Here is a 72089-nt window from a genome sequence, read left to right as displayed (position 1 = left end):
TGCCTTGCTGCTCTCTGGCTGTGCTGAGAAGTGCTCTACAAGGGATTGGATAGAGCTTGCCTCCTATTGCCTGAAGTCTCAGGACCAAAAAGACTTCATCGCTGCAAGAAGAACTCCCTGTGTGGGGAAATCGACACACAGCCGGCAGAAAACAATGCACAGCCTGCATTGCGGTGAAAAATTAATCACACGCCAAACCGGAACGACGCAGCCCGACTTCGCAAGGAGAAGATCAACGCAGCGCCAGTGTAGCGATTGGAAATTCACCCACGGCCCACTGGATCGACGCACAGCAGAGCCGGAAAGGTGCAGCCCATCTTCCTGAGAGGAATCAACGCAGCGCCTGCCGTGCAGTAGAATTTTCCACAGAACGCCCACCGGATTGACGCAGCCCCTGTGACTTTGTCCTGTCAGCGCCAGATTTCAACGCGTCTGAAAACCCCGCAACCCGAAGAGGATCCAAGACCGAGAGCTGGAAATCAACGCAAAGCCTTCCCTGGGTGAAAAATAAATGACGCAGCGCTGTGTGCGAGATTTTGAATGCAAACCAGATACTTTGTGCTTGCAAGAGACATTTTTTGCTTTTAAGAGACTAAAGACACTTTATATCATTTTTACAGTGATATCTCAACATTTACTTATTGCATCTTAATCATTTTGACCTGCATTTGTCCAGATAAATATTATATATTTTTCTAAACACTGTGTGGTGTATTTTTGTGGTGTTCTACTGTGTTATTGCATGATTTATTGCACAAATACTTTACACTTTGCCTTCTAAATTAATCCTGACTGCTAAGTGCCAAGCTACCTGAGGGTGGGCACAGGATAATTTGGATTGTGTGTGACTTACCCTGACTAGAGTGAGGGTCTTTGCTTGGACAGAGGGTACCCTGACTGTCAACCAATGACCCCTATCGGTCTGGAGTTATCATTGAGTGTGTGTTATCACTTATTGCTTGTGTGTGTACAGCAAATGCTTAACACTACCCTCTGATAAGCCTAATTGGTCGACCACACTACCACAATTAGAGCATTAGTATTATCTATTATTGCCTTTGTCAAGCCTCTTGGGGAACCCCTGGACTCTGTGCACACTATGGGGGTCATTACGACCCCGGCGGTTGGCAATAATGTGGCAGTAAGTACCGCCAACAGGCTGGCAGTACTTACCGCCACATTATGACATTGGCGGGTTGGCTGAAGCCAACCCGCCAATGTATCACTCCGACCGCCATGGCGGTAACACCCACCGGGCTGGAGATATCCCTCTACAGCCTGGCAGCCGCCGTTGTGCTGCCTGCAAGATTATGACCCCGCCTACCGCCATGGTTTTCGTGCCATTCGTAATGCCACGAACACCATGGCAGTAGGCCATATTAGTGACAGGGAATTCATTCCCTGTCACCTATAGGGGTCTCCCTCCTACCTCTCCAGATATCCCCCACACCTCCCTACCTCTCCAAACCCCCTTAAATCCACGCTCCCTCACACACATGCATACACACACTCATTCACACATACATACACACATGCATACATCCAATCACACACACATCCGCACACACTTCCAAACATACACGCAGACACGCATTCGCATTTCACAACATACACGCACTCACACATCTGTACATGCACATGCATTCAACACTCAAAACACACATGCATTCTTGCACACACATACATTCACATACCCCCCCAAACACACAACACACCCCCATCCCCCTCCCCTGTCGGAAACCCGACTTACCTGGATCCAGGGGGTCCTCCAGCAGTGACGGGGCACTGCTACCGCCAGCAGCGCCTGCCAGCAAAACACTGCCAGGCTGTATCATGTGTCATGATACGGCTGGCGGCGGTCTACTGGCGTGGAGCTGCTGGTGGTAGCAGCGCCACCTTACCGCTATCCACCAGCATGGCCACAGCCGGATTTCCGCCGTTCTTGTGGCGGAAATCCGTCTGTGGTCATAATATGGCAAGCGGCTGGTAGCCGCGGCAACAGTCTTTTGGTGGCCTTCACCGTGGCAGTGGGTGGTTTTTACTGGCCTATATCTCATTTTGATATAGTATATACAGTCAGCTTCCTACACATGCCAAAAGGGGCTCTTTCCTACACAAAACTCCATCCCAACCGAAAGAGGATGAGACTAACCTTTCCCAAGAGAGACTTCATTGTCTAAGTGGAAGAACCTAGAAAGTCCATCAGCATTGGCATGGACAGTCCCAGGCCTATGTTCCACTGCAAAGTCCATTCCCTGTAGGGAGATGGGCCACCTCAAAAGTTTAGGGTTCTCGCCTTCATTTTGCAATAGTCATCTGAGTGGTTTGTGGTCAGTTTGAATAATGAAGTGAGTACCAAACAAGTATGGTCTCAACTTCTTCAGGGGCCAAACCACAGCAAAGGCCTCGTTCTCAATGGCACTCCAACACTGTTCCCTGGAGAGTAACCTCCTGCTAATAAAAGCAACAGGTTGATCATGGCTATCATCATTAGTCTGAGAAAGGACTGCTCCTATCCCATGTTCAGAGGCATCTGTCTGCGCAAAGGACTGCTTAGAGTTGTCTGGAGCTTTGATAACTGGTGCTGAGCACATTGTCTCCTTCAGGGTCCAGTTCACTTTGTTGGGCATCCTCTTAGAGGTCAGTTCTGTGAGGGGGGGGGGTCACAATGGATCCGTACCCTTCACAAACCTCGTGAAATAATTAGTCAAGCCAAGGAATGCCCTGACTTGAGTCTGGGTTTTTGGAGCATCCCGGTCCAGAATTGTCTGGATCTTGGGCTGTCAGGGTTGCACTTGGCCTCCACCTACAAGGTGGCACAAGTATACAACAGTGCCCTGCTCTGTCTGGCATTTAGATGCCTTCATGGTGAGGCCTGCGGATTGCAAAGCCTGCAAAACCTTCCCCAGGTGGACCTGGTGATCCTGCCAGGAAGAGCTAAACACAGCAATATCATCTAGATATGCTGCACTGAAGGACTCCAAGCCAGCAAGGACTTGATACGCCAACCTTTGGAAGGTGGGAGGGCCATTCTTTAAACCAAAGGGCATAAGAATGAACTCGTAATGCCCATCAGGTGTAGGGAATGTAGTCTTTTCTTTTGCTCCTGGTGCCATTTGCAATACCCTGCAGTCAAGTCAAAGGTACTGAGACACTTTGCTGCACTTAATTTGTCTGTCAGCTCATCAGCCTTTAGAACAGGGTGAGCATCTGTCTTGGTGACAGAATTGAGTCCTCTGTAGTCCACACAGAACCTCATTTCTTTCTTTCTACCCTGTGGATGAGGCTTGGGGACTAAGACCACTGGGCTAGCCCATGGATTGTCAGAAGGTTCAATAACCCCTAAATCCAGCATCTTGTTGACTTCAACTTTGATACTCTCCTTAACTTGATCAGACTGCTGATAGATCTTGGATTTGACCGGCAAGCTGTCTCCAGTGTTTACATCATGAGTACACCAGTGTGTCTGTACAGGGGTTAAGGAGAAGAGTTCTGTACACTGCTGCAGGATTTGCCTGTAGTCAGCCTGCTGTTGGGCAGTAAGGGTGTCTGAGGAGACAACGCCATCAACCACACCGCAGAGCTAATACTCCTCAACCTCTCAGCAGCATTCTGCACGGTCTCCCACAGCACTCTGCACACCAGACTCCACGATCTAGGAATCCACGGAAGAGCCCTGGAATGGATTCACTCCTTCCTCTCCGGGAGGACGCAGAAGGTCAGACTTCCTCCCTACACTTCAAGACCCACAGGAGTCAACTGCGGAGTCCCCAAGGATCCTCACTGAGTCCCACACTGTTCAACGTATAAATGGCCCCTCTCGCTGCCATCATCAGAAGCCACGGTATGAACATCGTGCATTATGCCGATGAAACACAACTCATCTTTTCCCTCACCGAAGACCTGGACAGGGACAAAAGAAACTTCCATTCAGGAATGGAAGCCGTCGCCTCCTGGATGAGAGAAAGCTGCCTCAAGCTCAACTCCGACAAGACTGAGGTCATCATCTTTGGAAATGCCACCTCAGCTTGGAACAACTCCTGGTGACCAACAACCCTCAGCGCCCCCCCTGCACCAACTGAGCACGGCCACAACCTAGGAATTATCCTCAACTCCTCCCTATCCATGACCCACCAGGGAAACTAAGATTTTCAGATGGATCCCTGCAGACTGTCTCAGGACAGTCACCCACGCCTTAGTCACTAGCAAGCTCGACTAGGGCAATGACCCCTACGCCGGCACCTCAAATAGAAACATAAAAAAACTACAACTTATCCAGAACACCGCCGTCAGACTCATTCTAGACCTCCCTAACCGAGAAAACATCTCCCAACACCTGAGGACCCTCCACTGGCTACCAGTCGAGAAGCGAATCACCTTCAAGCTACTTATCCACACACACAAGGCCATACACAACAAAGGACCAGCCTACCTGGACCACCACATCTCCTTCCACACCCCCACCGGATCCCTCCGCTCCGCCCAGATGGCCCTGGCCACCATCCCTTGCATCCGCAAAACCACCACCGGACAATCCTTCACCTACATTGCAACAAAGAGCTGAACAACCTCACCCTGCACCTCAAACAAAGTCCAACGCTCACCATCTTCAGGAAGAACCTCAAGACGTAACTCTTTAGATGAGGCCCTTCCCCCCCAGCACCTTGAGGCCCTCACGGGTGAGTAGCCGCGCTTTACAAAAACTGATTGATTGAGTGATTGAACCGACCCATCTTTAGGTTCATGAGTGAGGAGGTCAGGGAGCAGTTCACTCTCTGCTTCCTGTTCCTCATCAGCGACCATCAACATGGTTACATCAGCCCTATCACAGAAAAACTTGAGGCGGTTCCACTTGTCCTGAAGTGCCCTGGGAGCCCCAGGCTCCAGAACCCACACCTTCTTCCCTGGTGTGAACTCCACCAGTGCAGTCTTTTGGTCATACCACTGCTTCCTAGAGCTGTGGGCTGGCCTCAAGGTTTTTTTATGCTTTTTCCATGTACTCTGCCATCCTAGAGCAGAGGCCAAGCACATAGTCTATCATATCTTGCCTAGGCTCATGGAGAGGTCTCTCCCAACCCTCTTTCACAAGTGCAAGTGGTCCCCTATCAGGGTGGCCAAATAGAAGTTCAAATGGGGAAAACCATACTCCCTTCTGAGCCACCTCTCTGTAGATGAAAAGCAAGCATGGCAGGACAGCATCCCATCTCCTTTTGAGTTATTCAGAGAGCCCCATGATCATGCCCTTCAATGTCTTGTTGAACCTTTTAACAAGCCCATTGGTTTGTGGATGGTATGGTGTAGTGCATTTGTAAGTCACTCCACACTCATTCCACATGTGTTTTAGGTAAGCTGAAATAAAGTTGGCACCTCCTTCAGAAAGCACCTCCTTAGGAAACCCTACCCTGGTAAAGATACCAATGAGGGTGTTGGCTACTGCAGGAGCTGTAGTTGACCTAAGGGGAATTGCTTCAGGATACCTGGTAGCATGATCCACTACTACCAGTATATATTGGTTTCCTGAGGCTGTTGGGGGTTCAAGTGGACCCACTATGTCCACACCAACCCTTTCAAAGGGAATCCCAACACTGGCAGTGGAATTATGGGGGCCTTTGGTTGGCCACCCGCCTTTCCACTTGCTGGGTAGGTGACGCAGGAGCTGAAAACTCCTTCACCTTTTGAGACATATTGGGCCAGAAAAAATGGTTGATAAGCCTATTCAAAGTTTTAGTTTGGCCCAGATGCCCAGCTAGGAGATGTCATGTGCTAAAGTGAGAATGAATTCCCCAAACTGCTGAGGCACTACCACTCTCCTGGTTGCACCAGGTTTGGGGTCTCTGGCCTCAGTGTAAAGAAGTCCCTCCTCCCAGTATACCCTGTGGGAGTCACTGATATCTCCCTTCTCCTGTGCAGTTGCTTGCTGCCTCAGGCCTTCAATAGTGGAACATGTTCTCTGTCTCTGGCACACTTGGTCCCTAAAAGGTCCCCCTGGGCCCAAGAGCTCTACCTGGTAAGGATCAAGTTCCATGGGCTCAGTTCCCCCAGAGGATGGTAAGACGTCTTCCTGAGAAGAGGAGTCCTGTGCTTTTTGCTGTACAGAAGCTGGTCTCCCAGTCTTCCTGCATTTTCTCTTGGAAGGTTGGGCCAGTATTCCAGGCTCCAACACTTCTTTTTCACCCCGTACTTGGCTTTGTGCTCTAGTTTTCACATACACTATCTCAGGGATTCCTAGCATGGCTATATGGGTTTTCAGTTCTACCTCAGCCCAAGCTGATGACTCCTGGTCATTCCCTAGCAGACATTCTACTGGGATTGCAGAAGAGACCACTACCTGTTTCGGGCCAGTAACCACTCCTCATTCTAAGGTCACCATAGCCATGGGATGGACCTTAGACACATTTTCAGCATTGGTGACTGAATAAGTTTGTTCAGCTAAATACTGTATTGGGGAAACCAGTTTTTCTGTCACCATGGTGCAACTGGCACCTGTATCCCTCAGGGCTTCTACCTCAGTCCCATTAATCAAGGGATGCTGTCTGTATTTGTTCATATTAGGGGGCCAGACAACAACAGTGGCAACATCTACCCCACCCTCAGAAACTAAAGTAGCTTCAGCGTGCACCCTGATTTGTTCTGGGCACACTGTTGATCCCAGCTGGAGATTGGCTATACCAGTGCTGGCTGGTGCAGTACTAGGGGGGTTCTTTTTGGGACAGGCCAAGTCTCCAGTTGGGTGTCCATGCTGTTTACAGTTAAAACACCAGGCCTTCTTGGGATCAAAGTTTTTACCCTTGTACCCGTGTGAAGATTGTGAAGAGGCTTGGGCCCACCCTCCTGCTCAGGTTTTTGTGGACTTTTAGAAGACTCTTTCTTTTTATTCTTAGGTGTCTCAGCACCCTTCCCCTGGGGAGGCTTTGTAACCCCTTTCTTTTGGTCCAGAGGCCCCTGAACCTAATTCTATACTCCTCAGTAGTGAATTTGAAGCCCTCAATTTAGGGTAGCCTTTATGTGGTCATAGAATTCAGCATCTGCACCAGTGAGTGTGAAGAGCCTATCCCTACACTTACTAGTGAACAGTTCCCAAAGAAGAGTTCCCTAGTGAGACTTTTTCACTCTTCTGGTTCCACAAGCCCTCTCAAAGGCTGTGAACCACTGGTGATGTCATCACCTTCCTCATACTTGGGGAAAATCCCTTTGGGGATTTTAGGGGTGTCAGAGTGTCCTCCGTCCCTAGTTATTAAGTTGCTACTACCATTAATGGGTGGAAATCCCATTTCTGAACTCTCCCTTTCTATAGCCAGGAGCTGCCTCTCCGGAGCTAATCTTTTGACCATCCTTGCTAAACGGAGGTCCTCTTCATTGAGGCTACCCTCAATGCCCCCAGAGGTGCTGGACTCCCCGTGGGACATCCAGATCTTGTGAGTACTATCCTTGGAGTAAGAGGCATTGGACCCTGTCATCCCTAGTTAGGTTAGAAGGGGGGAGTTCATCCTCCTGATCCCTAACTTCTTCTCATCGGAGGGGAGGTCTTCCTCCTCAGTAGGGTGTTCCTTTGCATAATCTGCCAAGAGCTCCTGGAGCTGAATCTTTGTAGGGTTGGACCCAGTTTTAATTTTTTCTTAAACCACAGAGGGACCTTAACTCCTTCACCTTAAGGTGGAGATAGGGTGTGAGGTCTAAGTCCTCCATCAAGCCCTCTGAGCTACTCATTTTGTTACTAAAGTTTTGGATTACTTTTAGGAACTAAAAACTACTTCTGGCTACTTAATTCTAACCATGGTAACTTTTAAATCTAAAAAAGAAATGTTAAAGGGGACTTAACCAAGGCTCTAGCAAGACTTTTAAAAATGTAGAAACATTGTCAATTAAAAAATCAATTGAATCTAAAGGCAATTTTTGAGCTTAGGGGCATATTTATAAGCCATCTAGTGCCACCTTGCACCACATTAGTGTCATTTATTTTTACGCTAATGTGGCCCAACGAGGCCAAAATCCTAGTGCCATATTTACAAAGTGGAGCAATGCATGCATTGCACCACTTTGTAACCCTTTGTGCTACATTATGCCTGCGCCAGACATAATGTATGCAAAGGGGGCATTCTCAGAGATTTCCTTGCATCTTTTTGTACAGCACATTTAACACCTCCTCAGAGCAGGCGTTAACGCAGCCATTACAAGGGGGCTTCCTTTATTTATAATGGGCTCCAATGTATTTTGCAGGAGAAGCACCAATATTTTGCCACTACTCCTGCAGAGTACATCAATAGCGTCATGAAAAATGATGCTATTGCCCCCTACCCTGCACCATGGTGCGCCTTACTTTAAATATGGCGCACACATGGTGGCAGTAGGGGAGCGCCAAGGGATGCAGGGAAAATGGCACTGCACTCGGTGCAGCACCACTTTCCATAAATCTGCCCCTTAGACATGTGATCAGATATTGGCTGAATAGTCCAGCAAATGCAAAGTCGTAGACCCCACTGCTCATCCACCAATGTAGAAAGCTGGCTCTGTATTTACTATACCAAAATGAGGTATAGTGTGCACAGCATCCAAGGGTTCCCCAGAGGCTTAACAGAGGCTAAAGTAGATAATACTAATGCTCTCTTTTGTGGTAATGTGGTCGAGCAATTAGGCTTAACAGAGGTTAGTGCAAAGGATATGTTGTACACACACAATCAAGAAATGAGGCGCACACTCAATGACTAACTCCAGGCCAATTGTTTTATACAGCAAAAATCTATTTGGTTACTTTATTTCAATAACCAGAAGGTCTTTCTTGCAGGTAAGTACAGTTGTCAATAGGTATCAAGAATATGTATCTGATGTACTTTGTTTTTTGCAGGTAAAGCAGTTTACAAGTAAGTAACACTTTTCAATTTCAAAAGTTGACAGTGCAATTTTTCACAGTAGTCAATAAAGTCCTGAGGGGTAAGTGTTAGCACAGAAAACAGGTAAATACACAACTTATGATTCTAGTCTTTGGGGGTTAGGATGTCCACAGGTAAAAGTTTAGGCTGAGCCCAAAAGTGCACCACCACCAGCACGGGCCGGCTGGGTGCAGAGGTCAAAGTTGGCATTGGATTTACAATGGAATCCGGTGAGGACTGGGGGTGCTTGGTAGAAAGCAGATTGCAGGTAAGTACCCGTGGTGAAAGGACACAGGCCTTGGGGGTTTAGGTCAGCATCGGGACGGCCACAGGTTCACACCAAAAACATACCCACAGCGACTCAGGGGCGGCCAGGTGCATACACAGAGCTGGGAGCCCAATGATTTTCAATAGGTGGGACCCCCAGGGTCACACAAAATGCTGCAGGCTGGGTCCAGGGGGTCGGTTCCGGGAAACCAAAGGCTGGACAGGTAGGGGAGATGCCCGCTGCAGGTTGCCGGACCGTCAGTTAGGGGTGGTCCCAGCTGAAGTGGGCACTCCTCTGTGTTTTTTCTAACTTTCCTGCCGGACCTGCTGCCAAATGTGGGGCTTGGTCCGTGGGGGCAGGTATCTCCACTAGCTGGAGTGCCCTGGGGCACTGTAACAGGAGGCCTGAGCCTTTCAGGCTCACCACCAAGTGTTACAGTTCCTGCAGGGGGTAGGTGTGCAGCACCTCCACCCAGAGAAGGCTTTGACTGGCACCAGAGAGCACAAATGCTCTCACCCCATGGGGTCAGAAACTTGTGTATTAGCGGCAGACTGGCACAGACTGGTCAGCCCTACACTAAAGGGTTGGGTAAATACAGGGGACATCTCTACGATGCCCTCTGTGTGTATTGTACAATAAATCCAACACTGGCATCAGTGTGGGTTTATTGTGCTGAGAAGTTTGATACCAAACTCCCCAGCCTTCAGTGAAACCATCACTGAGCTGTGGAGATCGTAATCATAGACTCCCAGCCCATGTACTTAATGTGGCCACAGTGCACTTACTTACAATGTCTAAGAAAGGCTTTCAACACTGTAGGGGCATGTTGCTCATGCAACTATGCCCTCACCTGTGGTATAGTGCACCCTGCCATAGGCCTGCTAGATGGATGATTTACCTATGCCACAGGCAGTGGTTTGTGGGCATGGCACCCTGGAAGGGGTGCCATGTCAACTTTACTTTTTCCCCCCATCAGCACACACAATCTGCAATGGTAGTGTGCATGTCCTTGGTTAGTGGTCCCTTAGGTTGGACAATACACGCTGCATCCCTTAGAGACCCTCCCTGGTCACAGAGCCCTTGGTACCACTGGTACCTTTTGCAAGGACTATGTGACAGGGGTGTGCCATTTTTTTGGAAACAATGGTACAGTTTAGAGAAAGGCCACTGGTGCTGGGGCCTGGTTAGCAGAATCACAGCACACACTCAGACGAGTTAGCATCAATATCAGGCAAAAAGCGGGGCGCTTTCCTACAGCAGGCAGCAGGGCAACAGCAGAAGAGCAGTCCAGATAAGTCCTTGGTGAAGTACAGCAGTCCTTCTGACAGCGGTTCAGTCCTAGTTCCAAAAGTTCTCTATAAATCATGGAGTCAGGGCCCCCTACTCATACTTCACAACGTGTTTGTTCAAGGGGTGACTTCAAAGGAACCCTTTTAAGTGTAACACAACCCCTTTCAACCCAGCCGTAGCCCCAGACATCACTGGGGGGGTAAATCAGCACATTGTGTGAGACAGGGACACAGACTATACAAATGTAAGAACCTCTCTCCCAGCCCAAGAAGACCATCAGTATGCAGATGCACTCAGCTTCTCCTGTGTTGTGGCTGTCTGGAAAGTATTCACAAAGTGTAGCCGTGACCCTGCCCTAGACGTGGATTGGAGTCAGGCTGCAAATCACACAGATTTAAGCACAGAGAAATGCTCACTTTCTAAAAGTGTCAATTCCAAAATAGTAATGTAGAACCCAACTATGCCAGTAAGCAGAATTTCTCACTGCCTTTCACAAAAAATGCCTACGCTACTCCTTTCAGGTCAGAAATGACCAATTACAAATATATAAGGAAATTCCCAGTGCTACTCTATGACAGGAGCAGCCCTCACAGCAGTGAAAAACAAAATAGGCTGTGTCGAGACGGGGCCACTCACCTGAAAAGCAGGATGTCTGCAGGGGCGATGGTATTCCCCTCGACCTCCTGGAACACCTCTCAGCACTTCCTGGTGGACACAGAAACCCCAGCAGGTGTTCCAAAAGGAAAAGGGGAGTGGAAGAGAAAGAGACAAAACACTGCCACGTGTTGCCGGTCCAGCCAGGCACCCTGTATCTTCGGGGGGCAGGTCGTTGTTGACAGAGTGATGGTAGAGTTAGTGCACTCAACTTCCTTGAAACTGAATCTCTCTTTCTGATATGGGCATGGGAGCGGTAGAAGAACACCGGGATGCTCAAGCACTTTTCTTGGATAATTATAACTGTTGGCACAATTACTAACACTGCATTACCAAAAACGCAAACTGAGTACCATAACAATAAGCACTGCGACACTAGGGCTGACTTCACAGAGATTCACTGTTGCACACTACAATTAGAACTGTGGTTGCACTTATCATGCACAAGTAAGACAAACAAGGGCATTAATTATATCACAAATAACTTTCCTGCATGCATAGGGTTAAACTAAAAGAACAAAAACAATCCAAGAAATAAAAATGTCCACTCTGGGTTCAAACAGTTAGGGTGGCAGAGTTTGGTTTGGTTTTACTCTGTGTGTGAAAAACACTTCAAAAAGTAAAAATCCTCAAACCTGAAACACAGCGCATGAATGGCACAATTTAAATTCAAGAGTTATGCTGTTAGAGAAAGAAAAGTCATGTAAATGCTCTTTTAAAATTGCACTGTCACTTTTTGTAGTACTTGTGCTCAGGCGGATTTCCTGAAGCACATTTAAGCAAGTAACTACAATAATAATGTAGAATGTTCAGAAATGCATTTGTCTCTTCAAGATAAGCACCCTGCCAAAATACGAGGTCTGAAATATACCAGCTGTTCTAGGAAACTTGGCGCTCAAAGAACAATACTTGTCACTTAGCTGCAGTCTTTTCCGGAGTGCTGGAGGAATGCCTGGTGTCAGCTGGTACAGGAACGAAGAAAAGAATTGCCTCAAAAGTCCTGAATACGAGGATGACAGCAGGGGCTGGACTGCCAAGTCAGATGCTGAGATCAGGAAGCAAAACAAAGCCAAGCAGGGAGGCATGCTTCACTCTGCTATTTATAGCCAATAAGGAAAGCAGTTGAGATGAGTCACCACGTCCAATTAGAAACACATGTCTACACCTGCTCACATTAGCAAACAAGCATTGGTAAAACAAGCATTGATAAAACCAATTGTGTATCATAGCACATTATGGCCCTCATTACAACCCTGGCGGTGGGTGTTAAAGCGGCGGTAATACCGCCAACAGGCCGGCGGTAAAAAAAATGGAATCACGACCGTGGCGGAAACCGCCAACATAGACAGCCACTTTAACACTCCGACCGCCACAGCGGTACAAACAAACAGCGCTGCGGACACCACCAACAGACAGGCGGGAGACAATGTACTGCCCACCCTATCACAACAGGCCTATATGCCACCTTTTCCGGGGCAGAAACAACGCAAATAAAAACACAGCGGAAACAGTACACAGAAGGGAAAACACTCACCTCTCCACACCCCACGGGGAACCAGGACACCAAGGAGCCCGAATTGCAGATACTGCCCATGATGGTCTTAATGCTCCTCTATCAGGAGCTCCAACGATGGCGGCGACGACCACGGTGAGTACTGCACCTACAACACAGGGGAGAGGGGAGGGAAAATAGAGTGACACACACACACAACACGCAACACCCACACACTCACCCTCACCCACAACAACATACACACAAATACATGCTGCAACATTACATATACACCCCGGAATAACGCAAGGGCAAAAGGAAATGATTTGAACGAATGTAATCATGTGAAATATCATTCAAAATCCAGTATATACAATTATGTACACCAACTACACAAGTCCAGATAGTGCACCAATCATTGTCCGTGGACCACTGGGTCCAAAATGCATGGGCGAGGCCGACACATGATACCTGACTCCAAACGGAGAGAACACTGGAGGGGCATCAGATAGAAAATATACAGGCACCACAGGGGGAGGGGGCACCTCAGCCTGATGAACGCACAATGCCACTGCTCCACGAGGGGGCTCCGTGCCCGCTGCTTTATCCTGGGGAGTGCAAAGCCACAGTCTCTCAAGTCTTTTCAGTGGGTGGTTTGCCCACTGCTTTCTCCTGGGGAGTGCAAAGCCACAGTCTCTCAAGTCTTTCCAGTGGGTGGTTTGCCCACTGCTTTATCCTGGGGAGTGCAAAGCCACAGTCTCTCAAGTGGATAACAGTCTCCACTGGTTCTGGAGGGGGCATGGTGCCTAGAGTGCTTCATCCTGCCAAGGACTGAGGTAGTGGATGTATTTCTCCACTGGTTCTGGAGGGGGCTTTGTGCCAAGAGTGCGTCATCCTGCCAAGGACTGAGGTAGTGGATGTGATACTCCACTGGTTCTGAAGGGGGCTTTGTGCCCAGAGTGCTTCATCCTGCCAAGGACTGAGGTAGTGGATGTATTTCTCCATTGGTTCTGGAGGGGGCTTTGTGCCCAGAGTGCTTCATCCTGCCAAGGACTGAGGTGGTGGATGTGATACTCCACTGGTTCTGGAGGGGGCTTTGTGCCCAGAGTGCTTCATCCTGCCAAGGACTGAGGTAGTGATTGTGATACTCCACTGGTTCTGGAGGGGCATGGTGCCCAGAGTGCTCCACGTACAGTGTGGCCGGAACAATACACTCGACTGGGTGTGTGTGCCACGAGATTGCCGAGGTACGGGTAACATGATATGCCATGGAGGCAGAGACATACCCCACACTGCTGCGGCTTCGTATTCCATATGCAGGTGACAACTGTGATGACAGTGATGCTTCATGGAAGCTGCCATGGGTCCTGGAACTCACCACCTGCCTCGGACAACTGACCACTGGGGATGGTAGCCATATCTGCGGTGGTGCCACTGTCTGAGGACGTCGCCGGCCGCTGGCGGTGCTTGCGGCGGTGTAAGTCGTGGCAGTGCTTGCGGCGGGGTCTGTAGCACTGGTGCTGGCTGCGGGGTCTGTGGCGGTGGTGCTGGCTGCGGAATCTGTGGCAGCGGTGCAGGCGGCGGGATCTGTGGCGGCGGTGCTGGCGGCGGGGTCTGTGGCGGTGCAGGTGGCGGTGTAGGTGGCGGTGCAGGTGGTGGTACAGGTGGCGGTGTTCTCTGCCGTACAGGTTGGCGTGGACGTGGACAGAAGGTGTGACACTGGTCCCTCAGTCGGTGCCAACATGCCCTCTCCTGATCTTCCCTTCAGTTTTTGGCCCCTCCCCATCTTTGATGGTGGCGCAGCTGTCTTACCACTGTCCCCTTTTGTTTTCCCTGACTCCTTGGTGGCAGGTGTTTTCGGCTTCTCCCTCCGGGATGTGGGCACCTTTTTCACCTTTGCAGGTGGTGGAATGTCCTTGCCCTCGCTCCGTGGCAGACTGGCAGCCCTGATGGTTGGTGCACTCCATGACCACTCAGTTGCTGGCACCACTGTGCCTGGGGATGTGGTAGCTGAGGTGCTGGGCTGGGACCTGGAAAGCCTGGCCCTAGGGGAAGGACGGGGGGGAGGTGTAGGGAAGAGGTCAATGTTAGCCAGGAAAAGTTTTTTAGACACACTGGGACGGGTAGATGGAGGGGGTTTGGGAGTGGAGGAAGAGGTAGTGGTTGTAGGAGGTGTACGTCTCGTCTGCTGAATTTGGGTGAAGGTGCATGGGCTGGAGGCTGTTGTGAGGTGGACGGCTGTTGGGTGGGTGTGTGCCTGCGTTTGTGTACTTTGGGAGGAGGGCTCACTGACACACTGGGAGAGGACACTGGGGATGTGTGAATGGTAATGGGGGTGGTGAGTGCACGTGAGCGGTGTGTGGTGATGGGCATGCTGGTGATGGAGGTAGTGGTGTGAGTGGAGACGAGACTGGGAGGGAGGAGGGAGACGTGGAGGAGGGGGACACAGTGGGGGATGTGGATATTGGTATGTGTGCATGGGTGTGATGCTTGTGTGAGTGCCTGTGGGATGTGTGGTGCTTATGTTTTCCTGAGCCACTCTTGTGTGTTGATGTGTGTGCATGCTGGTCTGATGGTGTGCTTGGGATAGGCTGAGGTACAGGGGATTGGGTCTGGGTGGAGGAGGTTGGAGGGGGGAGGCTGGACACAGGGACAATGGCTGCCATCAGTGCTGAGGCCAGAGCCTGAAATGATCTTCTTTGGGCTTCCTGGCCAGAATGAATGCCCTCCAGGTATGCATTTGTTTGTTGCAAATGCCTCTCAACACCCTGGATGGCATTCAGAATGGTAGACTGCCCAACAGTGAGGGATCTCAGGAGGTCAATAGCCTCCTCACTGAGGGCAGCAGGGCTGACTGGGGCAGGGCCTGAGGTGCCTGGGGCGAAGGAGATGCCCACCCTTCTGGGTGAATGGGCACGGGACACATGCTGAGGGGCTGCTGGGAGGGCGGTGCTGGTAGGGGGGGTGGCGGCTGTACCTGTTGATGCGGGGGCACAGAGGGGCCCACCACCGCAAGGGATCTCCCATCAGAGGAGGAGCCGCTGTCGCTGGTCTCTGCTCCTGTCCCCGCCGTGGAGCTCCCCCTGTCCTCCGTCCCACTGGTGGCTTCAGACTCCGTTGTTTCGCCCTCCAGGGCCAAGTGGGATGCAGCTCCCTCCAATGCTCCTCCGCCTGATGATGCTATTGCAGACAAGAACAGGGAGACCACAAAAAGGGGGGGGAGACAGGAGAAAGACATGTTCAGTGCATGCAACACCACTACCGTTGGCGGACACAACAGACACAGCAGCCCTCTGCACTACGCCATGCACTTATAGTTCCTAGATTAATCACATGCCCATGGGGTACAAGGCCTAAACCTGATTGCTGCACACCTGGAAGTCACAGGAGCCTGACTAGGTGTAGATGGCACTATCCACTAGTGGGGTTGGGGTGCCACAGAGCCTGCCTCACAAGGGACCTTGCCTACCAAGAACGCCCTGTCCTAGGGGAACCCACTGCCTACCTCCCCCACCCAGACACCTCGTAATGCGCGGAGAGTCAGCTGAATGAGAGTGTACTCACCCCCTTCTGGCTGCTGTGATGCCCTCAAGTGCCCATCCAACTCCGGATACGCCACCACCAGGGTCTGGAACAGCAGGGGGGTCATGGTGCGACAGGTACCCCTCCCACGTTGGGAGGCCATCCCCAGCTGGGCCTCTGCCATCTTCTTGCTCCAGCGGCGCAGGTCCTCCCATCTTTTACGGCAGTGGGTCTCCGTCTGTGGTGGACCCCCAGGGTCCGGACGTCCTTGGCGATGGCACGCCAAATAGCCTTCTTCTGGTGGGCACTGACCTAGAAGAATAGTACAGGGGGAAAGGAAATTCTTTACCTGTTCGGACCGTCATACCCTTTCAAACAACAGTGGCTATTGCATCAGGGATGTCCCAGCCAATGTTCTCTAATGTGTTGTCCAGAGTGTAGTCTGCCCTACTGAAACACATGCGCAGCTACATCATGTTCCCTCAGGTAGAGGATTTGCCCACAGTGAAAGGTGACTTCTATGCCCTGGGACATATCCCCAACATCATTGGTGCCATTGATGGGACACGTGTGGCATTGGTACCCCCCTCCCCCCACAGGAGTTAACAGGTGTACAGAAACCGGAAGAGCTACCATTCTATGAATGTGCAGATGGTGTGTTTGGCAGACCAGTACATCTCCCATGTGAATGCCAAATTTCCTGGCTCAGTGCATGACGCTTACATTTTGAGGAATAGCAGCATCCCTTATGTGATGGGCCAACTCCAGAGGCACCGTGTGTGGCTAATAGGTGATGACAAGGTCCCTATACAGTGTGAATAGGTGTCTGGGTATGGGGTTGTCCCTACGGGTTAGTGTGTGTCTAACAGTTGCCCCTCCATATTTGCAGGTGACTCTGGTTACCCCAATCTGTCATGGCTACTGACCCCAGTGAGAAATCCCAGGACAAGGGCAGAGGAACGCTACAATGAGGCACATGGGCGAACTAAGAGGGTGATTGAACGAACCTTCGGCCTCCTGAAGGCCTGATTCCGGTGCTTCCATATGACAGGTGGTTCTCTCTACTACTCACCAAAGAAGGTGTGCCAGATCATCGTGGCATGCTGAATGCTGCACAGCCTGGCTTTATGACACCAGGTGCCTTTTCTGCAGGAGGATGGGCCAGATGGTGGTCTTGTGGTAGCTGTGGAGCCTGTGGACAGTGAAGAAGAGGAGGCAGAAGAAGGGGAATATCGACAACAGAAACAACATAATCATAAAATACTTCCAGTGAGACACAGGTAAGAAGATGTCACTGCCTCCCATATCTCATGCTATTATTGGAGCTAGCATGAGTCTGTCATTTTCACTCAGTGTATGGACCCTGACTTGTCACTTTGCCTTTCCATTTCACAGATGTGGGTCCCACTTTGTGCCCTCTGCTATATTTCCTCCAGGCCTACAGCTGTGTTACATCGGTACGTGCACAAGTAAATTGACATTGCTATATTCCATGGTTATTGCAATTACACATTTGTGAAAGCACAGACTGACTCCAGATTGTTTTGTGATTGAAGTGTGTTTATTTCTGTGCAAATAAGTTGAGGGGGTTGTAAAATGGGCAAGGGGGTATGGTGGATGAATGTCCATGGCAGAGTCCAGTCTATTTGTTTCACAGGTGCATTGTCCAAATGGGCATAGGAAATGGAGCAATGGCAGTTGAAGGATGGACAGGGTGACAAAGTGGGACAGAAGAGTGACATTCAGGGGGGTCTCATTTCCTGGCAGGGGTCTTAGCAATGTTCTCTGTCTTGTTCCTGGATCTCAGGGACCGTTTGTGGGGTGGTTGTCCATCTGCAGGGGGTGGGGTGCTGGTGTCGTGTTCCTGTGGCGTTGCCTCCTGTCCACTAGTGCCGGCGGAGGTGGAGGGCTGTTCATCGTCCAGGCTAGTGTCAGGGGCCCCTTGTTGTGCCACAGTGTACCTCCTGGTGTTGACAATGTCTTGTAGCACCCCTGCAATGGTGACCAGGGTGTTGTTTATGGGCTTCAGGTCCTCCCTGGTCCCCAGATAGTGTTCCTCCTGCAGCCGCTGGGTCCCCTGAAACTTGGCCAGTACCTTTGCCATCGTCTCCTGGGAATGATTGTAAGGTCCCATGATGTTGGAGATGGCCTCATGGAGAGTAGGTTCCCTGGGCCTGTCCTCCCCCTGTCGCACAGCAGTCCTCCCTGTTCCCCTGTTTTCCTGTTCCTCTGTCCCCTCAACCGTGTGCCCACTGCCACTGCCCCCAGGTCCCTGATTATCTTGGGTTGGTGGGTTTGCCTGGGTTCCCTGTAGTGGTGGACACACTGCTGCTTGACGTGTCCTGGGGACAGAGGGATGGACCCGCTGGGTGGGTGCTGTGCTGGTGTTTCCTGAGGGGGGAGGCTCTGTGGTGGCTTGTGCCATTGTCAGGTCCCTGATGGGCCGGGCTGGTCATCTTGATCCAATTCTGCAGAGCCGCTGTCATCACCGTGGGTCTCTGTGGGGGGACTGGATATGTCTGGTACCTCCTGTCCGGTGACGTTGGGTTGGGGTCCTGCAGGGGTGTGAAGGCATGATTATTGCATCTGTGTGTGCCATCGTGTGCAATGGGTGAGGGACCCTGTACTCCAGTGCTTGCATTCTTGTCTTGGTCCTTGTGTGATATTTGGTTTGGGGTCTGTGTGGGTATCTGTAGTGGACATGCTTTGGTGATGGGTGTCCAGGCTTTGGTGTTGCATGCAGGGCTTGGTATTGGGATGGGTGGGTTGTGATAGTGGGGCATATGTGAGGTGTTGGAGTGATGGGGGTGAGGGTGAGGGTGGGAGTATGTGATGGCATGCAGGTAGGGTGGGGGGGATGAGGTAGTAAAGAGTTGACTTACCAGATTCCAGTCCTCCTGCTACTCCTGCGAGGCCCTCAGGATGCAGTATTGCCAAGACCTGCTCCTCCCATGTTGTTAGTTGTGGCTGGGAGGTGGGGGTCCACCGCCAGTCCTCTGTATGGCTATCTGGTGTCTGGAGACCACGTAACGCACCTTCCCCCGTAGGTCATTCCACCTCTTCCTGATGTCAGGTGTGCTGCACCTGTGATCCGAACAGCTGTGGCTCTACCCGGACGATTTCCTCCACCATGACCCTGAGCTCCTCCTCAGAGAACCTGGGGTGTCGTTGAGGTGCCATGATGTGGTGTAGGTGATGTGTAAGGTGGTGTGTTGTGATGTGTGAGGGGATGTGTTGTGTGTTGTTTGAGGTCCGTGGATGTTGTGTAAGTGATGGTGTTGTGTGTCTGTGGATGCTGGTGTTGTTTATGGTGGTGTCTCTCTCTGGCGTGGTTTCAGAATTCTGGTAGTATGGGTTTGTGGGTGATGTGGGTGTGTTTTATAGTGTTGTGGGTGTGGTGGGTGTATGTGTATCAGGTGTGTGTATTACGAATTGTCCAATGTGGTTGTGTTTTGTATATGTGTGTGTATTTTGAACGCGGAGGTGTGTACCACCAATGGAGTACCGCGGTTGAAAGACCGCCACGTTGATTTATGGGTCGTGATAGTGTGGGCGTATTCCTGTTGGTGTGACGGTGTCGGTTTTGTTATCGCCAGTTTATCACTGACCTTTGATGTAGCGGACTTGAGTGGGTGTCTGTATTATGGCGGATTCCGAGCTGTGGGTCGTAATAGCTGTAGCGTAATTCCGCTGCCACAGCGGTATGTTGGCGGTCTTCTGCACAGCGGTAAGCGGCATTCACCACCAGGGTTGTAATGAGGGCCTATGTTTTCTTAGAAACATGAAGGTTTAACCAAGAACAGAGATATGATTTAACCCTAATCCCTGGGGATGCTGACAGATAACGCAGGAGGCACCTTGGGGATTCCCGACAGGCTGTTTGTCACTACTGGGGCATGTAAAACATAAAGGTTCATGTCCTACCTTTTAGATACACAGCACCGTACCCATAGGGCTACCTATAGCCTACCTTAGAGATGACTTAGGTGTAGTGAACTTGGAGTTTAGGCCTTAGCAAGTATGTTGAAATGCCAAGTTAAGGTGGCAATAAAATGTGCATGCAGGCACTGCAGTGGCAGGCCTGAGAAAGGTTTGAAAGGCTACTTCTATGAGTGGAGCAATCTGTACTGTAGGCCTACTAGTAGAATTTAATTTACAGGCTCTGGGTATATGGTATACTACTTTACAAGGGAATAACAGGTAAAATAAATATGCCCAACAGGTGTATGCCAGTCATACCAAGCACATTCACTTTAGCACTGATTAGCAGTGATAAAGACCCAGAGTCCCAAAGCTAACAAGAAGAGGGTCAGAAAAATAGGAGGAGAAAGGCAAAAGATTTTAGGGATAACCCAGCAGAAACGGACATTTCCAACATACTCCAAGAACCCAAGGAATTTGTGGGTACCTGTTCTAGTGTAGGATTTGGAGGGTAATTTTCAAAGGGTTATCTTTCTTATACATTGCTTTACATTTGAAAGGCACAAATGCAGCAAAATCCAATTGGTAATACAAAATTTCTACTATTCTATGCTCCCATAAGTCTCTCGTCATGTTTTGTTACACAGAATCCCTTGTAAACCTCAAACGGGGACCAAAAAAAACAAATTTTCCTCCTATTTCTGTGATGGAAAGTTCTAGAATCCATGGGGAGCCACAAACCCCCTTCCACTTAGCATTTCCCCAAGTCTCCCAGTAACAATGGTACCTTACATGTGTGGGTAGGCCCAGTTCCTGCAACAGGAAATAGCCCAAAATGCAACATGGATGCACCACATTTTTCCACCCAAAACTGACCCTCTTTTTTCAATGTGGGTAGCTCTAGATTTTGGACCATAGCTCAGCTGGCACCTAGGGAAACCTAGTCACCCTGCACATTTTTTCAAACTAGATACCTAGGGGTATCCAGGGTTGGCTGAATAGCTCTGGTCACATTTTGCTACCCAGAATGCCTTGCAAACCTCTAACTTTGTCTGAAAAGCACATTCTGTTCACATTTCTTTGATGGAAAATTCTGGAATCCATGGGGAGCCACTAACTTTCTTCCACCCAGCATTTCCCCAAGTCTCCCGATATAAATGGTACCTCACTTGTGTGATAAGACCTAGGGGGTGATTCTAACCCTGACGGGTGGCGGAGGCCGCCCGCCAGAGTTCCCCCCTCCAGAACACCGCTCCGCGGTCCTAAGACCGCTGCAGTGATTCTGGGTTTTCCACTGGGCTGGCGGGCGACCGCCAAAAGGCCGCCCGCCAGCCCAGTGGAAAACACCCTTCCCACGAGGACGCCGGCTCCAAATGGAGCCGGCGGAGTGGGAAGGTGCGATGGGTGCAGTTGCACCCGTCGCGAATTTCAGTGTCTGCTGAGCAGACATTGAAATTCTTTGTGGGGCCCTCTTACGGGGGCCCCTGCAGTGCCCATGCCATTGGCATGGGCACTGCAGGGGCCCCCAGGGGCCCCACGACACCCCATACCGCCATCCTGTTCCTGGCGGGAGAACCGCCAGGAACAGGATGGCGGTATGGGGTGTCAGAATCCCCATGGCGGCGCAGCGAGCTGCGCCGCCATGGAGGATTCATTTGGGCAGCGGAAAACCGGCGGGAGACCGCCGGTTTTCCACTTCTGACCGTGGCAAAACCGCCGCGGTCAGAATGCCCTGCGGGGCACTGCCAGCCTGTTGGCGGTGCTCCCGCCAACCCTGACCGCCGGGGTCACAATGACCCCCCTAGTGCCTGCGACGACAGAAAACGGCCCAACATCACATTAATGCCAAACATGAAATCTGAACAAAAAATATAAAACAATACAGACCAGTCAGTTCACTTTTAGGTCACGGTTTCCTCCAATAACTCCTTTGCCTGAGGTGCAATTTAAAACATGCGGGCACATACAGCCCAGGATTAGAAGGATATTGGGGGCAGTGCATACGACTCTCCTCCCGCACACCTCTTCGGATATAGATTCTACATCTCCTACTGGGGCCATTTATTTTGGGCGTGGGAAGAACGTAATCAGGAAAGTGGTAATCTTTTAGTCAAACCACATCCTCCACCACTCTAACCCTAGTAACACTTGACTGTTCCACTACAACAAGGCGGCTATCACAGACTGCTGAAACTGAACAAATGTCATCTTTGAATCTGGAGAATACTCCCTGGAAACAACAGAATTATTGAAGGTTGCCAAATTAAACAAATGGATAGCCAACAGCCAACTCGGCTGTTCTTATGAACAGCTGAGTCAGGCTCCTACCTCTGATCTTCTGTATCAACACCACCCATGTGCTTACTGAAATCTAAAATGCACACAGGTTTGCACACTTCAGTAACCTGACCCCAAACAGTCACAGGTGAAGTACTTTCATCATGAATGGTTGTCAGCATGTGGACACCTCTCCTCATGTGGAAAATTCCACAGCTAAAAGTTCACAGTACGCAAGGCACTGCACTGTCCTCTCTGAAGCTTTTTACATGCAAGCTCTTTAGGGTAGCCTTTATGGGTCAGGCCGATTGTACCACAAGCAACAGTGTCAACTTTGAACAATTCCATGAATAGCTGCACACCAGTGTAGAAGTTATCTCATATAAATGGTGACCTTTATTATAAAGTCCTCTACCAAGTTCCCACACAATTTTCTCACTAACTCTGAACATGGATGAACAACCCGGGGGGGGTCAATTATGGAATCCTGAAATTATAGACGTATCAACTAATACTCTCAGACAGCATACACATCTTAATTCCATAATATGCCCTCTTGCCAGGAATGTACTGCCTAAAAACCAAACAGCCCTTGAACAGGACTAAAGACTCATCCACAGCTATTTCTTTCCCTGGAGCATAGATCTCTGAAAATCGATCTACAAAGTAATCAAGGAAAGGCTGAATCTTAAAAGGACGGTCACAATCAGGGGGATCTTGTGGCAATGCTGAAGTATTATCAACAAAACGCAGCATCTAAAGCAGAAGCAAATACCACTCACCACTCATGGTTACAGGAAATGTAGCTATTGCCAACAAGGGACTAGTAGACCAATATGAAGATAGCGACTGCATCCTTATCTAGTCCATTAAAAAAGTTAAACTCAAGAACTACTTGAACTCTTCCAGATTTCTGGGAGTCCACCGGCAAGTTCTACAGTGGGTTTAAGTCTGGCACTGCTGTCCCTCAAATACTGTTCAGCATACAAATTAGTCTGGTCAACAATCACATAAAAAAATACATCATCGATAAACACCTAAAAGAAATGTATAGGCAAAAAGTTTTCAGTCTTCACTCTACACCCCACGACACCAGTAAAGGCAGTCAACACCTGCTGTGCCATTGTCGGGCAACCCAGACTTCAGCATTTCCAATGGGAAGCCTTTCAGCCCCAGGCTGCAATCCAGATGCCTCATGCTTCACTATCAGCACATCAGTGTACTCCTCTAAAAGAAGTACTTCCTCCACACTGAGAGTGGCTTCATCATCAGGTGACTCCTCTTGGACAGAAAATTCACTGCCAGAATCTTGGACTTCCTCCTCTGCCTCAGACGCAGAGTCAGTCTCATAATCATGGTCAAAGAAAGATTCGAAAAGCAACCTGCTTAGTGGTAATCCTGCAGCTAGCCACAATCCTTACTAATAAAAGTAACTTGACAAATAAGTCAATAATAACTAACACTGTGTAAAATAAGTAATAAACAAAGTATGGCTTTGTCAAACAGAAAGTAAAACTACTGGCATATAGTAATCTGGAAGGAAAAGTCAATCAATACAAAGCACACAAAGACCTATATACTCAAATATGATACCCCTCACTTGCCAGAGACAGCTAGACTCACCAGCACCTACTTTGCACAGACACAGCAGTCACCAACAATATCCCACCAGAAAAGAAAAACTTTTTCTTACCAAACACATGCAACTACACAAGTTGCTGCCAGTGTCAAAACTGCAAGTAGGAGCACAGCAAAGGAAATGAAAAGCTTTGCAGCAAAATTAAAAGGAGAAATAAAACACTACAATCACAAATGCAAATAATGACAAGTAATAAAACAGTTCACATTATGAAACGCTATGTCATGACCGAAATGCCAGTCCACACACACCGCCAGCAAAGAGTCAGTGCACACACACCACCTGTCAAGCGCAAGTCCACGCACACCGCCAGTCATATGCCCGAACACACATAGCAAGCCAAACGCCAGTACACGCAGACAGTCAGGCAAACCCATTCACACACACACAGAGGGGGTCATTCTAAGTCTGGCGGGCGGCGGAGGCCGCCCGCCAGACTTCCCCCACCAAAATACCGCTCTGCGGTCGAAAGACCGCTGAGGGTATTTTGGGATTTGCCCTGGGCTGGCGGGCGACCGCCAAAAGGCCGCCCGCCAGCCCAGGGCAAATCAACCTTCCCACGAGGACACCGGCTCAGAATTGAGCCGGCGGAGTGGGAAGGTGCGACGGGTGCTGTGGCACCCGTCGCGTATTTCAGTGTCTTCAAAGCAGACACTGAAATACAGAGTGGGGCCCTCTTACGGGGGCCCCTGCAGTGCCCATGCCATTGGCATAGGCACTGCAGGGGCCCCCAGGGGCCCCGCGGCACCCCCTACCGCCATCCTGTTCCTGGCGGGAGACCCGCCAGGAACAGGATGGCGGTAGGGGGTGTCAGAATCCCCATGGCGGCGGAGCGCGCTCCGCCGCCATGGAGGATTCTCAAGGGCATCGGAAAACCGGCGGGAGACCGCCGGTTTTCCAAATCTGACCGCGGCCAAAGCGCCGCGGTCAGAATGCCCTGCGGGGCACCGCCGGCCTGTCGGCGGTGCTCCCGCCGACCCTGGCCCCGGCGGTCTCAGACCGCTGGGGTCAGAATCAGGGCCAGAAACTTTCCCTGGTATCTAGTGGTTTTCGGCCCGCCCCGGGGGCAGGTGGGTCTACAAATATGGCCAATCTGCTGAAGGGGGACAAACAGCCAAAAGCCTGCAGAAAAATATGCCGCTGACATTGGGAGTGACCCTCACTCAAGGGGCCACTCCCAAACAAGTACACACTATAATACCCTGGTGCTAGTGGCTTTCTGCCCCCATGAGGGCACATGGGCCTCAAACTATTGCTGGTCTGCCCCTTGTGGGGGGCGGAAAATTTCCAAAACTAATAAACAAATGTGCCCTACAATGGCTTACACAAGGGACGCTCCCAAATAAATGAACACTATAATTCCCTGGTACTACTCACTTTCTGCCCCACCCTGTCCGGGAGCAGATGGGCCTCTAACTATGTCCGAGGTGGGGGCACAAAATGTATAAAAGTAATTTTTAAAATGTGCCCCCATAGTGTGACCTACCCTTGCCCAGGTGGCCAGTCCCAAGAGTTTGACAGACAGGTACTCTGTCACAAATATGACAAATATTCCATCTGCCATATTACAAGTAGAATAGGATATGATGCCCTTGTAATACAGTGGACAGGTTACCCGACACATTTGTAATGGAGTATCCCATTGTTAAAATTCTAAATCAAGCCTTCATTTTATTAACAAGTTAGTTATTAGTTGTGCTTCTTCAGTTGCCGTACTGTGTTGATCCAACTTACTTCAGTCTGAAAGAAGGTAATTAGTGAAAGCATAGTATAGTTGACCAAAAGATTTACAAAGGATATAATTTCTTCTAAGACCCAATGAAATTCTTCTATATCTTGTTTCTTTACAAGGCACTAAAAAACAAAGCAAACTTGTTATTATTCTCTCTTAACAAAACCTATTTGTGCAACATTTGGTAAAATGTCAAATATATCCTGGTGTGTCAAATTATCTAATACTCACTGCCTATCCAATTACCCATAGAAGGATTATGTCAAGGTGGATAGGTCAGCATGTCCATTATTCTAAGATCAAATACAAATGGGTTGAGAAAGTTAATAGGCTAACTTGTATTTGTGCTGAGTAAAAAACCTGACGTGTTGACTAATATATTAACATTTTGGGGGTTATTCCAACTTTGGAGGAAGTGGTAATCCGTCCCAAAAGTGACAGTAAAGTGACGGATATACCACCAGCCGTATGACGAGTCCATTATATCCTATGGAACTCGTAATACGGCTGATGGTAAATCCGTCACATTTGGGACGGATTACCACCTCCTCCAAAGTTGGAATAACCCCCTTTGTCCTTTATATTTTCAAGAACATAGAATCTGTTTGAAACCTTTGTTTAACCAGAAATTAGTAGACTTCTGGAAGAGGCCTTGCAAATGTTTTTATGTGCAAAAAAAAACATATAGGGGCTGATTCACAAGCTCAACTTACACTTTAGAGTAATTTACACTTTTGAGTAAGTTTACCTTCCAGTTGCTTAGAAAATCTGAGTGTAAATTTAGTCAAAAGTGTATCTTATGTGCCTCCATCCTCTGAAAGAGTGGGTGGTGCCATAATTACAAGTGTAAATTACTACTGCCAAAATAGTAGTAAGCCCAGCACCACACATGGTGAACCACTAGTACTGCAACATCGATCTATTGAAAATAATGGTGTAGGCTCTTTCAATAAACCCCGTGAGAAATATTGTTAAATTAAATCACTTAGGGCCTAATTTAGAGTTTGCGGAGGGAGTAACTCTGCCACAAACATGACGGATATCCCGCCCGCCATGTTACGATTTCATGATAGCCTATGAAGATCGTAACACAATGGACGGGATAGCCGTCACATTTGTGACGGAGTAACCAATGCGCCAAACTATAAATAAGGCCCTTTATTTTAAAATAGTTAAAGATAGTAAGAATTTGATTTTAATATAAAAATAATATATATGTATGAATATGGATGGAGAACTTTGAAGGACTGTTGAACCAGCCCGTGCCGCTGTCTCCACCAGACATAGAGCCTTCTGGCAAGGCCTTGCCAATCAACTGTAGAAGACCAACCACGGAAGAGGTACGGCAAGTCATCTAACAATTGAGAAACTGGGAAGGCAGCAGGACCTGACAACATTCCTGTAAAAGCACTGAAGGCAGACATTGAAACATCAGTAGACATGCTCTACCTCATGTTTGGAAGGATGTGAGAAAGGAAAAAGTGCCATTAGACTGGAAGGAGGGATATCTCATCAAGATCCCCAAGAAAGGTGACATGAGTATCTGTGCAAACTACAGAGGGATACCTCTTCTATCAGCCCCAGGCAAAGTGCTCAACAGAGTCATCCTGAATAGAATGAAGGAACAAGCCGATGCTCAGTTGTGAGATCAGCAAGCTGGCTTCCACAAAGACAGATTGTGAACAGACCAGATTGCAACACTGCTCATTATCATGGAGTAGTCAATAGAATGGAATTCCCTCCTTTATGTCAACTTCATCCACTATGAGAAGACACTCAACAAGGTGGACAGAGAGAGACCCTTTGGAAACTCCTCCACCACTAGAGTGTGCCAGATAAACGCATAAGAATCATCACGAACTCCTACGAGGGAATGACCTGCAAGATAGTCCATGGAAGGCAACTCATGGAAGCCTTCCAAGCAAGCACCGTAGTTTGCCAGAGTTGCTTGCGCTCACCTTTTCTCTTACTGCTGGCCATAGACTGGATCATAACAACATCCACAGTCAGGAGAACAGATGGGATCCAGTGGACAACTTGGATGCAGCTCGATGGCCTAGACTTTGCAGATGACTGGGCCCTGTTCTCCCATACACAACAGCAGATGCAAGAGAAAATCGGGAGTGTGACAGCCATATCACCACAACTTGGCCTCAACATCCACAGGGGGAAAACCAAGATCATGAAACCTACTATGGCCAGCACATCTGTAGTCATTCTTGCAGGCGATACACTGGAAGAGGTTGAGGGCTTCACTTACCTGGGCAGTGTCATAGACACGCTGGGCGGGTGTGGGAGGCTGGCCTGGTTTGTAGTAGGTACCTACGGTAGTTACACCTTATACCAGGTCCAGATATCCCTTATTAGTGAAATGTAGGCAGTGTCTAGAAGCCAGGTTCTCTAGAGGTAGCTGTAGCTGAGAAGCCAAGGCTCATCCAGGAGACATGCAAAGCTCATGCAATACCACTGTAGTCACACAGTACTTACACACATGAAAGAAAACACTCAGTGTTACAAAAATAAAGGTACTTTATTTTGGTGACACAAATACAAAAATACCATAGAGACTATACTCCCCTAGGAGGTAAGTAATACACAAATTATATACACTAGTATGCATAAATATGCATCAAAACAGTTAGAAAACGGTGCAATTAGTGAAAATCACAATAGTTAGAAATGAGCCAAGGGGGAACACAAACCATATACTAAGAAATGTGTGGTATTTCCATCTGCAGTTTATGTAACCAATCCATCTCTTTCTATGGAATGCTCTTTGTGACATGGAATGTGGTGATGGAGATTCTAAGTGGGAGATGGTTGAGACTGGGCTAGGAGGAAGATGATGTGAGGAGAGCTGTGGGCTGTTTTTCCTGTGGATGAGATATTTATCCTGGATTTAAATAAAGACAACAGAACACATCGACTATGGATATCTTTATTACACTGGCGACGAGGATGGGATGTGTTCAATAGGATATCTCAACACAGCAGTCCTACCATTGGATCTCCTTTGACAGTTGGATCATATCTTACTAATTTTATAATCGCCTTCTGGTGAGTTCATCCTGTTCTTTTTTAATATATTTTGGATCATTCAAAACAGAAGGTTTTGAGGATATCGATATATAAAAAAAAATAAAAAAAAAAGGAGAAAAGATGGATCTTAAGTGACTGTGAAATTCTATTATTCTACTAAGTTCCTGAAGAAAAGCTTTATTTGAATGTTGTTATAAAGCGTATTGGAGTCTAAGGATTTGTTATTGACTTTCATTGATTTTACGCGCTTTAAACAAGGACAAGACGTTTCTTAAACAGGACAAGCGCGTGCAACTCCTCGGCGTTTTGTTTGTGTTTAAAATTAATTGGATTCTTGCCACGAGCGCTATCACGCTCCATCTCACTTCAGGCATCCTCGTGCGCCCTGCACTCGGGCGCGGCGTGTTTGTTTAGCGCACGCTCTTTCAGTTTCCTGCTTTCAGTGCGCAGCACATTGTCTGTGCCTCGTTTATTGTTTGCGCGTTTCCCGTTTATTGATTTTTAACACGTTTCACAGTTGAATACTGTGAACGCGTTAGTTTCAGTATCTAAGAGGATACTGATTACTGGAAACCGGACATTCAAAGGAGAAAGTAAGAAAAACAATAAGCAAGAAATAAAATTTAACTCACCAGTCAGTCTCACCAGCACCATTCTGCCCGGCTTGAACATAATACAAGAAGAACTGCCTTTAGAAAATGATCTTCACGTTTGAACTTTACTAATGAGTCTGATATTTTACAAAACATCTTATAGTAATTGTATGGAAATACATAAGAAAATAACAATAACTTAATATATATAAGGAAGAACATTATTTTTATTTTATTTTATTTCATTATTTTTTTTATTTTTATTTTTTCTGTACAAAATAATGCAAAATATATCTCCACCTCCGTTTTTCTTGACAGTATCTGGTGAAGCGCCTATTATATGGTCAAAATGGAAAAAGTCTTTTCTGCACTATACAAGAGTATGTAGTTCATCATTATCAAATGAGAGGAAAGTTTCTCTTCTCATGCATTGTTTAGGATGTGAAGGACTGGAAATTTTTGAAACTTTACCTGAGCCTGAAGATGATGGAACGGACTTAAATGAATTTGAACTTTGCATAAAAAAACTAGACCTGCATTATCTTCCTAAGATTAGCACGATTTTAGAGCGTTATCACTTTGGTATGCGGGAGCAAGCCCAAAATGAATCTATTGAAGAGTACATTACTACCTTAAGAAAATTGGCAGCTACATGCAAATTTGGATTAACGCTCGAAGAACGTATAAGAGATCAATTCATGCTTAAATGCTCAAGTGACAAAATTAGGCAAGAACTTTGGAGTAAGGATGATCCATCTCTGCAACAAGTTGTGACAATTGCCAAAAGTGTGGAACATACCTTAGCATGTGTGGGGGAATTGGAAAGAAAAAAAATTCCTCCGGTAAATAAGATATTTCCTAAAAATGAGAAACAGGAAAGTCACGCATTAGAAACCGAAGGAGGAAGTGATGACACAAAACTAACACAAATTCAGAGACCTAAATTCAAGGATACCAAATGCTTTCGGTGTGGAAATTTTGGGCATTTTGCATCTTTCAAAAAGTGTCCTGCTATTAATGCTATATGCAAAGTATGCGGGAAACGTGGGCACTTTGCCAAATGCTGTAGGTCACAGAAGGATTCTGCAGTCAAAATGATACAGGACTGCATATTGATGGTTGATGAGCAAGGAAAAACGAAGAATTATCCGAGAGACACTGTAACAATATGTGGTATAAAGTGTGAAGTTCTCTTTGATTCTGGAGCATGGTTAACTTTGATGTCAAATGAAATATTTGACAAGTATTTGAGTCACAACATAAAATTGGAAGATCCTGATGTAATCCCAGGGGGTTATGGTGGTCAAACCATAGAGCTAAGGGGATACTTTGAGTCTGAAATTATCTTCAAGTCAAGCTCCATTAGTGCCAAGATCTATGTTCCAGTAAAAGGGGACAGCGTCTTAAGCTGGCCTCATCAAAGAGAACTCGAGGTTATCTTAGATCCTAATAACTGTAAACCTGTTTTTCTCAAAAAAGACTTTGTTAAGAATATGTGTGGGGTGTGTGAAATATCTACAGATGTGAATAAGGAAAGTGTACCAAACTTTGTGCATGAATTCAGGGATGTGTTTAGTGACACTCTAGGGTGTCTCACCAAATATGTACATCACATCAAACTCAAAGATGGTGCAATTCCTGTGGCTTGTAAGGTACGGCCAATACCGATTTCTGTGAGGGATGATGTGGAGAAAGAGTTGAATAATCTGTGTCAGAATGGGATTATTGAACCTGTTGAGGCTTCAGAATGGGTTTCTCCCATTGTGGTCGCACGTAAGCCCTCGGGGGACATCAGGCTGTGTATCGACTTAAGGAATCTTAACAAGGCTGTTGTGAGTGATCTATTTCCACTTCCTAATATCACAGAAATGGTAACTCTTTTTCATGGTGCCAAATATTTTAGTACATTAGACTTAGCTTCAGCCTATCATCAAGTGATGCTTCATGTAGATTCAAGGGATCTCACTACGTTTATCACACCTTTTGGAACGTTTAGATATATAAGGATGCCGTTTGGGCTGGTATCAGCTGCATCGGTGTTTCAGCGGTTAATGCATGATCTATTTAGTTCTGAGAAAGGTGTGAAATATTTTCAAGATGACAATCTGGTATATGGACGAACTAGAGAAGAACATGAAGAAAGGGTTAGGAGAGTGTTAAGTATCCTAAAAAGTCATGGGCTCACGTTAAAGCTCAGTAAATGTCATTTTGGTAAGGAGGAAATAGAGTATTTGGGACACAGAATTACTTCTACTGGTCTGTACCCAAAACAAGACTTAATAGAAAGTATTTTAAAACTACACTCGCCAAAGAACAAAGAAGAATTGCAGGCTTTCTTTGGTATGGTTGAGTTTCATGGAAAGTTTCTGCCTAATTTAGCTATGAAAACAGAAAATATGCGAAGATTACTCAAGAAGGGAGTTGAATATGTATGGAATGATTTGTGTGAAAACGAGTTTACAATTGTGAAAAATCAACTGTCTAGTGTGGGTTGTTTGAAATCATTCAATCCTAATGAGTTGAGTATGATCATGACAGATGCTAGCACAAGTGGTTTAGGGGGTGTACTCTTACAGAAAGGAGACGGACAGAATTGGAAACCTGTTGTGTATTGTTCGCGAACTTTGAAAGGGTCTGAAGTGAATTATTCTACAATTGAGAAAGAAGCGTTAGGTGTTTTTTGGGCTATAAACAAATTCAAAAAATTTGTATGGGGAAGTCTCTTCCATGTTTATACTGACCACAAACCTTTAATTGAAGTTTTCATGAAAAAAGGTCTTGACCAAATTTCTTCCAGGATAAGTAGGTGGGTGGTTAATCTTCAAGATTTAAATTTTCAAATGTTTTATGTTCCTGGAGCCTATAATAATACAGCTGACTGCTTGTCCAGACTGGCATCTGTTTCAGAAGAAGACTCGTGTGATAACCAGGAAAACAATTTCTGTGTGTGTAGTGTAACAGAAGGGATAATTGGCCATGATGACTGGGTACGTGCGGTTGCGAATGATTCCACTTTGCAAAGGGTATGCAATTTCCTCATAGACAAATGGGACTTTGAAGATTTAAGGAGTTCTAATATTTTAAAAACATTCTGGAAGATAAGGAATGAATTGTCAGTTTCAGATGATCTATTGTTTCGTGGGGGGAGATTGGTGGTACCTAATACATTAGTTGAGAAGATCATTCAACTTGGTCATAGTGGTCATCAGGGCATAAGCAAAACTAAAGCTAGGATTCGTATGAACTATTGGTGGCCTGGGATGGATTTATGTATTGAAAGAGTAATTAGAGACTGCCCTGACTGTTGTAATAGCGATAAAATCTACAAAACGAGAGTACCTTCAATGAGTATCAGGAGTTTGTCGAACAGGCCATGGGATGTTGTGGATATGGATATTGTAGAACCTATTTATGGTAAAGGTGGGAGCAGTTATATTTTGGTTTTAATTGATCAATTTTCCAGATGGGTGGAAATTGGTATAGTTAATAGTGTTGAAACCAAAAGAATAATCAATCTTCTGGAAGAAGTTTTTGCTCGAGAGGGTTTTCCCAGTGCCATCCTAACTGATAATGGTCCACAATTTGTGTCCAAGGAAATGGAAAGTTATCTGAAGAAATTGGGGATAAAGCACAAATTGTGCTCATTGTATCATCCTGAAGGGAATGGTATTGTTGAAAGGTTTAATAGGTGCGTGAAGGAGTGTGTGCAGTTGGAGGTAGCTGCAGGGAGATGTTGGAAGGGAGGCTTGAAAAAATTCTTGATAGCTTATCGCTTTACTCCACATTTTACAACAGGATTTGTTCCTTTTGAATTATTCAGGGGAAGGAAACCCAATACTATGCTTGTTCCTGGTTGGGTCAGTGGGGGTAAGGATAAAGCTGTTTCTTGGTCTCATGGAGAGTATGATAGGATGTGTGAGAAAAATTCAGTGGAAAAAAGAAAGGAGTACTTTGACAGAACGAAACGGGTATGTGATGTGAAAGTGAATGTTGGTGATGAAGTTTTGGTTAAAAGACCTGTTTTGGGTAAGAGCGAAAGCAAATTTTGGGGTCCGTTTAGTGTAATGAAATTGTTCAGAAATGCTGTAAAACTTAATGATGGCCGCATATGGAATCTCAATCGTATTGTGATCTCGAAGAGGAAAAATGTCTGATTTTTCAATGTGTTTTTTCTGAATCTTGTTTTATAGTTTTTAATCATATCTTAAGGGATAGTTTATTCTTATTCTCAAATGTATATAGTTTATTATGTTTACTTCCTATTTCTCTTTTGTTTCTTTTGGGGGGAAAGGTGTGTGGTATTTCCATCTGCAGTTTATGTAACCAATCCATCTCTTTCTATGGAATGCTCTTTGTGACATGGAATGTGGTGATGGAGATTCTAAGTGGGAGATGGTTGAGACTGGGCTAGGAGGAAGATGATGTGAGGAGAGCTGTGGGCTGTTTTTCCTGTGGATGAGATATTTATCCTGGATTTAAATAAAGACAACAGAACACATCGACTATGGATATCTTTATTACAAAAGTGGAATGTGAATGTCGGTTTCCCACCTAGGCAAGTGTAGTGTGTAGAGGGTCACTAGGAGTAGTAGAAAATACCAAAGATAAGTACTAGAACCCACCCCAGTGCCCAGGAAAGCAGGAGTAAAACACTGTAACTTTTCTAGAACACACACAGAAACAAGAAAGAAGATTATGCAAGAACGAGCAGAGACAGCAAGACACCAACAGTAGATTCCTGGACCTGAGGACATGTGGAAGGAGGGGACCAAGTCCAAGAAGCACAGAAGAGTCCAGGGAGAATAGGAGCCCCTGCTAACCCAGATGAAGGTGCAAAGGAAGAACCACTGGTGCAGTAGAACAGTCAGTATTGCACCAAAGAAGATGGAACCGGGTTCCTGGTTGGTGCAAGTGATGTTCCACGCCGGATGGAGGATTGCAGTCTGGTTTGAGTTGCTGGAGTCCGCCAACAAGCCTTGGCACATGCAAAGCTTGCGGTTAGCAAAAATGACGCTTCTCGGGACCAGGAGGGACCTGGTGGACTCTACCCAGGAGGGAGAGTCAGAGGGAGCTCTCAGCAACTCAAAGGTCCCACAGAAGAACAGGCAGTGTGCACAGGAGTCCCACAGCATGGGGCCAAAGGAGTTGCAAGAAGAGCCCCACACAGCACTACTACAAAGGCTCCTATGCCGCAGGAGAACCACTCAGGAAGATGTACATTGCAGGATGGAGTATTTGGGGGCCGGACTTGCAAGTTGCTTGAAGAACTTCATGGAAGGATGCCAACAAGCCTTGGCTTGACTTGCGTGGGGATGCAAGCTCTTACCTCCATCAAAGTTGGACAGTAGGACGTCAGGACCGTCAGGACCACTTCAGTCTACCATCCGTGATGCAAGAGCCACGCAGCTCAGCAGGAGAGGGGATCCACGCAGCCAGTCATCGTTGCAGTAGTTGCCTGCTGAAGCAGGGGAGTGACTCCTTCACCCCAAGGGAGATTCCTTCGCTCGTCTGGTGCAGGCTGAAGACAGGCTGTCCTCAGAGGATACACAACCGGGAAACAGTTGCAGTTGCTGGCAGGAGCTGAAGATACAATGTTACAGAAGGCGTCTTCCTTCTTTGTTGCAGTTTGTAGAGTTCCTGGTGGGTCCAGAAGCAGTTTCTTTGGTGAGAAGTTGAAGTGGAGGGTGCAGAGGATTCCTGCTGGAGTCTTGCAATCCGAATCTCAAGAACCACCCACAGGAGAGACCCTAAATAGCCCTGAAAGGGGGACTGGTCACCTAAACAGGTAAGCACCTATCAGAGGAGGGCTCTGACATCACCTGCTGGCACTGGCCACTCAGATGCTCCCAGAGTTCCCTGCCAACTTGGAATCCAAGATGGCAAAACCCAGGGACCCTCTGGAGGAGCTCTGAGCACCACCCCTGGGGTGGTGATGACAGATGAGTGGTCATTCCCCTTTCCTTTGTCCAGTTTCATGCCAGAGCAGGGCCTGGGGGCCTCTGAACCGTTGTAGACTGGATTATGCAAGGAGGGCACCAAATGTATCCCTCCCAAGCCTGTAACACCTAGTTCCCAAGGGAGAGGGTGTAACACCCCTCTCCCCAAGGAAATCCTTTGTTCAGCCTTCCTGGGCTTGACCTTTTCAAGCAATAGGAAGGCAGAAACCTGTCTGTGGGGTGGCAGCACCTGGGGCTGCCTGGAAAACCTCAGGAGAATCTAATGGCAATACTGGGGGTCCTCTAAAGAGCCCCAAAGTGCATGAAATCATACAACCAATGCTTGCAAAAGCATTGAGGTATGATTCCAACATGTTTGATACCAAACATGCCTATGTTCGGACCTATGTCCAGTTCATGTGGAAAATGGCGTCCCCGCACTCACGAAGTCTGGGAAAATAGTCCTGGAGGTCGTGCAGAGGTGCCCTCACACACAAGTACTCTGCACCCTGCCCCCAGGGCTGGAGGGCCTGCTATAGGGGTGACTTATAAGTGACCTGGTGAAGTGTAAATGGCAGGCAAAGGGTGCATGCACCTTTTCACGCAGACTGCAATGGCAGTCCTGCAGAAGCCTTTGCGTGGGCTCCCCACGGGTGGCAAACTATATGCTGCAGCCCATAGGTATCTCCTGGAACCCCAATGCCCTGGGTGCCTAAGTCCATACACTAGGGACTTATAAGGAGGCACCAATATGCCAATTGTGGGTGAAATACTGTGTTACCAGTATGCAACTATCAAATTTGGAGGCTAGAGAGCATAATCACTGGGGTCCTGGTTAGCAGGATCCCAGTGAACACAGTCAAGCACACTGACATCAGGCAGAAAATGGGGGTAACCATGGCAAAAAGAGGGTACTTCCTACAGCAGGACAGTCGCCGATGTCAACGCAAGAATCAGCAATGCAAGGGCTGCCTTCATTCAGCTAAAGAAGATCTGAAACCCCAAGGACCTAACACTGCAAACCAAGATCAGATTTTTTAACCCTAACATAAAATCGGTCTTTTTGTATGGAGCATAAACTTAAGGTCAACACCCACCATCAACAAAATCTGGACCTTCATGAATACCTGACTGAGAAAAGTCCTCCTAATATGCTGGCCAACCACAATCAGCAACAATGACCTATGGCTCCAGTCTTTACAAATCCCTGCTCATAAGGAAATCATGAAAAGACACTGTGGCTGGATAAGTTACATCCTCTGTAAGCCCGTATCAACACCCCTAGGCAAGCCTTGACCGGGAACCCTCAAGGCAAGAGGAAAAGGGTATGGCCAAGAAATACCTGAGGCTGAGGCCTCGAGGCTGACTGCAATGATATGGATTACACCTGGAGTCAGATTGAAAGAAAAGTCCAGGACAAAGATGGCTGGAGAGTCCTGGTTGATGGCCTACACCCCAGGAGGGATAGCATGCATAAGTATTTATTTATTTTAACATATGTTAGCAACCATTTTTTAATTTAAAAAGTAACATAACTTTTTTAAACTATACATATAATTACATTGCTTATAATTAACTCTGTACATTCCTTTAAATCAGTGGTTCCCAACCTGTGGTCCAGGGGCCCCTGGGGGTCCGCAAAGCCTTCTCAGGGGGTCCGCGAGAGCGTAGAAAATTAAAAAATATTAAAAAATATTGACAAATTAGGTTCCAGCTTCCAGTAAAGACTCAGACGGGGGTCCCTGGATTCCCATAATGATTCAGTGGGGGTCCCTGGGTTCCATTAATGTTAAAGTGGGGGTCCACAGAAATCAAATGGTTGGGAACCACTGCTTTAAATAATATTACATAAAGGAAAACAAGAAATATTTAGCTTTCTTTATGGAGAATTTATTATTTAATAAAAACTTCTGAAAAATAATTTTTATTTAAATTTATTAAAAAATCAATTCACAATAAAGTTAATAGTGCTGTAACATTTTTCTTTTGCTCTACAGTTGAAATACATATATAACATTAATTAACATTAATATTTAACCTAAACATATTTTAAATAATTTTTTACGTTAAATAAACCTTTTTAATTTTCAATATATTTCACCATACGGAGATCTGCACCCTGACTTTGGAGCCTTCCCATGGTAAATACGGGGGAACATTTAGTGTAAAACAAATGAAAATACAATGAAAAGATCATCTCCACCAACAACTCTCTTTTTTTGTCTCATAATTACTTCCACTCTTTTTCTTGACAGACTTCATTAGTTTCAAGAGAGCAATTGATCTTTCCCGACAAGGATTCTACACTCTGCATTCCATTCTTAATAGTTTCCTTGGGCAGGCGGGACTCCCCACATTGCCCTTGGCAAGTGCGTTGAGTTTGCGTATTGCCGGGGTATCGCAGCGACAGGCATCGAATCGTACTACCAGTCATCGAATCTTCTGATCATTAATGATTGGTGGCCCAATACCCAGGGTGACCATGTGTTTGCATCTGAAAAATGGTTGAGGGGAGATACTCCCCTCATTTTCTACCTCTACAGGGGAGCGACTGTGGTGGCCTGCCTCCAATGACTAAACTGGTTTTGACTCTATGTGGGTTTGTACTTCGTCAAATGGGGTGGTGGGGGAGGCTGGCCCAGTGGACACTGTTGTGATGGGCTGCCTGATGCCGCAGGTAACCGTGTGGGAGGGGTTCAGGGGATAGGATCTGATTGGGATTTCCAATCTGGGTGATGTCATTTGCGGTACAGCCTTGTAGGCAGAATACCAACTCCATCGTACACAATGTTTTTGTTACCTACAGCTCCGACATGCATTAACTCCATACATTGATGACCTACCTAACCTTCCCCAATTTAGGCGCAGATTTAAGAAAAGTGCCACTTCACATTGTGTAGCGCCACTTTCCTTGCATCCCCATGTACCACCCTAACGCCACCATGTGTGCACAGTATTTAGGATACAGTGCACTATGGCAGTATTAGGGACAATAGCATCAACATTTTTGACGCTATTGTGGTACTTTGCTATGCTAGTGTCCAAAATTCTGACGCTAGTGGAGCAAAGTGCAAGGAGGCCCATTGATTCCAAAGGGTGTGTCCTTTTAATGCCTGCTTTCAGAAGGCGTTAAAAATGACGCCAAAAATGGTGCAATGAAATCTTGTAGATTTCAGTGTGCCATTTTTGCAGGCCTCCTTGCCCCGGAACGCCCCCTTTGCATACATTATGCATGGCACATGCATAATGTGGCACAAAGGGTCGTAAAGTGGCACAATGCACGCATTGCACTACTTCGTAGCTATGGCTTGGCGTTTTTGGCAATCTAACGCCACATTAGTCTCAAGAAAATTACGTTAATGTGGCGTTAGATGGCGCAAGACCATCCTTAAATTTGGGCCTTAATCCTTTTGATGACAAACTCTTCCTGGGTGATCTGGGCAACCACAAGAGTGTAAAAATCTATCAGACACTAATTTCCAAAAGTTCGGACACGTTCACTGCTCTCATGCGAGCATGAGAGGTGGATGTAGGGGCCTTGAGCGAAGAGGACTGGATAGAGGCTCTGCGGGCACCCAGGACTGAGGTCACTGACAACAGACTTCAGCTGATTCAACTCAGGCTTCATCATAGGATATATTTTTCTAGCCATCGGCTCTGGCGAATAGGTGTGATTGCCTTACAGTCCTGTCTTCGCTGTAACACAGAAGGTGGCACATTTTAAAATATGGTGTGTGTTAGAATTGGGGTTTCTGGTTGGCTAGGGTATGCACCTAAGCCAGGTAGAACCCACCCACTCTAGCCAGGGCAAGAGAGTTACACATCCAAGGTAACCCCTGCTCACCTGCTTGGTAGCTTGGCACGAGCAGTCAGGCCTAACCCAGAGGCAATGTGTAAAGCCTTTGCACACCACACACAACACACGTGACGCAATATGTACACCACAAAGTAAGCACAACACTGAGCTATGTAAAAATAAACTGTATTCACAAAACATATTTAGAACAAACATTGCATGTCAGAAATACCCTGCTACCTTAGCAGTTGTCAGAACGTGACACAGGTTACTCATGCTCTGCAGGGATAAGCAGTTGTCACATTAGAACACAAAAGTACTCAGGATTCTGCAACATAAGCAGTAGTCAGGAATCACAGAAAAAGAACTAAATGCACTTGTCATAAAAGTATAATAAATGCCTGTTTCAGGAACATTATAAAACCATATGGCAAGTAATCAACCCAAAACGACATGTCTGCCCCCTAAAAAGCACATCTGCAAGTACATGGCGCAGAGAGACACAGGTAACCTTAATCCACTCAAAAGGTCCATCCTAGGAACATTAGAATCCTTATGAGGTGTTTGAAAAGTACCTGGTTTATTCTGCCAAGGCACTTCTAGTGCCGCGATGTGGACAGACAGGAGCGGTCCCCGGCGCTCCTTGTGCAAAATAGGGGCCGCATGTTCATCATGGGGGAGGGAGGTGGTCTGCATCCCCTCCTGTAGTTATCTCGGGCCCCTCCCAGGGACCCGCAATCTCAAGAGGTGTGGGAGGCGCGCCTACACGGGTGCCAACAACTTTGGGGGCCCCTCCCATGGGTCGCAACTGACCCTCCTGCGAGGGGGGGCCGAAGTGTGGCGAATGGTGTTGGGGGCATCTGCTCCCCTAGGGCACTGGCTGGGGGGAAAGGAACTCCCTTTCCGCCCCTGTGCCCTGCAAGGCCAAAGGCAGCTGCCCTCATCTGTAGTGTGACTGCCGGAAGAAAAGGGGGGAGAGGCAGACACCTCTCCCAACGAGCGGCGCTCCTCCTGGAGACAGCTGAGAACCTTCAGTAGGAGCTGGTATGTGCCCTGGGGGCACCTCTTATGGAGATCAGATCCCCAGGGGCACAACTCGGAGCACGCCGGCTCCAATCTCTGTTGTTGTGGTGTCCTGCTCAGCCAACCCGCTCGTTGATAATCAAGTACCCAAGTCGCTGCAGTGAATTGCGAGCCCGGGTCGCGGTGGAGAAGGGATCACAGCGAGGCGTTTTTCCACAGCGCCTGGGAACAAGTCTGTAGAGCCCCAGTCACAGCGGTGAAGTATCAGCAAATCGCTTACAGAGCGCTCAGGAGCCACACAGGCAGCGCTCTTCAGTGCGCTATGCCCGGGTCGCGGCGGTGATCCTTCCTCACCACAACGCGCTCCTCTAAAGCACGCAAAGTCCCCCTTCAAGCGCTAGATAGGCACTTCTAGGTGGAAAATGAAGCACTCCTCGTGATGGAAAGTTTACAGGGGTCAGGGTCCACAGCACCCTGCTCCTGGAGACAAGAAAGGGGGGGGCAGTACAGGGCTAGTTGGCCCAGCAATAGGCCAGCACAAGAGATGCAGATGGTGGCAGTTCCTCCTAGTGACCAGGCAGGTCACAGGTCAGCACAGCACCAGCAGTCCAAGGTGGGTCCTGCTGAGTCCATTTTAGCAGCGTCCTGTGTCCAGTTTCAAGTAAGCATCTGGAGTCCCAAGAATATCTAAATCGTGGGGAAAATTCCCCTGTACTTATATTCAGTTTACAGTTTGTTTGACAATGAGGAGGAGAGGGGGTTTCAACCAGTTACAACTGGTTCTGGGAGTGCCCCCTTCTCTCCTCCAGCACAGGCTCCAAACATCAGTGGGGGGTAAACAACCCTGTGGTGTGAGGCCAGGGCACAGCCTTTACAAATGCAGGTGTGCCCCGCCTCTCCCTTCTCTCATCCCAGGAAGATTATTCAGTATGTAGATGCACCTCTGTGACACCTCCACCCTCCCTGTGTACAGGCTGTCTGAAAAGTATGCACAAAGCCCAACTGTCACTCTGCCCAGACGTGGATTGGAGTCAAGCTGCAAAACACCAGAGTCATAAGCACAGAGAAATGCTCACTTTCTAGAAGTGGCATTTCTGTAATAGTAATCAAAAATATTAATAAAAAATACACCTACACCAGTAAGCAGCATTTCTTACCACCATTACAACCATACCAAACATGCCTGCGCTACCCCTCATAGATTAGACAATACCCCTTACACATAAGGCATGGCATTTCCAATGCAACCCTATGAGAAGGCAACACTCACAGCAGTGAGAAACCAAATAGGCCGTTTGTCACTACCAGGACAGGCCATATTACTAGGCACATGCCCTGCCTTCTACATACATGGCACCCTGCCCATAGGGCTAGCTAGCCCATTGGGCTAGCTAGGGTGTACCTTAGGGGTGACTTACATGTAGTAAAAGGGGAGTTCTGGGCCTGGCACGTAAATTCCGATGCCAGGTCCCTGTGGCAGAAAACTGCGCGCACAGGCCCTGCGCTAGAAGGCCTGAGACAGATTTGAAAGGCTACGTCAGTGGGTGGTGCAAGCAGCGCTGCAGGCCCACTAGTAGCATTTAGTTTACAGGCCCTGGCTATAGGAGTACCACTTCACAAGGGACTTATAGGTAAATTAAATATGCCAATTAAGTAGAAGACAATCATACCAAGTTTACAAGGGAGAGCACATGCACTTTAGCACTGATTAGCAGTGAAAAAGTGCTCAGAGTCATAACGTTAGCCAACAAGGGTCAGAAAAATAAGGAGGAATAAGGCAAAAAGTCTGGGGAATAACCCTGTAAAAGGGCCCAGTCCAACAGTGTAGGGCTGCTCGGCTCTCGACTGATTCTGAAATGGGGTAACATCCTGTCTTGGCAGGGTTCTGCACTGAATGATCCCAATGGACCTGGAGCTCACACTCCTTCACATCACAGACACGCTGGGTGGCAATCGCTATAAGCAATCATTGCTGTTCCTGGGCATGATCCTAGGAAAGCAAAACATAGTAAGGGGTGGAAGGCCACAGCACCCCCATCACTGGCAGCGTGGAAAAATGGTCTAGATAATTGCATGGGATTGGAGGTGGTGGTGTACAAAGCCAGGGGCTGTCCACAAAAACACCCTAAGATATGGCAGCCCTGGGCAGAATACAGAGGCATCTTGTTAAATCCTACATGCTATGTATGGCAAATGGTGGACAATGAAATCCCCCTGTTTATGGGATATGGTGGGTTGAACGGGGAGTGGACCTCAGGATTTTGTGGCCGGGCACACTTTGCAATATATTGTGAGAGCATGGGTGTTGGTGGGGCAGACTATGCAAGTTTGTGCTTTTGTTTACGTATGCCTTCTGTTTCCTTAGTTGTCGGCTTCAGGAACCATACATGCCTTGTAAAACCAATAAATTTGTTCTAAAAAAAGAGAGAGCGCAATTGATCATCCAAGCAGCAATAGCGACCATTATTTTTTAAACAAGACTGCATTGCTGGTGTTCTCACTTATCTCCATGGTCTCTTGAGTTTTAGCTGCATATGAGTAATAAGAGAAGCCTTAAGAGTGAATGATTGCAGCCAAAGGAGTCACATATAGATTAAAAAGAGTCTGGCTCAAAGCTAATCCTGAGGCTTAAACTCAAGTTGAAAGGGCGATAGCAGGACAGCATGAAAACGGTCTGCCAAGAAGAAAGGAAGCCAGTCTAGGGCGCACTGGCTCTCAAGCCAACTGCCTCACTATAAAATAGCAAAGTGTGGTGAGAGACTATGTCCAGCGCAACCAACAGATTGAGCAGAATCAGTTTGAGAGATAGGCAAGAGTCTAGGCTCATTTTGATTTCATTCATTGTAGATACGAGTGCGGATTCTGTGCTAAAGCTAGCTCTGCACCCAGACCATTGACACTGACCAAGAGTGACCATTGTTGTAAGCAAGACAGACGAAGAATGCTGCTGTCTTTTTCCTATACTAAAGCTGATCCTGCACAAGGTGCAGGAGGAGCTTCGGTGGAAGAGGACACCAACTTGGCAATAATATCTAACAAGCATTTTCAATGCAATGGGTCTCGCATTTGCACGAGTTAGAGCTATTAGCGTTGTAAACTCTTAACTTTTCTTGCAACATAAGCTGAAAATGAAAAGTAATAAAATTTCACTTAAGGGAGCCGATTTAAAGCGCCACGCCATGAGCGTGAAGGTGATTAATCAGAACAAAAAGACTGGTCCGGTTTTTGCCTTTGCATAGTAATAAAAAAAAAAACGAGCGTGATCACACTGTGTAAAACCTTGAATTCGCAAAGGAGCGCTAGGATAAACAATAGAATTAAACTGGTAGTTTTGAAAAGCGCTCGATTAATGCCCAACGAGATCACGCTGCCTACTAAATAAAGTGATAAAGTAGTCTAGAAACCATACGGAAAACATTGAGCCTGTATGTTTTCAGTAGCTGGCCGGTGCTCTCGAGGAGGATTAAACACCGGAAATGGCATGACATATGCATGCCTTTCACTAATGAAATCAAGCTTAAAAGCCAAGCCCATAAACCAACGAATGTGGTGGGCATGACATGGGTGTGGTTAAAAGCACAGAGAGAGATTACAACAGGGACAGAGCGCTTGCGCGCTCAACACTAAAAATGACAGGTCACCTGCAGCTTTAGTGACAAAGGTGGGGCCTTCTCTGCCCCAGATGTACGCCAGCCAGCCAGCCTGACAAATGATAAATAATGTCCTGTGGATGTTTGTGAAGCACTTGATATATGCCATATCATCCTGCCATATGCATGTCTGTTTAAAAGAATACCAGGCTTTGCAGAGCATTTATAAAGTTTAAACCCAAGTGCTTGATGGGACAGGTTCCTGGAATGGCTATCTAAAAAAGGACATATTTTGCAAGTGCTGTGAGTTGGAGATACAACCAGCTGCACATGTACTGCAAAAATACTAAAGTGTTAATACATCATTAGACCTTGATTCGATGGTCTTATTTCTCTGGATTTTATGTTTTGAATTCCATTGGTGAGAAAAGTTGCACTTTTCCTGGAAGTCATCAAAATGCATATCTTTTTGGGGGGTTTCTTCTATACTGTTTCCTTACAATATTGGTGTTTTCTATGAGTATTCATTTTTAGTGTCACGCAAGATTTAAGTATTTATAATTTTTTTACAAGCAATATTAAACACTTAGGGGGTCATTCTGACCCCGGCGGGCGGCGGATGCCGCCCGCCTGGCGGGAACCGCCATTTGGCCGCACCGCGGTCAAAAGACCGCTGGTGCCATTCCGGCCTTCCCGCTGGGCCGGCGGGCACTAACATTGTTAGCGCCCGCCGGCCCAGCGGGAAGGGGGCCTGCAACACTGAAGCCGGCTCCGAATGGAGCCGGCGGTGTTGCAGGTGTGCGACGGGTGCAGTTGCACCCGTCGCGCTTTTCACTGTCTGCTAGGCAAACAGTGGAAAGCAGGCTGGGGCCCTGTTAGGGGGCCCCTGCACTGCCCATGCCAGTGGCATGGGCAGTGCAGGGGCCCCCAGGGGCCCCTAGACGCCTGTTACCGCCAGCTTCTTCCTGGCGGTGTAAACTGCCAGAAACAGGCTGGCGGTAAGGGGGTCAGAATCCCCATGGCGGCGCTGCAAGCAGCGCCGCCATGGAGGATTTGCCCAGCCGGGGGAAATCCGGCGGCAAACCGCCGGACCCGGTTTTCTGACCGCGGCTTTACCGCCGCGGTCAGAATGGGCAGGGAAGCACCGCCAGCCTGTTGGCGGTGCTTCCGTCATTTTAGCATGACCCCCAAAGTAATAAAAAAAGATGTTATCTATAATGGTTTTTTTTTTGCTGAAAACAGATATTCTGCTAATCTGCCTTCGCACACAAAGAGGTAAATACAGCGACGGTCCACCAAAAATATGAAATTAAAAAGCCCAAATTAATTGTAACTATTCATGGTACTGACACCATAGGAATATGAAGATCTGTCCTTGGCACTAAAACTGAAACAGCACTAGCAGGTACAAACCTCAAATCGTTGCTACCGTCTGGTCTCTTGAACTGAGACCATTTGCTCTACTTCTTTGTCCAAAGAGTCTAATCTCATTTATAAAAAGCTCAAAGATTTTTGCTCTGGTTGTGTTTTTTGCTAATTGTTTGTATTAGTGTAATGTGGGGTATTGGACGGTTCTTCCTAATATGCAAGCAGATGATGTCCACTGCTTCACCCCCCGCATCTATCTGTGTCCAACCTTCAATAGCATCAATTACCCGGGCAGCCATTATCCACTCATTCTGAAGTCATGCTGGCTATTGGCGATCAATCTCCCATTGTCAACAAATCTCATTCCTCTCCTCAACTGTTTTCAACACAGGTTCTCAATACATTGCAATCTATCTGTTCATATAATATTACGTGCTTCCAGGATTATTTTGTGTAGGGCTGTAGCTTCTCTGTTCAGGCCTTTGCGAGAATGCCAGTCTGTCCCTTTAACACAAATATAGGCATAGAAAAGTGAGATGGCATTCTCTTACATCTTATGATAAGATCACGGGACCTAAAATACCGGAACCTGTGACCAATGCACTTTTTAACCGATCTTTATTGGAAATTTGACGCCGCATCATATTAACAAACAATAGATCAGTAGCAACACTGGTTACAATGAGGGTTTGCAAATCGGTCCGCGAGTGATGCCTCCACCAAGAAAACTCACGCTGGTTTAACCGGTGTAATCAGAGTTGAGCAATACCACAAACCGCGGGGATGCATGAACAAATTAAAAACTGTACATTCTTTCCAGCACCTACCATTAAAACTAAAGTCAAAATCACCTAAAGTAATTAAATCCTGTCACGAAAGCAGAGAGATGGTGTCAAGCTACTTCGTGAGTCATTGGGAAAGTTGAGACTGCAGTTCTTCCCTCCTAAGAAAGGCACTATGGCCATATGTATCAAAGGCTTTGTGTCCAACTAGTACCACACAAGAGGACACGGGGTCGTAAAACCTAGAATGAAATTTGCCAAGTCACTGAAGGCCACCTTGCATGGCCCTGGATGGTTTGGTAAACCTGCAGTGATGCAAGATAATGCAAGTCGCTGCCTTTAGCTTTCTGCTCAAGTAGGCATTCCGAGGGTGGAGCATGGATGTTCCCACGCACCCACCCATGAATTTTGAGACATTCCCAGATTTACCATGGGTGGTAGAACTGGGAATGCATCAAAATCCTACATCTTCCCAGGAGAGATGTAGTAAGGAGAAATCTTTATTTCTCCTAATTTTTCCCTCTCTCTACGTGTGCTGCATTCTTAAAGGATTGTTTTTGTGCAGGAATGTGTTCCTTCTTGTAAAAAAAACAATCCTGCCTGCAATGCAGATACCCTTGCACCACCATGCAAGGATACCTGCCTTGGCACCACGCAGCCAAAGGTTTGCAAGGGGAAGTAGAGAGCAGGAATTTGTCATATCTTGATAGATATGGTGCATTCCTTTGTTAATATTTGAATAGTCAATGTACACAATGATACATTCACATATAAGAACAAAGTTGTTCCCATTATTGGATTCCCCTGTCGTAAACTCTCTGTCAACCCTGACAACTAGATACGTGGTCAGGCAGGCTTTGAGACCTAGGCCTGAGATTACTGACTGACAGGTCACAGGTGGGGTGACACGTGGCCAGCAGGCAAATGTGCAAACAGGAAACCAAGATTGAATCCCACAGATAGGCGCAGCGACACCACAATGGTCCCAGGAGATTGACCCCAATAAAACACCCATGACCAGAGGGGCGCGTGCATTCCCCAAAACACCATAAAGTGAGATGTAACATGTAGTTAGGAACACTTAACCAATCAGAACACAGCACAAATAGGACACACAGCAACCACGCACCCCTCAGGCCCAACATCTGGACACCTATTCACTAGCCCACATTGGGCCTGATTATGACCCTGGCGGACGGTGGAGGCCGCCCGCCAAGGTACCGCCGCTGAATGACCGCACCGCGGTCAAAAGACCGCGGCGGCCATTTAGACATTTCCTCTGGGCCGGCGGGCGCTCTCCAAAAGAGCGCCCGCCGGCCCAGAGGAAATGCCCCTGCAACGAGGACGCCGGCTCAGAATTGAGCCGGCGGAGTTGCAGGGGTGCGACAGGTGCAGTTGCACCCGTCGCGTATTTCAGTGTCTGCTTAGCAGACACTGAAATACTTTGCGGGGCCCACTTACGGGGGCCCCTGCCGTGCCCATGCCATTGGCATGGGCACGGCAGGGGCCCCCAGGGGCCCCGCGGCACCCCCTACCGCCATCCTGTTCCTGGCGGGCGAACCGCCAGGAACAGGATGGCGGTAGGGGGTGTCAGAATCCCCCCATGGCGGCGCAGCAAGCTGCGCCGCCATGGGGGATTCTAAGGGCAGCGGTAAACTGGCGGGAGACCGCCGGTTTACCCTTTCTGACCGCGGCCAAACCGCCGCGGTAAGAATGCCCTGCGGGGCACCGCCGGTCTGTCGGCCATTGTGTCTACACAATGTCGAGGCCCAACTGCATTTGTTGTTAGGACCAATATTTATGACTCCATGACAATTGTTCGCATTCTCAACTAAAAAAAGAATGTTTTTAATTGTTTTATGGTAGTCAGAGAAATGACCCCGGTTCTGTAATTGCTCTCCCAGCAGTAACGTTTAATTAAACAAACTGTTCCTGTTTTGCCATACAGCTCTTGTCTTTTATATTTTTTAAGGTAAATTCACATTCACGCAACACCTACCCTCCCTCTTTCACACAGAGCAGCACAGCAATGTGTCTTGCTGCATTGAGTTTCATTAAAAATTATAAATATACCCGTGTGTACTAAGGATTTGACAGAAGGTAAGCCTCCTTTTCTCTCCAGGTAGCTTGCTTGAGTCATCAAGGCCTAATTAAAAAAAGGTTGTATGAAGGTTGAGTTGAGGTATTGTTGCAGCAACAAAAGAAAAGTCCAACCAGAGTTGTTATTTTAAATAAACAAACAATACTTTATTAATACCCTCACATATAAAAATATATGGACTATGGTCAATAATAATCAAACAGTGCAAAAAACAAGAAATCGTGCAAAGTACCAAAATAAGAACATGAAATGCAATGCTCAGTACACACAACATACCCTATTTGCAGTTCTTAACAGATTTCAAATTCTGTGCCATTCCTAATTCATATGAAACATGATGGACCATAATTGTACTCTTTTAAGGGCATAGAATATGTCAAAATAGGACCTCTTCAAACTATTTGAATCTGAATAGCAGGGCGGCAAATCAGTCAAGTGTGGCTGTAGACCCTTCCTTCCCCTCACAGCCCACTTAGGCTGGAGATATCACTGTGCTCACAACATGCTGGGACACTAGTGAGTATGGGTATACAGGAAGTGGGAGGAGCCCATATAGGTGAAAAAAACAGCAAGTAAAATTTGGTGCAGGGAGGAAATGTGGCTAGCAGAGTCAATATTCAGTTAACCAGCACTTGCAAACGGATGGGTTTTGGGCAGTCTCCGCTGCTTCCCTGTGAAGGGACAAGAAAACTCCTTGGCAATCTGTGCCCACATTTATTAACCACCAAGGCTGGCTTGTCCATACTGACAAGATGAATCACAGCAGGGCATTAAGCTTTGCTTTAGCCCTGAGGAAATGGACAACACACAACTTCATGTTCAGGAAGCACCGCACCAGGATAAGTGCAGGTCATTGCCAGTTTAGCTCTTTGATAAGATAGAACAGTCTCCAGGCCATATTTACAGTTCTTCACAACTGGGCATCAGTCCACTGCTAAATGGTGCCATTGCCTCAACATGTCTGAAACCCCAAAGATCCATGTTTTCGTACAAGTTCTCTTTTTATAGGGGGATCTTGGAGGAGCATTGTAGGAAGCTGGCTATCTATGTAGTATAACAATGTAATGGGACACTATGCTGATAGTCCAGGGCAACCTTTATTTCCTGACAGGGGTTACAATAATAACCCTAAAACCTCTCTTTTGTCGTAGCGTGGGCGAGCAGTTAAGCCTATTAGAGGACATTGTTAAGCATTTATTGCACACAGAGAGCCATTAAGCGAGACACACACTCAATAAAGAAATCCAATACCAATTTATAAAAATAACACTTATATTACATGAATTTAGATACCAAGATCATCAGAATCAGGCAAGTACTTTTAGAGATATGAATTTTTATATGCTTCAAAACTAGACACAGTGCCATTTCTGGAGCAGTAATGTTATCCAATAGTGGAAAAACATGTATTGCATTCGGGCTCTTACAGGACTGTTCTTCAGGACTTAAGGGGAGTATGGGGCAAGGCCCAAGGCCATACCAACATGTCACCTCGGGGAGCTCTGGGGCATCCAGGTGCAGAGGTGTGTTATGGCGTCAGATGTCCCATGCACCTCAATGGAGTTTGGTCTGGTTGGAAAGGGGCTGCAAGCAGGGACTGGGGGCCAGTCCGGGGTAACCCACAGGGGGGCTTGACACTTGAGATGCACAGGCATGTAGGGAGACCGTTGGTTCACTTCTCCTCAGGATGGGGGGCTCGGGTGCAGAGGTGTCTTTTAACGTCAGATTAGTATGCTGGAGTCACTCACGGTTGGAGGGGACGGCAGAAAAAGGCTGTAGACGACCTCAAGTCCAGTCTGGCTAGACCCAAGGATGGGCTCGGCTCTTGTGGGTCTCAGGACCCATTGGGCACCTTCACCTACATCTGACTCAGGCTGTGGGGGGCAGGTGCAGAGGCACTTTGAGATGTTGGGTGGTTGTAGTCGGGGACTCACTCTTTGTATTGAGTTCTGCAGATGGTGCAAGCAGGTCAGCTGGGCCATTCTTGATGCTGGTCTTACTGCCCTTGATGTCCATCAATGTTCAGGTCGGTTTTCCTCGCCTTTGGTGCCTCGACTGGGCACAACAAGCCTTGGCTGCTGCAAGAGGTCTGGTACCTTAGGGATTTGTGCTGTGCAGCTCCTGTTGTTCCTTGCAGTCGCACACCTGGAGGAAGGATGGATCTTGCCTGTAGGAGCATGATGACCTCTTCCTGGGTGACTTCTGTGTCAGTAGTCCCATTAAGCAGCAGGATGGTGAACCAAACCTTGCTTCTTTGGGGCCTAGGGCTGCAGCGGAGAAGCTCCTTCAACCCAAGGGAGATTCTCTAGCAGTTGGTGAAGCACTGGCAGACCTCCAGGTTTCTTGGAGTCTGCACAGTGGCAAGATGAGTCTATTTTTTCCACGATTGTTGGGGGCAGCAGACAGGCTGGCAGGGTTGGCGCCAAGTCAGTCGTTGCTCCACCGGGACATCAGGAGAAAAAGGCCCCAATTTGAAGTCCTAATATCAGGAGGTCCCCTAAATACTTAGGGGTGTTAGGGGATTGAAGTGTAGTAGCCAGTGATCTACTTACCCACAGGGGTCTCTACACCCCCTAGATGACCACTTCCTGTGAGAAGTGGCCATCACCCTGACCCAGAATTCCTAATTCCACCACACACAAGATGGTGGAATTCCCAACTTCATGTTCACTTCAGGCCGGTCACCCTAGAGGTGTGTCTAGCCTGGCAGTGCAACACACCTCCTGCATAGCTAATGTTCTCACCTGTCCTAGTACCAATTGGGCCTCAGGACGGGGGTTACCTCTCCCAGGTCTGGGGGAGAAGGGAGGGGTCGCATACTAAAGGCAGCAGGGGCTTTCCTATGTCCCTGGCCTTGGAATACAGATTTACTAGTCATCCTGTTGGCGGAGGTGCTATTTTTTTGGACCTCAGAGAGCAGAAGCTGTCACCTCCAGGGGGTCAGAAACACATCTGTGGTGGCAGGCTGGTCTACACCAGTCAGCCAGCTCACCAGATGACGAGTAGGTTTCAGGGGGCACCTCTAAGGTGCCCTCTGGGTGCGTGTCATAATAAATTCAATACTGGCATCAGTATGGCTTTATCATGGTTAAGTGTGATACCAGACACCATTAATTTCTCTGCAGCCATTGTGTAGCTGGGTCACTCATGCTGACCAGTGCCCAGTACGTGCTTTAAGATGGCTGCCCAGTCACTTGTGATGTCTAGGAATAGAATTAGACATCACAGGGGCTTATCTGCTCATGCAGATATGTCCTCATATGTATTAAAATGCACCCCGCCTTAGGGTTCTTAAGGCCCACTCTAGGGGCGACTTACAAATAATGCATGCAGTGACTTTAGCATGGCAAACAATCTGTGTGCCATGTCATGTTTTCACTCAAGGCTTGCACCCTGACACGCAGTCTGTGATGGCAGGTTGCATGCAATTTGTGTATGGGTCCCTTAGGGTGGAATAAGTTATGCTGCAGCCCTTATGAACCCTCTTTAGTACCCACTCCCTAGGTATCAGGGCCACCATTTACTAGGGTCTTACAGGGGTGCTAAGGTCCCATGCCAGTTGTGAAACAATCAGACATACTTTGTTTTAACTAAAAAGCACTGGCACTGAGGTCTGATTAACAAACCTCAGTACACAGCCAGTGTTGAAAATCAGCATTTAGTAGTTCTAAAAGGGGCAAAAAGTGGGCGGGGGGTCCGCAAAGAGGCCCCGTTTCCTACAAGCATGTTTTGTCAGCTCCCAAAAATGCACTCATGATGCCTAAATAGTAGAAAAGTGTGTGCTGTCCTGTGGGATAAAACGTGGAGATAAATGAAACTGAGAGAGAATGGAGAAGTCGTGTATAGACTATCCTTATTGTTTTTCTGTGGAGAGAGGTGTTGGGATTGAAAAGTTCCTTACATGCTGATGGACGAGTACCACTGCCCTGAGCACCTCGCTTCAACAATGTTAGGATCTGTGGTGCTTTTTTTTGTTGTCATGGGTGTACATTGATTATGTGTGTATGTCATAACATAGGCCTGTTGCATGGATTGTGGTCTTGTTGGACCGGGAGAGATGCCCAAAGCACTACCCTCATAGTGAAAGGCCAAGAGTTAAGCAGCAATTAAGTGTGGTGGTGGCAGCATACCATGTAGTGATCAGTAGAAGTGAACAGGCCTTTTTACCTGTATCTGATGCCTACAAGCTCACGCATGTAACTTTCAGCTGCTGTTTCTTTACATGGCCTACATTCAAGTAGGGGATAGGGATAGGTGCATTTTCATTTTGAACCCGCTGCCAATCTTTTCAATAGTTTCCTTATCAAGCTAGTATGTAGCTCTGTGCAGCACATGTGTGATGTATGCATGTGTTGGGCATTTGTGTATGGCACAATACATAGAAGATTCTGGGTTCCACTTTGAGAGACCAAGGGCTGATGTGAGGGGCATGAGGAGGTAGAGGAATTTTCCCCTGACAGATTTGTGGATTGCTGCATTTCTATGAGCTGGGTGGGACACAAACTGGAGGAAGAACAGCCAGGCTCTTCAGTTCACTTCAAAGGGGGCTCCTGAGTCAGAGATCGGTCACTGAAAGGGGCCTGGACACATCTCACGAAGGAGATGGGTCTGATAAGAGAATCATATAGAGTAGGGCTGAGGCCCTGAGGCAACCTAATCATACACATTTCACTTTTGCCACAATCCATGGCCTATGTAGTGGGACCATCATATTTGGAGTTGCTCCTACTGTGACAGACTGTTTTCTGGAGGAAGAGCAGAGAAAAGTTGAGGACATTTCAAAAGGAAGCAGACCCCCAAAACTAACTTCAAAGACTCAGACCTTAAATCACATTTGGTGTTTGTAAATGTACCATTGGAAGGGGCTTTTAGGGCCCCTAAATTTTTTACTGTAAAACAGCCAGTCCAGCTGTGCGAGAAGTAGAAGCTCTGCAAGAATTCTGCCTGCGACCAGGGCTGGGGACTAAGGTCTGCCAGTCTCCCAGCTGGGTGGGGTGACATTACCCAGACACGTCCAAGACCATCTGTCTTTTGAGCACCAGTGCATACCTGCTTACCAAGACCAGTGTGCCCTGTGAGGAAGAGGGGCGCACTGGAGGAATCAAGGTCCAGTATGGGTAATCCTGTCATGTGGATCCCTGTAGAGAGGCATGAGAATACAGCTGCTATACCGATCGGGTCGTTGCCCTTGTCAAGGTTCATGTCAACAACCCCAATATGCCAGAGGGGGCTGCTGTAAAGTTAGCTGTGGTCAGCATAACTGCTGAACTGATCAGGCCATAGCCCATGTGAGGAGGAAAGTCTGAAATGCTGTATGCTTGGTAGGGCTGCCATAACGATTACTGCTGTGCCACTCTGGGTGTAGCCCATGGTTGGAGTGAAGTCAGCAACCCCATATGCCAGACGGGCCTCTGTGAAGATTATTGTTGTGCAGATTGGGCTCTAGCCTATGTGCCAAGGAAAGTCGGCAACCTCGTATGCCAGGTGGGGCTGCGTGAAGATTACTGATTTGCCGATCTGGCCATGGCAGGGGTGCGGAAGAAAGTTGGTGGCCCCGTATTCCATCTGGGGATGCTGTGCCGACCGGCTGTCATTCAAATGCAATGTAAGTTTGGGGGCCCCATATTCTAGGTGTGACCACTGGAAAGAACAAGAACCAATACAAGTCCAAGCTGCCATTGTGAGGAGAGGTTGCAGTGGTGACCTGCATGGGCTAAGCCCCAACTGAGGGTCAGACCAGAGCAACCTACCTCCACCTGTGAGAAAGATCAGAAGAACTTACCGTCTCAGAAAGAGGAAGCACTGTGGATGCCCAGCTACTGCCCTGGCTCAGCTGAGAATGCTACTCACCAACAGCAGCCAATGCAGCTCCTCGGGGAGACTCATGTCACACCATCCTTGCAGGTTAAGACTGATCTCAGGGCTGATTCAGGTGCTGGAACAGTTTTGACTTTTATCAGAATTGGAGTGGGACCTCTGAGACTGTGGCCTAACCTGAATGTTGCCTATAGTGAGTGGGGAACATCTACTACCACTACTGGGAGGGAATGGGACTCAGGGACCTGTGTATAGAAAACTAGAGCCCTGACCTCATGTGGCTCTGTGCATTTTTTGTGTATGGCGTGTTTCACTTTGTATTTGTATATAAATACAACTTTTGTCATAAAAGGAAATATTGAACTGTGTGTTCACTCCCTTGTATCTATCACCCCTCACCCCCCAGTCAGCCTCTAAGAATCCTTGGACTGCTTGACCCACACTGCCGCTGAGAGTCAAGTGCTGAAGGGTTATGTAGCCAAGTTGCCCATAGTAGGTGGTGCACCGGGACATCAGGAGAAAAAGGCCTCAATCCCCACAGTTGGGTCCAGTAGCTCCTCTTTGCCCTTTGGCTCTCTGAACAGGGTTCAGACAAGGAGCCACCCACAATCTTGCAATTACCATTTCATATGCAAAACAATTTCATAATCAGCTAAAGAAAAATCATAATCACAGGTGCACCAAGAGTGAAAAGCACATTGATTAGGAAAGAAAAACACAAAGGAGTCCCATTTGTCTCCGGTCATTGTACTTAATGTACATGAAGAGGCCAGTGGCTATCCTACCTGGGAGCAGTTACTATGCCCAAAAGCTATACAAAGATACCACCATCCAGGACTTTAGTGAAGGGGTAAAGAGGCCAAGGGGGGGTTCTCCTTCCAGGCAACAGATTGGGGAGAACAATTTAGGTTCTTCCTAAACTTTGGAAACTCTAAGGGTTTTCATAAGGAGTACTAGGTATGACAATTTATGGTGGTTAGAGCCATTCAAACTGAGCTAAAAATTCAAACTTAATGGGGAAACTTCAGGACACAGTGAAAATGAAGGGAAAGGATCAGTGCAGGAATGTGCAGGGGGGCTTCATCACACAGATGGCAAGAGAAACTGCAAATACATCAAGATGTTCTCTAGACAAAGAAGAATCCCAAAAGGTAAAAACTCAAAGGAAATTTAATTTAAAAAGTAGGATTGTATCAAGGCTTCTACAACAAAAAAGTAAATGACATCATCTTCCAACCAAGCAAGAGCAATGAACACCATTATGAAACAAAGCTGAAATCTTTTTACTTCAACATCCAGACTAGCATACCTCACAAAAGATCATGATAATATCTTCAGACATGAAACTTGAAAGCTCACCATCCCAGATACTGATTATTCAAAACTAAATCCATTGCCTGATCCACAACTAGAAAATAAATGTCAACTCAATTTAGAAAGCATTCTCACATCTCAAATTGTCACCATTCACAGGTGCCCTTCTCCTAACAACGTGGATGAATGAAAGTGCCCTTCAGCAGCCCCTCCACCAGTCCTATTGATATCGAAATTAGAACTCAGCATTTGTAGGAAAAATATCAATAAAGTTCAAAAATACATCACCAAAAACTATTTTCTCCAAGCCTCTTAAGCAGGGTTCGGAATTAAAAGTTGCATGGAAGCATCCACCATGATAATAATGGAGTAGGCCCTGCACATGAGGGAAACCTTTTCCTAATATTGTTTAGCCTTTAAGCAGCATTTGATTTTAGTAATCATGATGCATTATTTAAATCCTGGGGTTTTGAAGAGATTCTTTACATTTATTTACCTTATACCTGGCAGTAAGAAACTCATTTGTACAAAAGGGGTTATTTCATATCTCACATTCTTGCTGTGTTCTCATGAACGCCTCGAGGATCATCACCAAGTCCTAGTCTGATTAATATCTGCATCTGAACAGTGGTTCTAATATGCCAGAGAAAGATGGTGCCATCCTTCAGGATGCAGATTGCACCTAGATACGCCTGAGGATGTCCTCAACTGTTTACTATCGCCTTACAGTCAGCTGCTGAGGGCTTTACCAGTTGTTAAAGGCCCTATAGGAGAAGGTTTTTAACAAACGGTATATCCTGAGTGTTAGAAATGGGGTCTTTGGTTTGGCAGTCAGGTTATCCCCTGTCCAAGCAAGGACCCTCACTCTAGTCAGGGTAAGTCACACCCAGTCCAAACTATCCTGTGCCCACCCTCTGGTACCTTGGCACTGAGCAGTCAGGCTTAACTTAGAAGGCAATGTGTAAAGTATTTGTGCAACAAATCATGCAATAACACAATATAGTACCAGAAAAATACACCACACAGTGTTAAGAAAAATACAGTATATGATTTTTATCTGGATAAATGCAGGTCAAAACAATTAAAATGCAATAAGTATATGCTGAGCTATCACTGAACAGTGATATAAAGGCTGTCATTATGAACATGGCGGGAAAGACCGCCGACCACCGAGTCGGCGGTGAACAGAATCCCGCCGTTGGTGGTGAATGGAAACCCGCCATATAATGATTGAAAATCCCAACCCCTCCAAAAATTCCCACACCACCACTCCCCGCCAGGACACTGTCGGCAGGAATCCCGGCCCACCCCACCCCGCCACCGCCAAGCACACCCACATCCCGCCCTCCAAATAATGATGCACAAATCACCTCGGCGGACAGTGGAGGCCGGACGACCATTGGTGGCTGCGACCGCCACAGGCGGCAAGTGGACTCAACAGCAACAAGTGCACACATTGTACTGTATAGGCATATCACCCACACACCTGAAACACATCCAGAACCCCATAAAACACCTTCAGACACACCCCACAATCCCTGGCAACAAAACCAGGACAAGAAGAAGGAGAGCACCAGAGCCAGACAGCGAACGCCAGCATACAGGAGACGCACATCGACCCACAGAGGAGCACCCTTACCCCGTCCCCAGCCCCGACGCCATTCACCACACTCACCATGTTCCCCCCCAAAACTCCACGCTTCACCGATAGGGAGCTAAGGACCATGGTGGACGAGATCCTGAGGGCGGAGCCACAAATATTCGGGGCTGAGGTGCAGTACACACCCATCGTGCGGAATTTGGAGCTGCGGCAGACCATTGTCAACAGGATGAATGCAGTGGGACACCATCCACGCTCCAGGGACGACATCCGGAAGAGATGGAACGACCTGCGGGGGAAGGTCAGGGTCATGGCTTCTAGGCACCACATCGCAGTGCAGAAGACTGGGGGAGGGCCGCCACCAACACCACCCGACTACCCCGACTGGGAGGAGAAGGTCCTCGCCATCCTGCACCCAGAGGGACTCACTGGACTCACTGGAGTAATGGACTCAGGTAAGTCATCTACAATTACCCCATATACACCACAACTGCAATGCATGCACCACCCCACCCACACCCACCTGGACCTACACCCCACCCAGCCATTACCCACCACATCCACCACCCTGCATTACCCACAACCCACTAACAGGCCCACCTCACTCCCGCTGTGCACAGCCACCCACCCCTGTACATACCCACAATGGAACAAAACCCCCACCACAATGCAACCCCACCACTGGCGCTAAATGCTATGTAAATCTCACAAAGGCACCCTGGAAGGCCACTGAAATTAACACCAGCACAAAATAGCACAGTCCTGTACACCTCAAACCTACATGCATATGTAACAGACATGTGTATGTCCCCCAACAGGCACCACCACCCATGCAACCCTAACGGACGGGACAAGGAGTGCCACAGCCCACCAGGGAGACAGAGCCACCTCACAAGACCTTGGCGAAGGATCCCTGGACACTGATGAGCAGGCAGGCCCCTCACATAGTCCTCGATTTTCACCATTCAACAGCCCCACCCAGGAAACCACTGTCACCCCTAACACCCAGTCAAGACCAGCAGGCCAGGGGAGGTGTACCCACACCAGTGTACCTAGGGCACAGACTGGTGTAACACAGCTATAGAGGCCACAGTCTCCCACTCCCAACATGCAGGAAGGCGAGGGCCCCGGTACAAGTGGCACGTCAAGACCTGTGCATGGGACACAGGCACAGGGGGCTAGGGCAAGTTCGAGTGTCCCAGTGGGCCAGGGGGGAGGCCACAGGATGGATGCAGCAGCCCAGGACGTTATTGCACAGGTATTGGGGGCCTACCAAGATACCCAAGACAGGTTGGCACAGATTGTGTCCACCCTGCAGCAAAGTCAGAGGATGCAGCAGCAACAACACCAACAGGCCATGGAGCATTGGAAAGAGCACAATGCCACAATGGCCACCATTGCTGGAGCACTGCTGCAGTTGGTAAAAAAACAGTCTGACACCCACACCGGACAAGAGGCCCCCACAATAGCCCTTGGACAACCAGCATCTGATGACCCAAGCAGCAGAAACATCACAGGAAATACCCTCTCAGGAAACACAAGGGCCAACCATGCCACCCCAAGAAGCTCCAAAGCGGGTGCCCAAGCGCACTCTTAGGCCAAGATATGGCACTGGAAACCCAGCTAAGAACAAGGCCCCCTCCAACAATTGACTCTGCTACTAATGCAAAGCAACCATCACACACATTCACCAACAACACTTAGCTGAGGGCAATTTGAAGTACTGTTCGACAAAATGGACTCATCTAAAACATCCAACAGGGCTGCCACCAAGTTGGTTTTGAGGACACCCAACCCTTATGACTCCCATCACTGTATATAGCACAATTCACTCAATTCTACCAGTAAAACACATTTCACACCTGTAACACTGTCTTAAATTGTGAACAAAGTGGAGTATGGATGTAACTGGCAGAGAACAACTTTATTGTCAATTTTTGCTTGATGGTGGTACTGTGTGCCCAAATGGTGGCCAGGAGGGAATGCATATATTTTCTGCCTGTACCGTGCAGAAGTGGTCCATGTAACGCCTATCATGACTAATCCCCCCTATATGACAGAGCACACTGACAGTATTAGCCACCAACCCCAATGACAGGCTTAAGTCCCACACAGTTATTGGAAGTAGAGTTGTATTAGTTGGTTCCTGGACTGGACATCTTCCCTTTCCTCATCCTCACCATCACTCTCCTCACCTCTCTGACGTAGCTAATCAGGACCTATAGCACCCCCCACCTCCAAGAGGGGGATTGAATGTCTCACTGCCACGTTGTGCAGCATGCAGGAGGCCACCACTATTCTACTCACCTTATCAGGGCCATATTCCAGGGAACACCCAGATATATGTAGACACCGAAATCTAGCCTTCAGGAGACCTATAGTACGCTCTATGACCCTCCTAGTACGTCCATGGGCCTCATTGTATTTCCTCTCTGCATCCGTCCTGGGATTCCTTACTGGTGTCAGGAGCCAACGCAAGTTTGGATAGCCAGAATCACCTACAAAATGGTTCAATATAGACTCGTCATTGTCATGTCCCTTAGTCAGATAGGCTGGTTTTCAGCAATGTGTCAGCTATTGACAGGCAAACTTACCTATGATCCACCCTCTGCCCTCTTGTAGTTGTTCCATCTTCTGTGGCACACTATTGTTCCTCAACACAAATTAATCATGGACTGAACCTGGAAACATGGCATTCACATGGGAAATGTACTGGTCTGCAGTACACACCAACTGAATGTTCATGGAGTGAAAGTTCTTCCTGTTTCTGTACACCTGTTCACTCACTCTTGGGGGGATGATGGGTATGTGGGTGCCATCGATGGCACCTATGACATGGGTAATGGTTGCAAAGGCATAGAAGTCAGGCTTGATGGCAGGGAGGTCAGTACTTTGGGGAAACTGCACATGGGATGGCTGAACATTGGCTGTGAGAAACCAGCATCCATTCCCACTGTCACTTGAAATGAGCCTGTGGCCAGGAAATGGAGTGCGGAGAGCACCTGCACCTCAGTTGGAATGGCATGCTGATTACGATTTCCCAGAGTTAGTGCAGGATCCAGTAATGCACAAAGGTCCTGAATAGTTGCATGTGTGAGTCTATAAGTGATTATGATCTGACGCTCCACCATGGTCTCCATATCCACAAGTGGTCTGTACACCGATGGTGCCCTTCCTCGCCACAAGGGTCAGTACCTACGAGGGGTTACAAAAATGAGTGATGTAGACACATACATTGGCACACTTCTCAACATTTCTGCTCTGCATTGTTCATTGTAGTGTCTCTACAATAACTGCTACCTGACAGATATATATGTACATCCCTGGGAGGAAACAGAGTAATTTATGTGTGCTACTATACAGAATGGATAGAGGCCTAGGTGCTTCATGTGGCTAGTAGGCCCTGCATTGTGAGTAGTAGGAAATTCAAGATGCGTAGGTGATGGCAAAATGTCTGCCTACTGTAGATCTGCCCCTTCGTTGTGGAAGAGACCTCATACCGCTAGCGGTTGACGTCACAGCGTAAGGCGGTGTTGACCGCTGTTCGCACCCTCATTGGCTAACATGGATGCCAATGGGGAACCCTGGCGTATCATGACCGCCGCCGGCAGTGACGGTGCACACCGCCGTGGAACGTACGTGCGTTCGTCATCGTTTGATCACTTGACTCCCTGATCTCATGCGGAGAGGTACTCTACTCTGTGTACTCCTGTGGCCTGTCTCTGGCTATGGATGTGCCACGTGGTGCAGGTGAAAGGGCCCCGGCCTTCACCTAGGAAGAACTGGAGAAGCTAGTGGACGGGGTCCTGCCCCTGTACGGCAAACTCTACGGACGGCCAGAGGTACAGGTGAGTCTAGGTTTGGAGGGCACTGTGTGTGTAATGGATGGTGTGGATGGGACATGTGTGCTCCTCTGAGCCTGCATGGGCCATGGTGCATGGAATGCTGTGTGCGACTGTCCTGTATGTCTGAGAGTACTGTCTGTCACATGTTGGACAATTTGCAAGCTGTTCCTATCGTGCATGTGCCTGACCTCTGTTTTCCATTTCTGTGTCGCCCTTCTAGGTCAGCACCCACCAGAAGAGGGCACATTGGCATGCCATCGCCAAGGAGGTACGGACCCTGGGGGTCTACAACCGGCAGAGCACCCACTGTCGAAAGAGCTGGGAGGACCTGCGGCGCTGGGCGCGAAAGATCAGTGAGACCCAGCTGGGGAAGTCCTCCCAGCGTGGAAGGGGTGCCCGTCGGGCACTGACCCCCCTCATGCGAAGGATCCTTGTGGTGGCGTACCCAGATCTGGATGGGCGCTTGACGGCTGCACAGCAGTCACAAAGGGGTGAGTACTCATTGACCATACTTCAGTCTGGAAGGATGTCTGGGTGTGCAATAGGGCACATTCTGCTCAGCGCTGGGAATTTGACTGGTGTCCATCTAACTGTATGTTCCCCAAGGGGTGTAGAGGTGTCCCTGTCAGGTTTCACCTACCTCAGCTCCAAAAGTAATTCAGGGGATGGGTGTAGAGCAGTATTCTGGTCAGTAGTCAGGGGCATGGCCATGGACATAGTGTACGGTGCTGCCTGTTGGGTGTGTTTGCTGGGTGGATGTATGTCTGGCCATTCTGTATCTGCATTCAGCTATTTACAAGTGTCTCTCCTGTTTTGTCTCCCCATCCCTGTTCTATTGTGTTGGTTTGGTACAGCATCAACATCAGGCGAGGGAGCTGAGGCACCGGCAAGTGGGGAGGTTTCGGCCCATGGATCCTCCGAGGCAGAGATAGTGGACGCCCAGGGGACCAGTGGGTGGGAGGGCGAGGGGACTTCCACGGGGAGGCTACTACCACAGGAGGTAGTGACTCTGATACCTCCTCCGATAGGGGTCCCCCGGAGGTGGCGGACCCTAGTGCACACACCACTACCATCAGATCTTCCGCCACCCCCATACCATCAGCGCCCTCCCTTCTGCTCCCCACTGAGTTGCCAGTGCCCGCCCACCCAGAAAGGTGGGGTCTCCTTCGCCCCAGGCACCTCCTCCCCTGCCCCGGTCAGCCCTGCTGCCCTCACAGAGGAGGCTATTGACCTCCTGAGAAACATCTCTGTAGGGCAGACAACCATCGTCAATGCCATCCAGGGGCTAGCATCAGAGGTGCAGCAGACCAATGCCTATCTGGATGGCATTCACGGTGCCGTGTCTGCCCTACAGAGATCTTTTCAGGCTCTGGCCTCCTCTCGGACGGCAGCCAGTTTCCCTGGCCATTCTGTCCCCCTCCAACTTCCTCTACCCCTTGCAGCACCCCACTCACTTCACCCGTCCAAAGCACAAAATCAGACCCGCTGACAGGCACATCAACACACAAGAAGCACACTTCAAAACACAAGCACCACACTTCCCACCACAAGCATTCACACAGCCAACAGACACCTGCACACACAACAACGTCCACTTCCCCCACTGTGCCCACCTCTTCTGCCTCCCTGTCTGTCCCCTCTACATCCACACCCTCATGCACTGCCCCTTCACTCACTGTTACTTCTCCTCTTTCTGCACTAACCACAATCGCAGACAGCCATACATGCACCCCATACACCACACCTGCACTCACCACCTCTACTGTAGTTGACACATGCAGCATACTCACCAGACTTGCAGACACCCACACAACATACATCCACACTAGCTGTCTGTCTTCTCCCACTGTGTCCACCCCCCCACCTCCCAAGACACACAAATGCACCAAGGCACCCACCCATCAGACATCCACCACACGACAGCATACTGAGCAGTCACCTGCACCCACTACACGCACCCCTACACTCCATACATCCACTCCCTCTGCCTCCACTCCCACGCCCTCATCCACGCCCACCCCAATTGCTCCCAAGAAACTTTTCCTCTCCTGTGCTGACCTCTTCCAACCCACTGGCCCACCCCGTCTTGTCCCCAAACGTGCCCACCTCCTTCCACATCACAGCCCACCCCGGTCCACCCTTCACATTCCCGTGCCCATTCCCCAGAGAAGAAGAAGGCCTGGTCTGAGCCTAGGCCATCCAGCTCCACCCGAGCCAAACAGCCCCCACCCCTTCAAAGGAGAAGCCCACCCCCTCCACCCTCCACAAGAAAGTCAAAGGCCCACCCCTGTCAAAAATCCCCACCACCCCTTTCCCCCCTTCCGTGAGGTGCCTGGATCCCCATATGGTGCCCCATTCTGTGGAGTACCCAGCACTTGTGGGAGTCAGGTGTGGGCCGTTGTGGCCCATGACAATTGGGAATTTACGGACTGGCCATTGGCCCTGTTTGCACTGTTTGGCTCAGTGAGCTTCTTATTAAAGTTTCTGTGTGGCCTGTGTTTGGCCTGCACGCAGTTACACCCTGGTGTTTGTTTATTTTTTTATGGGTGTGGGGCTTTTGTTTATACTTGGGTCAAGTTGCATTTGCCTTCGGTCGGGTACATCCCTCTTGGTGTGGGCTGTATGACTTGTGCTGCTGGGAAGGGTTGGGGGCATTGCCTGATGGGTGGAGTGGGTGGATATGTAACTGTGCCCTTTCCTCCCTTGTTTCGTAGGTTGCTGTACTTACCGTTGTCGTCTTCGTCGGCGGTCTCGGTCGTGTAGGTATATGGCAAGGAGCAGGGCTGGCATGATCTGCAGCTCTCTAAACATGGCTGCTGCTGCATGTTTTGTGGTACTCCGGTACGTGGTTCCTTATATTTGGTTCATTTCCGCCTGGCTTTGTGTGGCGGTGGTTCCCGCCCCAGAACTGGCAGTGGAATGGTGGTTCATAATTTGATGGGCGGGTTAGACCTTTCGGCCTGTGGGTGGACTCTGCCGTCGTCGGCAGGACTCCTCTCCTGGCGGGTGGTGGTTCGCGGGATGCGTATGTTTCGTTTGGATCATTATTTGGCGCTTCGGACCGTTCCTATGTTGGCGGTTTCTACCGCCACCACCGGCGTAGCGGAACGGACCGCCATGTTCGTAATGAGGGCCAAAGTGTCTTAAGTCTTTTTAAGATAAACAAAGTCTCTTTCAAGCACAAAGTACCTGGTTCTCGTGAAAAATATCCGCAAAGGACCATAGAGGAGGAGATGCGTGGTAACAAAGGGGTGTGCGTCGATTTCTGGGGCTGCACACGGCGATGCATCATTTAGTTTTCATGCAGGGACGGCTGTGCGTCGATTTCCGTCAATCGGTCGTGGATCCTCTTCGGGTTGTGGGGTTTTCAGATGCCCCGGGGACGATGCGTGGATTTCCAGCGCTGCTGCGACGAAGTCACAGGAGCTGCGTCGATCAGGTAGGTGTTGCGGCAAATTTTCTACCAAACAGCAGGCGCTGCATCGATTACTCTCTGGAAGTCGGGCTGTATCATTCCGGCTCGAGTGTGCGGCAATTTAGTGAGGTCGAGCGTCGAATTTCCGGTCGCTATGCTGGCGCTGCATTGATCTTCTCGTCGCAAAGTAGAGCTGAGTCATTCCAGTTTGGCATGCGGTGAAATGTTCGCCACGCTGCAGGCTGTGCGTCCATTCTGGCAGGCTGTGCATCAATTTTCGCCGCACAAGGAGTCCTTCTTGTGGAGAGGAAGGTTCTTAGTCCTGAGACTTCAGGGAACAGAAGGCAAGCTCTATCCAAGCCCTTGGAGAGCACTTCTTCACCACAGCCAGAGAGCAGCAAGGCAGAAGGGCAACAGCAAGGCAGCAGTCCTTCACAGAAAGCAGACAGGTGAGTCCTTTGAGCAGCCGGGCAGGTCTTCTTGGCAGGATGCAGGTTCTGGTTCAGGTTCTCTTCTCCAGGAAGTGTCTGAGTTGGTAGGGGCAGAGGCCCTATTTAAAAAACCCAAATGTGCCTTAGATGTGGGGGAGACTTCAAAGAGTGGCTTAGAAGTGCACAAGGTCCCCTTTCAGTTCAATCCTGTCTGCCAGGGTCCCAGTAGGGGGTGTGGCAGTCCTTTGTGTGAGGGCAAGCTACTGTCCTTTGACATGCAAGTGTCAGGCCCTCCACCCTCCCAGCCCAGGAAGACCCATTAAAAATGCAGATGTATGCAAGTGAGGCTGGGTATTCTGTGTTTGGGATGTGTCTGAGTGAATGCACAAGGTAGCTGTCAACTAAGCCCAGCCAGACGTGGATTGTAAGGTACAGAAAGATTTAAGTGCAGAGAAATGCCCACTTTCTAAAAGTGGCATTTCTAAAATAGTAATATTAAATCCAACTTCACCAGTCAGCAGGATTTTGTATTACCATTCTGGCCATACTAAATATGACCTTCCCACTCCTTTCAGATCAGCAGCTATCACTCAAACAATGTCTGTCGGCAGCCCCAATGTTAGCCTATGAAGGGAGCAGGCCTCACAGCAGTATAAAAACAAATTTAGGAGTTGTACACTGCCAGGACGTGTAAACTACATGGGTACATGTCCCGCCTTTTGCCTACACAGCACCCTGTCCTACGGGTTACCCAGGGCACACCTTAGGGGTGACTTATATGTAGAAAAAGGGGAGGTTTAGGCTTGGCAAGTACTTTTAAATGCCAAGTCGAATTGGCAGTGAAGCTGCACACACAGGCCTTGCAATGCCAGGCCTGAGACTAGGTTAAGAGGCTACTGAACTGGGTGGCACAATCAGTGCTACAGGCTGACCACTAGCATTTAATCTACAGGCCCTGGGCACATATAGTGCACTCTACTAGGGACTTAAAAGTAAATTAAATAGCTCAATTGGGTATGATCCAATGTTACCATGTTTAAAGGGAGAAAGCATATGCCCGTTAGCAATGGTTAGCAGTGGTAAAGTGTGCAGAGTCTAAAAACCAGCAAAAACAGTATCTCAAAAGTGGAGGGAGGCAGGCAAAAAGTTAGGGGTGACCACCCTAAGGCTGTCAGTTCTAACACTGAGACAGAAGGGCTATAATGCTATTAGAACATTCTACCCACTGAGGATAAAATGTTCTAAATTTAAAAGGTAAAACAAGAAGACAAACAGTGGAATAGTGGAGCAGAAGGCCTATTCCAGACATTATTATCACAAAGCTACTCCATTAATTTTAAAGGAACCTCCAACATTTCAATGGGCTAATCACTGTTATTAATCTGAAATTTCTCTTTAAAAACTTATACAATTTTCGTGAAAATAGAACCCAGTCAAATACAATTTATACTGCTTATATTAGTGAGAACACTAGAAATTTATAAGTGACTCAAACCAGCAAACATCAGGGTCTTAAACCAATAATGACACCACTAAGAAATCCTCAGGTTCTACAGAGGATGTAGATTTCAAACTATTCAACCATATTTCAAAACTAGTAATATCTGTACAATACCAATAGCACCTGCTAAAAAAGCAAATCTATGATTCCTATGTAGATTTTAAGTAAGTTGTCCTAGCGCTGGCTTCGTCTCATCTAGAGAGTGGTAACACGATTCTAGCAGGCCTGGTAAAACAGAGCTACACAAAGCTGTCAAATAAACCATCACATTTTCACAGCAAACGGATCATCAGAAGAAGCGGACCTAAAAGTAGAAAAGAAAATCATAAACTATATTACAAACTCCAATGGTGAAAAAAGACAAATAAGCAAGACACCCTCTCAGGTAACTCTCCCAGGTTATGTATTTTCCTGCAGGGAGAATTAAAGGCTGGCCCCTCCCTAACTCATTTTTAGAAGGACCTTAAAAGAAAATCTGTTTAAAACCTTCCTCATTCCAAACACCTAAGCCCTTCTCTTTAGGTTGAGCTCTAGAATGACCGAATCATCATATTTCTACGCTTTCATAGTAGAATGTGTTCCGTATTTGGTTGCAATGAAAACGTTCATGTTAAAGAAATACCTACGTACATCCATAAATAAATTAAATAAGCATGAACAAAACGTAAAATAGATAAGAGTGTACAAAAACATGTCTTCGTAATTAATGCATGAAAAGGGTTCATGACTCGTGGTCAACCAACCACTGTTCTTGCATTGTCCCCACTGTCTTGACAAGAGAAAGGTAAACACTTTAATATACTGTGTGGTCACCACACTTGTTAGTATTCTTAATGGCAAATAGCAAATGTTCCTTTAACTCCTTGACAGTATGATACAGCTGCTAAGAGCATGTTGTAACTGACTATATTAATTGAAGTGAAGGGGCAGAAGATGGTTTGGTGGATGTGGACTGAGTGTGGTATATTCGACATGAATCAATATTACAGGGGTGGATGATGGTAAGGATGGGTAGCAGTTTGTATTCGACTAGGAACCAATACAATATGGCCCTCATTCTGACCCTGGCGGTCGGTGATAAAGCGGCGGCCAACCCGCCAACAGGCCAGCGGTCCAAAATATGCAATTCTGACCCTGGCGGGAACCGCAAACACAGCCCGCCGCATTAACACTCCGCCCGCCACGGCGGAACAAACAAACAGCGCGGCGGTCCCCGCCAACAGCCAGGCGGCAGACAATGTACCGCCCACCCTATCACGACCCACCAATCCGCCACCTTTTCCGGGGCGGGAGCACCGCCGATAAAAACACGGCGGAAACAGACTACGAACGGGAAAACGCTCACCTCCACATACTCCACGCGAGATTCCGGCAGTATGGAACCCGAGTTGCAGGTCATCCCCGCACTCCTATACCTGCTCCTGTACCAGGAGCACGCCCGGCGGCGCGGAAGACATCGGTGAGTACTGCACCTACGACACAGGGGAGGGAAAAGATTACCGGCACACACCCACCCACCCACACCCACTACAACACACACATCAATGCATTCCCACAGATCACTGGCACAACCCACAAACCCCCCCCTCCGAAATAATGCAAAGACCAAAAGAAGAGATCTTAAACGGGCAGATATATTGAAATATGGACAGCAGTAATCCCAATAAATAAATAAACTATGTACAAAATATATACAGCTACTAAATGTAGTCCAACCACTGTCCGTGGACCACAGGGGTCCTGAGCAAAGGGGCAAGGCCCAGTCCCACGACAAGAACTCCACGGAGAGAACACTGCAGGGGCATCAGAAAGAAAAAAGGACAGGCACCTCAGGGGGAAGGGAAGGGGGGGCACCTCAGCCACTTGAGTACACGACGCCAGATCCACGAGGGGACTCCATGACCACTGGGCCATCCTGGGGAGTGCAAAGCCACAGTCCATACAGTCCATACAGTGGGTGGCCTGCCCACTGGGCCATCCTGGGGAGAGCAAAGCCACAGTCCATACAGTCCATACAGTGGGTGGCCTGCCCACTGGGCCATCCTGGGGAGACCAAAGCCACAGTCCATACAGTCCATACAGTGGGTGGCCTGCCCACTGGGCCATCCTGGGGAGAGCAAAGCCACAGTCCATACAGTCCATATAGTGGGTGGCCTGCCCACTGGGCCATCCTGGGGAGAGCAAAGCCACAGTCCATACAGTCCATACAGTGGGTGGCCTGCCCACTGGGCCATCCTGGGGAGAGCAAAGCCACAGTCCATACAGTCCATAACAGACTCCACTGCCACTGGAGGAGGCATGTTGGCCAGAGGACATCCTGCAGCCCTGCCCGAGACAGATCCTGCCCTGCCACGTCTGCCAAAGGGCCAGCGGTTCCTGCCTGGAAGGGACCAGTTCAGCGGTCCTTGCCTTGAAGGGCCCAGTTCAGCGGTTCTTGCCTTGAAGGGCCCAGTTCAGCGGTTCTTGAGACGGCGGTCCCCAGCGGAGCGGTGCTGGAGACGGCGGGCCCAGTTCAGCGGTCCTTGCCTTGAAGGGCCCAGTTCAGCGGTTCTTGCCTTGAAGGGCCCAGTTCAGCGGTTCTTGCCTTGAAGGGCCCAGTTCAGCGGTTCTTGAGACGGCAGTCCCCAGCGGAGCGGTGCTGGAGACGGCGGGGCCTAGTTCAGCGGTTCTTGCCTTGAAGGGCCCAGTTCAGCGGTTCTTGCCTTGAAGGGCCCAGTTCAGCGGTTCTTGAGACGGCGGTCCCCAGCGGAGCGGTGCTGGAGACGGCGGGCCCAGTTCAGCGGTCCTTGCCTTGAAGGGCCCAGTTCAGCGGTTCTTGCCTTGAAGGGCCCAGTTCAGCGGTTCTTGCCTTGAAGGGCCCAGTTCAGCGGTTCTTGCCTTGAAGGGCCCAGTTCAGCGGTTCTTGAGACGGCTGTCCCCAGCGGAGCGGTGCTGGAGACGGCGGGGCCTAGTTCAGCGGTTCTTGCCTTGAAGGGCCCAGTTCAGCGGTTCTTGAGACGGCGGTCCCCAGCGGAGCGGTGCTGGAGACGGCGGGGCCCAGTTCAGCGGTTCTTGAGACGGCGGTCCCCAGCGGAGCGGTGCTGGAGACGGCGGGGCCCAGTTCAGCGGTTCTTGCCTTGAAGGGCCCAGTTCAGCGGTTCTTGAGACGGCGGTCCCCAGCGGAGCGGTGCTGGAAACTGCGGACATTCTATGGCCAACTGCTCATTGCTTGGTGGTGCCCTCCTGGGCAGCGGGGATGGTGCTCCTTCAATGCCCACCTGGGCTGTGGGTGGTGGGGCCCTCCTGGCCAGCTGGCCTGGGTCCTCCCTGGGCAGCGGCTATGGGGGTGGTGGGCTCTCCCGGGGCAGCTGTGCCGGTACCTCCCGGGGCAGCGGCTATGGGGGTTGCGGGCTCCTCCTGGGCAGCTGTGACGGGTCCTCCATGGGCAGCAGGCCTGCTGCCTGACTTCTCCGCCTTGCTGCCCTTGCCCTCCTTAGTCGGGAGTCTGTGGCCCTTTCCTCCCTTTGGAGCTGTGGCTGTTGACGGTGGCTGGCTAGTGTCCTGGGGGGATATCGAATCCGGGCTCTGGCGGCGGCCCTTCCGCCTTCTGCTCCTCTTCCCAGGGGGTGGGCTGGCTGTCCCCTTGCTGCTGGGCGAAGATCCAGACCTGCGGGCTGGTGGGCTCCAATACCCCTGCACCCTTGTCAAGGGGGCTGCAGGGCTGGTGGTGGCTGAGGTGCTCTTTTTACCCCGACGAGAAGGAGGGGGGGGGCTCAGGGTCAGGAAAGAAGGTAGCAGTAGAGAGATAGATTTTCTTGGGACAATGGAGAGTGGTAGGTACAGTGGGTATGGGAGTGGAGGGAGAGGATGTGGTTGTAGGCGAGACAAGTTTGCTGTCTTTGGGTGCAGGTGCAGGAGCGGGAGGCTGTAGTGAGGTGGATGGCTGTTGGGTGGGTGGGTGAATGCGTTTGTGTGGTGTGGAAGAGGGGGTGACAGACACAGTGGGAGAGGACACAGGGGACGTGTAAATGGCAGTGGGGGTGGTGACTGCACGTGTGCGGACTGTACTGGAGGGTGTGCTGGTGATGGAAACACTGGCTGATGGTGAGGTGAATGAAGGTGTGAGTGTAGACGTCACAGGGAGGGAGGAGGGAGACGAGGAGGTGGGGGTCACAGAGGTGGAAGTGACTGTTGGCATGTCTGCATCGGAATGTTGCTTGTGTGAATGTCTGCGTGATCTGTGGTGCTTGTGTTTGGATGAGCTGCTCTTGGGTGTTGAGGTGTGTGCAGGCTGGTCTGATGGTGTGGGTGGGACAGGCAGAGGAACAGGAGACTGGGAGGAGGGAGTTAGTAGAGGGAGGCAGGAGACAGGGACAATGGCTGCCGTCAGTGCTGAGGCCAGAGCCTGGAACGATCGCTGATGGGCAGCCTGACCCGAATGAATGCCCTCCAGGTACGCATTGCTGCGATGAACCTCCCTCTCCACCCCCTGGATGGCATTCAAAAGGGTAGTCTGCCCAACAATGAGCGTTCGGAGGAGGTCAATGACCTCCTCACTGAGGGCAGCCGGGGTAACAGGGGCAGGGCCTGAGGTGCCTGGGGCGAAGGAGATGCCCAGCTTCCTGGCAGAGCGGGCACGGGGCGAACGCTGAGGGGCTGCTGGGAGGGCGGAGATGGTGCGCTGGGTGGCGGCTGTACCTGTAATGGCGGGGGGCACGGATGGTGCCACCCCCGCAAGGGAGCTCCCTTCCGAGGACGTGTCCGTGTCGCTGCAGGGTCCAGTCGTCCCCGTTGTGGAGCTCCCCTCGCCCTCCGTCTCACTGGTCCAGTCAGACTCTGTGGCATGGCCCTCCTGGGCCATGTGAGATGCAGCTCCCTCCTGCCCCGATGCCACTTCTCCTCCGCCTGATGATGCTGATGCACACAAGCACAGAAAGACAAACAAAAAGGGGGGGGGAGAGAGAAATAAAGAGATTTTGAGTACATGGATCACCGGTACAGTTAGCGGACATGACAGACACAGATGCCCCCTGCACTAAGTTGCGCACTTGGGGTCCGCTACGCATTCCGTGGAACATGCCCTACACGCCTAGAGTTGACAACTGCACCCATGGATGACACGCCCCAGGGATGGCTGTACTGACACACTACTGAGGGTGGTGGCTGGGGACACAGGGGCTTACGGGGGGGCCCAGCCTACAGATATCGCCCTGGCCTAGGGGGACCCACAGCCCTCCTCCCCCACCCAGACACCTCCACTGCGCGACAACAGAGTAGATAATGCTTGTACTCACCCCCTTGTGTCTGCTGTGCTGCCCTCACGCGCCCATCCAAATCAGGGTAGGCCACCGCCAGGATCCGGAACATCAGGGGGGTCAGTTGACGGCAGGCACCCCGCCTACGTTGGGAGGCCATCCCCAGCAGAGACTCGGCGGTCTTCTTGGTCCCGCGGCGGATGTCCTCCCACCTCTTGCGGCAGTGGGTGCCCCGTTGATGGTGGACCCCCAGGGTCCGGACTTCCTTGGCGATGGCACGCCAAATCCCGATCTTCTCATGGGCGCGGACCTATGTGACACGTACAGGGAGGGAGAAATACCACGTTCAAGTTTGTCGGCATTTTCGTTGCCAGTGGCCCAACGCCCACCATCCCCGCCAGGCCCAACATTCCCCCCATCCCCGCCAGGCCCCCCGCCATGCCCCCCGCCAGGCCCAACATGCCCCCCATCCCCGCCAGGCCCCCCGCCATGCCCCCGCCAGGCCCAACATGCCCGCCATGCCCCCGCCAGGCCCAACATGCCCCCCATCCCCGCCAGGCCCCCCGCCAGGCCCCCCGCCAGGCCCAACATGCCCCCCATCCCCGCCAGGCCCCCCGCCATGCCCCCCGCCAGGCCCAACATGCCCCCCATCCCCGCCAGGCCCCCCGCCAGGCCCCCGCCAGGCCAACATGCCCCCCATCCCCGCCAGGCCCCCCGCCAGGCCCAACATGCCCCCCATCCCCGCCAGGCCCCCCGCCATGCCCCCCGCCAGGCCCAACATGCCCCCCATCCCCGCCAGGCCCCCCGCCATGCCCCCAAGCCAGCCAGTGGCCCCAAATCCATATTGAATTAAACTCACTTGTTGGTCTGGAGGACCGTAGAGTAGCGCATACTGGGGGAGGACCCCATCCACAAGTTTCTCCAACTCCTCTCCAGTGAAGGCAGGGGCCCTTTCCCCAGTCGCAGCAGCCATTGTCCCTTCCAGACCGAGGTCACAGCAACACTTGCAGTATAGGTCCTCTCCTGTGAAAGTTCAAGTCGC

This window comes from Pleurodeles waltl, chromosome 5, assembly GCF_031143425.1.
Source record: "Pleurodeles waltl isolate 20211129_DDA chromosome 5, aPleWal1.hap1.20221129, whole genome shotgun sequence".
Taxonomy (NCBI): Eukaryota; Metazoa; Chordata; class Amphibia; order Caudata; family Salamandridae; genus Pleurodeles; species Pleurodeles waltl.
This window is presented reverse-complemented; position numbering follows the sequence as displayed.